A 72,089-nucleotide genomic window follows, 5' to 3' on the forward strand; every position below is an offset into this window, starting at 1 on the left:
TGCAGTTAATGTGTGAGAACGTGATTATCAGCTGTTGGTCATTTTCATACCTTCTAACACCTCAAATGGCCAAAGGTGAATGTATAAGATGTGTTATATATAACTATTTTTTCTTCAAGTGTTCATACATCTGAGCAGACTTCTAGTAAAAATGAAAGCAGTATTTCCTTGCGCAATAAGAACAGTAATTTCTGGTGAGTTGAGTGTGCAGAGATCAAATATAAAATACAATATTTATTAATCAAAAGAAAACTGGAACACATATAGCCTATATGGTCCGGACCACTGGTTATCTAGTATGCATGAGAACATAATGTAAGAATAGAATATCCCATAAGTCCAGATAATAATATTCCAGCATGTAAAGTTCTCGCAAATACAACCTCTGTAGGAGTATAAAGGATTGGGTGGAAGTCCAACACCTTAATAATACATAATGAAAAAACTAAATTCCATAATAGTCCAGTGCTTATGGAACAAGGCACAAAGTAGACGGTGCACCTCAATAAAGTTGTGTATAAAGAATCACTGTTTGCAGCCTGATGTAATAATCATAGGAGATCGTGGCCGAGAAATCCCTCAGCCAAGCTGTACCAGGGTGGGGGGATACAAGTGCCCCATCTGGAGGTGGTTTCCAGGTTCCGGGTCCAGTACGTCCCTAGACGTTCTTAATGTAATTGCATTGGGAGCTTTCAATATTCAGCGCAATCACACAGTGTTAACAAATTATTTAAGCATTCAATTAAAGGCTCAGAATATTTACGGTATAACAAGTGAATGAGCGCTGCTGGGGACTCCGGACACATGGAAACACGCACTGTTATGCTTTAACTAGCCCCTTTTGACTAATAAAGGGAATACATTAAAATGAACAGAAGTTGGAACATCAACTTTTAGTAGCTCCCCGCTGCATAGTCTTTTTAAACTTTACACCCAATGCAGGCAATCTGACTGTATGTCTCTTGTTAAACTGTCATTTTTTTACGGTGCTCTGACAGCTGTTTAACGAGAGCAGTAACGTTGGTAAACAGGCTTCGCACCATAAAATATCATACACCATCGTTCTTTATGCGTTCTTGCTGAACTTTGAAATACTGACATCACTCCGTCCTAGTTTTGTGTATACTATCAACAGTCACCCTTTTTTTTTATACCACACAGAACACGTGCGCCTAAACCGGGTTCACTGCGCATGACCTTTCCCCGGCCCAGGCTCAGAAGAAAAGAGCGGGGGGTTCTGGAACAGCACTACAGACTCATCCACCCCCCCAATTGTGCTGCCCGATTGCCCGATGTATGCTGCACAATACATATATATATATATATATATATATATATATATATATATATATACACACACATATATATATATATATATATATATATATATATATATACCTACATATATACACATATATATAGTTGTGGAAGTGGGGTTGACTACAGTGGTTTGCCATACCGCCACATCTCCTATGGTTTTAATGGTAAAACGATCAAATTCCATTCACTTACATTTTCAAACTGACAATTCTAATTTTCCACTATGACCACTGTATGCATACATGTATATTATTATTATTATTATTATTATTATCTTTGACTTATAAGGCGCCACAAAGGGTCCGCAGCGCCGTACACTACATATACAGAAAACAGAACCAAGACACAACATGATACAAAAATATATACAAACACAGGTGTCAGGGTAAAGCAAATCAGATTATATCTGGGACAGATAGTGAAAGGGATGGTAGAAATCAGGGAGAAGAAGGCCGAAGCTTAAGAAAACAGGGAAAACAGGGCTAGGGAAGCAGGCCAAGAGGTACAGAGGGTGATGGAATAGTAGAAGGAGCACACAAGGAAAGAGGGCCCTGCTCATGAGAGCTTACATCCTATATATTCAGTATATATATATATATATATATATCATCATCATAATTTATTTATATAGCGCCACTGAATCAGCAGCGCTGTACAGAGAACTCACTCACATCAGTCCCTGCCCCACTGGGGCTTACAGTCTAAATTCCCTAACACACACACACAGACCGAGAGAGAGACTAGGGTCAATTTGTTAGCAGCCAATTCACCTACCAGTATGTTTTTCTGTGTGAGGAAACCGGAGCACCCAGAGGAAACTATTTATATATACACACATATAGGAAGTTTTGGAAGTACATCTTTCTCCTCCCTGCCCTCCCTCCACCCACACATTGAGCTAGCAGCCATCTACATCCTAACAAGAGAAGGCCAAGCAATGACATATAGTAACACTAACTGTAATATTATAATATTACTCATGACAGAGCTATGGGAGGCAATAAATTGGAATATTTAAATGTACTATCCAGCTTTTCCAGTTATCCAACTCCATTCCTGGTGAGCAGGCTTAGATATACCAATAAGAGAGAAACAAGGACAAAGTGAGTGTGACCTGAATGCACCAGATATATAATTTAATATATAATAAATCAGTTATATAATGTCTTTAGGTGCTGGTCTAGTGCGCCTATTTGTGATTGCAGTCTGTTGATCATATTCATATTATCCTCAATCTTTAGAGACATCTAGTTTATAACTATACAGTATATATGGGATGATGTGCCCCCTATTGTAAATTATTAGGATATTATAAGTCACCAACTAGGGTGAGCTGTGCTACGGTGGGAATGAGGCATCGTCCCCTCATTGGCTGGTCCAATTTCCGCAGCTGGTGGCCGAAAGAATGGCAGATGGTGCTTCCCGCCCGCTTCTGTTATGTTTCGGTATGATAGCCAATAGACAGCTCCTAGCACGCTGATTGGTGGATGACATTGGTCATTTACCAATCAATGTGGTGGGAGGTCTAGGCACTCATTGATTAGTGCATGGTTGGAACTATCCACCAATCAGAGTAAAGGAGCCTGCCGACAGACAGAAGGGACCACAGGAGGGGTAAATAATTAATTTGGGGAAAAGTCACACGACTTCACACTATGCCTACAATATTTATACTGGACATGCTAGCATGCTTGGTTGTCAGAACATAGATCACTAGACTGGGAAATATAAAGACAATTGGGCTAAATTAATGCGAAAAGTATGGTATTTCATTGATGTCTGGTTAAAACGGAAACATATGTTGCAGTTCCTCTAATTTCAGTCATTACAGGAGTATAGAAGCTAGGAGGATGATAGCGACAGTGAGACAGAGGGTTACGGAAAACAATACAGGTACATTTATGTAAACTGGAAAACCTGTGCGCAGGTGCTGGTAACTGTGAAGAAAATGTGCTGTAACCCATAGCAACCAGGTCGTATTCATTCCTTTTCAAAACTGAATTGGAAAAAATAACAGCTAGGAAAACAGAAAAAAAAAATTGTAACATACAAGAATGCTTATTTCCTGGAAAGGAATAAAGATGCGATTTGTTTTTAAAATTATTTTTTCAAAATCTTAAATACAGAACGCCCATTAGCCACATCTTTGCATTTAATTGTGCCTGTATTACAAGGCCAAGATGTATTTGCTTTATCACAGCTGCTAAGATTTATCTCTTTATAACGCCAATTTCCATAAATGAGAGATAAGACCAGCTAAACCTTAGCACTCCACGATAAGTGGTGACCAATGAGAAAACAGGGAGCTCTTCCCCAGCTAGATTAGGGCATTTTTATGAGTGCCTATCTAGAACAGATTACTCCTAGATAATCACTTACTTTCTTTTCTTTAAAAAAAAAAGAACTCCACCCAAAGTGTAAAATCTAATATTAGGAGAACTTTACAATGTTAGCAATAAATTTGGTTTCTTACCTACCTACAATGCGCCCAATCTGTCTGGTCTGTGAAGCCACCACAGGGAACTGGACTCTTTAGAGGAACTCCAGGTAGTCTCACAGCTCCCAGTGTATAGTGATAGAGTCCCATGTAGAAACAGCCCAGCTCTCAAACAGCCACTCACAGTCCACTATACAACGAGCTTCCTGACAGTCACTGTTACCCATTAAGAGCACCGGGAGTTACATATTGGGCGCTATAACATAACCTTCCTACAAATTAATATTTGGACGTTTTACTACAAGGGACAAGGACAATGCAGAGGGGTAGGGAGTCTGCACATCAATACAGTATACTAGTCACAAGGGAAATAAAGCATCTTTAATGAATAAAAGTCACCAAATATTGGGGTCTGCTCTGCAAACTAGCCATCAGTATACCATCTGTATTGTATATTGGTCACTAAAATGCGCTCTGCTTGGTATACTTGCCACTAGAGTGGGTTCTGTATGGTATACTTGCCACTAGAGTGGGTTCTTATTGTATACTTGCCACTAGAGTGGGTTCTGTATGGTACACTTGCCACTAGAGTGGGTTCTTATTGTATACTTGCCACTAGAGTGGGTTCTGTATGGTATACTTGCCACTAGAGTGGGTTCTGTATGGTATACTTGCCACAAGAGTGGGTGCTGTATGGTATACTTGCCACTAGAGTGGGTTCTGTATGGTACACTTGCCACTAGAGTGGGTTCTGTATAGAGATGGGCGGGTCCGGTTCTCCGAGAACCGAACCCACCCGAACTTTGGGTATCCGAGTACCGAGCTGAGCAGCTCGGTACTCTCCCGCCAATTCCGAATCCAAATCGAGGCCGAACGTCATTGTGACGTCGTCGGATCTCGGGACTCGGTTCTCGCGATACTTCAACTTTATAAATACACGCCTCCACAGCAATCCATCGCCATTTGACAGAGGGAGAGAGCAGGGTGTAGTCATAGGCTAATTAGAGCAGGGACAGAGAAAGAATACAATATTGTTCTTGCAATTGCTCTAACCAAAATCGCTAGTGCAGAGAGGAGGATAGAGGTTTATTATTTTTTCTTCATATTTGGCACTCCCCAGCGCTTTTGGGTTGTCCCCCATAATTGTGCATTAATATTTCTGGCTGTCAAAAGTCATATCTGTCAGCAGTATCTACTCAATAAATGTTAGCACTCCTCAGTGTTTTTGGGGTGTCCTCTCTAATTGTGCATTAATATTTCTGGCTGTCAAAAGTCATATCTGTCAGCAGTATCTACTCAATAATTTTAAGCACTCCTCAGTGTTTTTGGGGTGTCCTCTCTAATTGTGCATTAATATTTCTGGCTGTCAAAAGTCATATCTGTCAGCAGTATCTACTCAATAATTTTAAGCACTCCTCAGTGTTTTTGGGGTGTCCTCTCTAATTGTGCATTAATATTTCTGGCTGTCAAAAGTCATATCTGTCAGCAGTATCTACTCAATAAATTTTAGCACTCCTCAGTGTTTTTGGGGTGTCCTCCCTAATTGTGCATTAATATTTCTGGCTGTCAAAAGTCATATCTGTCAGCAGTATCTACTCAATAAATGTTAGCACTCCTCAGTGTTTTTGGGGTGTCCTCTCTAATTGTGCATTAATATTTCTGGCTGTCAAAAGTCATATCTGTCAGCAGTATCTACTCAATAAATGTTAGCACTCCTCAGTGTTTTTGGGGTGTCCTCTCTAATTGTGCATTAATATTTCTGGCTGTCAAAAGTCATATCTGTCAGCAGTATCTACTCAATAAATTTTAGCACTCCTCAGTGTTTTTGGGGTGTCCTCCCTAATTGTGCATTAATATTTCTGGCTGTCAAAAGTCATATCTGTCAGCAGTATCTACTCAATAAATGTTAGCACTCCTCAGTGTTTTTGGGGTGTCCTCTCTAATTGTGCATTAATATTTCTGGCTGTCAAAAGTCATATCTGTCAGCAGTATCTACTCAATAATTTTAAGCACTCCTCAGTGTTTTTGGGGTGTCCTCTCTAATTGTGCATTAATATTTCTGGCTGTCAAAAGTCATATCTGTCAGCAGTATCTACTCAATAAATTTTAGCACTCCTCAGTGTTTTTGGGGTGTCCTCCCTAATTGTGCATTAATATTTCTGGCTGTCAAAAGTCATATCTGTCAGCAGTATCTACTCAATAAATGTTAGCACTCCTCAGTGTTTTTGGGGTGTCCTCTCTAATTGTGCATTAATATTTCTGGCTGTCAAAAGTCATATCTGTCAGCAGTATCTACTCAATAAATGTTAGCACTCCTCAGTGTTTTTGGGGTGTCCTCTCTAATTGTGCATTAATATTTCTGGCTGTCAAAAGTCATATCTGTCAGCAGTATCTACTCAATAATTTTAAGCACTCCTCAGTGTTTTTGGGGTGTCCTCTCTAATTGTGCATTAATATTTCTGGCTGTCAAAAGTCATATCTGTCAGCAGTATCTACTCAATAATTTTAAGCACTCCTCAGTGTTTTTGGGGTGTCCTCTCTAATTGTGCATTAATATTTCTGGCTGTCAAAAGTCATATCTGTCAGCAGTATCTACTCAATAATTTTAAGCACTCCTCAGTGTTTTTGGGGTGTCCTCTCTAATTGTGCATTAATATTTCTGGCTGTCAAAAGTCATATCTGTCAGCAGAATCTACTAAATAATTTTTAGCACTCCCCAGTGGTTTGCGCTCAGAATGGATTCAAAGCAGTCCACATATGATCTGAATGAGCAACCAGGTTCTGTCACCAGTCCTGATGTTAGTGTTCCCAGTACGTCATCTGGCCAAGGCGATGTCAAACAACAGAGTGTTTTCAAATTAGTGCAAAAAACAAAAACCAAAAAAATTTTTACTGTATTGAAGCGAAAAAGAAGTGTAACTGAGCAAAAGTTAAGTGACGATAAAAAAAAAATTGCAAGCATGCCATTCTACACACGCAGTGGCAAAGAGAGAATGAGGCCTTCACCTTTGGCTATTAGTGGCAGATCCCAAAAAGTTACCCAGCCTACAATTGGTGCACAACTACTGTTACGCGTCAAAGCCGAGCTGCAAGATAACAGTGAGGCATTACAGGAGAATATTTGCTCTGATTCACAAATGACAACAATCCCTGTGGAGAGTCCATCCAACAGTGGGATGTCTAATCGTGAGCATTCTGCTGATGTGTGCCTTAATAGCCCGAGTGTAGCCAGTGATACCCAAATTGAGGATGCCACTTTGGAATTAGAAGAGGATGAGGGGGAGATTTGTGTAGGCGACGAGGGCGCTAATGATGATGTTGATGATTATGATGCAGACAGATACCAAATTGCCTTTCTCAATTTCTATTTATATTCTAGATTATATAACGGCTGAATAGTTTTCTATTTTACTCCTAGTGGAGAGAGGATCTGATGCAGACAGATACCAAACTGCCTTTGTCCATTTCAATTTATATTGTACAGTATATAACGGCTGAATTTATTAGTATTTTATACAAGTGGAGGGGGGCCTAGAGAGACAGAAACCAAACTGGCTTTCTCCATGTCAATTAATATTGTACAGTCTATAACGGCTGGATTTTTTGGTATTTTATACAAGTGGAGGGGGGCCTAGAGAGACAGAAACCAAACTGGCTTTCCCCATGTCAATTAATATTGTACAGTCTATAACGGCTGAATTTTTTGTTTTTTTAAAAAAGTGGAGGGGGGCCTATAGAGACAGAAAGCAAACTGTCTTTTTCCATTTCTTTACATATTTAACTATAAGTGTAGGGTGTAATATAGATTCAAAGACGATGGCTGCATTGCCAATATGCATAGATGGAGAGGAAGACAATCTGTTTTGTGTGTAGAATAAACGAAGGCCTACCAACGAAGAATTAAACAGTTTTTTTGGATGATTTATTACCTCAACAATTAGATTACTTATCTCTAAAACAGTTGGAGCACTAAATTGGGTTATTTTAGGCACAAAAACATGTATTTTCCAACAAAATAGCAAAACAAAACCAAACAAAACCAAAACCAAAACCAAAACACGCAATGGCGGATTTGCAAAACCAAAACCAAAACCAAAACACAACGGTAATCCAGATCCAAAACCGAATCCAAAACCAAAACACGGGGGTCAGTGACCATCTCTAGTTCTGTATGGTATACATGCCACTAGAGTGGGTTCCATAATGTATACTTGTCACTGTATTGTGTACTTGTCCTTGGAATTCAGAGCACCACACTGTATTCATCGGGTTGTCAGACTCTACATGGTATACTGGTCAACAATATTTGTGGTTCTACATGTGTCCTGGTATACTAGTCATTAGATTTTGAGGTTCTGCATCATACACTAGTCATCAAACTGAGATGTGCTGTTGTTCTGATTGGTGTTGTATTTGATTAAAACCTTTTAAAATGTCAATTGTTCATTATGTAATACCACAGCCAGAACCCAGCAAGCTAGGCCCATATCCTGGTGCATTGCTCCGTGCTCAATAGGCCCATTATCTTTATTTGTTTCCATCCCCGAAGACCTGAATCCAGTGCAGGCGAAGGGGTGTGCAAGGGAACCCAAGCTCAGACCTTGAACCAGGGCTGAGAGTAAGGCCACTGGCCTATTTTCTTACATCCATTTCTAACATGACTACCAGAGGAGACCTCTAGGGATTTGAAGAGTGTATAATTTCTGGGAAAAGTTTCAAAAAATGTATGTAATTAATGTTGTGTAACCGGATGTCAGCGAGGAACGTTACACGACTTCATCACAACACAAGAAAAGTGAGAAAACATTTATAAAAATGGTGCACTGTAGTTATCGGATAAAAATCATATAAAGAAATTAAATCTATTTATAGTATCATTTCTGGGTAAGTTTCTCGTGTACAATGATTGCACCAGAACGTATTTAGTCATGGCAAAACTAGGTGTGGTAAAAACAGTCCTGTCACGTCGCAAAATGAGCTTTTGTTTATCTTGGTATCATAATCCTGAGATTGAGGGGACATTTGGCTGCTTTGATTACTTAAGTCCCTAATTGCACATGGGAAGGTTTAGCTTGAAGTGAAAATGTGTGTTCCCATATAAAACGCACGCCTGGGTGATACAAAACGTATTGCATCGAAAGTATAGGATGTGGCCTCATTTCTACCTCAGTTTATAAGGAAAATTCAAGACATTTTGTGAAGACAAAAATGCTGATTACCCTCCTGGAAAACAGGTCAAGCCCCCCTGCACGCGCCATCTCCGCTTCTTTACCTAATTTAAGTAACCTCGTCCGGTAAAATAAAAATAATCTTGTTTTTGCATGTATGTATATACCTAGCCGGCACTCGTCAAAGAGCAACCATCTGTCCAGCTCTTTGCATCAGAAATTGCTCAGTTTAATCCCAGAGATGTTGCCATCTTGGCCTGCAGGTCAATAACGATTGGCCAGTGCGTCAAAAATAGTCATGTGACTTCGCAATGCTGCACTTCTACAAGTCAGCCATACTGATTTGCTTTGGAGAAAAACACAATTAATATAGCACATTCGTGTGACTAGTGGAAACAGTTATGTAAATTATTGTATGTGTTCAAAATATTTATAGCAAAACTGCGTTGTTGTTTTTCTCCTCACGAAACCAGAACTTTAACATTGAGAAGGTGACAATTGTACAAATGTCCCTGAGCGTGTGGGAGAGTGTAATGTACCCTGCATTCAATATAAACCTCCACCAAAAAGCAAATCTTTATCAAAGGCATTATTGTCCGCAGCAGATATCCAAGGTGACCAAAGTAAGGGACAGCCTATGTAAGTAGCCATACCGCACATGATAAGATTCAAGATATTCTAAAGATCTCCAATAGAGGTGCGCAGAAAAATTAGCGCAGATTCCTACCGCAATGGCCGGCAATATGCGCAGCTGAACAGCTGCACCTCGCGCCAAATTGAATCTTCCCCTTAGACTAGACAACTAATGTTCCTGGATGAAGACTAAAACCGTGTTATTAATTTGATATAAAAGAAACAGGATTTTGGCCTTTCCATAAGGCAACATCTCCCCCTAGTGGCCCACGTTTTTTTTCTTTTCCTCTAGCAACAGAATCAACGTGATGATTTCTGCACCGATCAGCCAAAACATTAACACCACCTGCCTAATATTGTGTAGGTCCCCCTCGTGCCGCCAGAACAGCTCTGGCCTATCGAGGGATGGGCTCCACACGACCTCTGAAGGTGTCCTGTGGTATCTGGTAACAAGACAACACCAGCAGAGTCTTTAAGTCCTGTAATTTGCCTGGTTGGGTCTCCATGGCTCGGACTTGAATTTCCAGCACATCACTTTCAACTCTTTGTCATGTTCCTCAAACCGTTCCTGAACAATGTTTGCAGTGTGGCAGGGCGCATTATCCTGTTTAAAGAGGCCACTGCCATCAGGGAATACTGTTGCCATGAAGTACGTACGTGTCAAAGTAACATCCACATGAATGCCAGGACCCAAGGTTTCCCTGCAGAACATTGCACAAATCATCACACTGCCTCCGCCAGCTTGCCTTCTTACCATAGTGCATCCTTGTGCCATCTCTTCCCCAGGTAAATGACAGACAAGCACCCTACATGATGTAAAAGAAAACGGGATTCATCAGACCAGGCCACCTTCTTCCATTGCTCCATGGTCCAGTTCTGGCGCTCACATGCACTATGTAGGTGCTTTCAGCGGTGGATGGGGGTCAGCATGGGCACGCTGAGCGGTCTGCGGCTACGCAGCCCATACCCAGCAAGCTGCGATGTACTGTGTGTTCTGACACCTTTCTGTCATAGCCAGCATTAACTTTTTCAGCAATTTGTGCTACAGTAGCTCCAGGTGGGCTGGTCTTCAATCCCCATGTGCATCAATGAGCTTTGGACACCCATGATCCTGCCACTGGTTTCCTTTTGGGCAGGTACTGACCACTGCATACTGTGAACACCCCACAAGACCTGCCGTTTTGGAGATGCTCTGACCCAGCTGTCTAGCCATCACAATTTGGCCCTTGTCAAAGTCGCTCAGATCCTTACGCTTCCCCAGTTTTCCTGCCTCCAACACATCAAATTCCAGAACTGACTGTTCACTTGCTGCCTAATATATCCCACCCCTTGACAGGTGTCATTGTAATGAGATAATCAATGTTATTCACTTGTCAGTGGTTTAATGTTGTGGCTGATTGGTGTGTGTGTATGTAGATAGATAGATAGATAGATAGATAGATAGATATGAGCTGGATAGATGGATAGATAGATAGATAGATAGATAGATATGAGCTGGATAGATGGATGGATAGATAGATAGATAGATAGATAGATAGATAGATAGATAGATAGATAGATATGAGCTGGATAGATGGATGGATAGATAGATAGATAGATAGATAGATAGATAGATATGAGCTGGATAGATAGATAGATATGAGCTGGATAGATGGATGGATGGATAGATAGATAGATATGAGCTGGATAGATGGATGGATAGATAGATAGATAGATAGATAGATAGATAGATAGATATGAGCTGGATAGATGGATGGATAGATAGATAGATAGATAGATAGATAGATAGATAGATAGATATGAGCTGGATAGATGGATGGATAGATAGATAGAGGGATATGAGTTGGATAGATAGATAGATAGATAGATAGATAGATAGATAGATAGATAGATATGAGCTGGATAGATGGATAGATAGATAGATAGATAGATAGATAGATAGATAGATAGATAGATAGATAAATAGATATGAGCTGGATAGATGGATAGATAGATATGAGCTGGATAGATGGATAGATAGATATGAGCTGGATAGATAGATAGATAGATAGATAGATATGAGCTGGATAAATGGATAGATAGATAGATATGAGCTGGATAGATGGATAGATAGATAGATAGATAGATAGATAGATATGAGCTGGATAGATGGATAGATAGATAAATATATAGATAGATAGACTTCACCTACTGAAGTCATATATATTTACAGCTGCCACTGATATTGTTTTTTGCCATTATAAATATTTAGCTGACAATTATTATTTTCTGAGAATTCCAACTGGAGTCAGACCGGCTTAGTGGGAGTCCACATATCAGAGTCTGCAATGGGAGCAAGTTGGTTCCTTATAATATCTTGTACATGCGTCTGCCAGTTGTCAGGAGAACACAGGGCGGCCATGAGCTCAGGTAATAAAATGATGACATCACAGTCTGGAGAAGTTGCTGACGGTAATCTCAATTGTTTCAGAACCACCTTGACTAATATATATGGAAATCACTTTTATTCCTTATATCCCACACATAAATAACCAATGATTTGTAAAATGACTGGGAAATATGGAGGGTAAATTTGTGGCTCAATGTCCTGAGCCCAGATCTGACCTTCTGCTATTAACAAATGTGCTTATTTCTATAGTTTTTTGTGTCACTTGCTATACTGCTTTTTGGTTGTGTTACAACATACGCACAGTAACAACAGAACATCTCATCAGTAAAGTAGATCCATACATTCTATAGATACTGCACTTCCCTGAATCAGACATGACCTCAGACAACTTTACAATGGCCCAGGTGTTGCATTTGAATAAGACAATGTTACGGGGACTAAAGAAAAAACGATGACTGCGCTATTATATGGTTTTTAACAATAATAATCGCATTCCTTCTACAATGTAACAAACACATTTATTCATGCGTAACATACACAGCATATAAAATAATTTAAAACTGACAATCAATATAATATTAAAAACATTATACGGCTCAAAATAATCTAATGTACTGTTGTCAGCGCAAACATACAGGCAATGATTTTGGTAATATAGCAATAAAATTCAAACTCTGACGCAATTCTCTTATGTAATATAAATAGGGCATTAAATATCTCTCTAATGTCCAATAGTGATTGCAGTATTGCAATCCCCATTGGATCAATTTTATATGATATAATATTGCTTGGAAAGAATGCATTCCTTCCTTTACCCTGTGCTGATAGATAATGAAGAATACTCCGGAGATTAATTAAACAATCATGATCTGATTGGCTCACTAACAGTTTAAAGACTACACAGAACCATCTGTTTAATCTAAATCCTTCTGAAACGCGCCAAGATAAAATACACCAATTATATTCTCAATAATACCGCAATCCCTATTGGACATAAGAGAGATAGTTAACTTCACTGCCCTGTTTATATTACATAAGAGAATTGCGTCAGTGTTTGAATTTTATTGTTATATTACCAAAATCAATGCCTGTATGTTTGCGCTGACAACAGTACATTTTATTATTTTGAGCAGTATAATGTTGTTTTAATATTATATTATCAGTTTTAAATGATTTTATATGCTGTGTATGTTATGCATAAATAAATGTGTTTTTTATATTGTAAAAGGAATGCGATTATTATTGTTAAATACCATATAATAGTGCAGTCACTGTTTTTTCTTTAGTATTTGTTGGGGATAATACCACATTCCCTGGTGACAGAAGCTTTTTTTTTTTTGGTATATTATACTCCAATACTTTTAGCGCCAACACGGACACTGCTTTCGGAGTTTGTGCGATACGGATCTTAGGCACCCCTTTCTCTGTGGCACCCCTAAGTCGAGGACAGTTAAAATTTTGTCTACTATAATGTTGCTGGGAAACTGCACTACCATATACACCTTACAATACCTCAAATTGGCCATTAAAATACCTGGCATGAGATAGAGGTTTTACTGTATCTCATGGGTCCGATTTTCACTTATTGGGGACTTATCTTTGTCTGCCACATAGGCCTGACACAAGTTTCTGAGTGGATGATAATGGCCATATTTCTGGACGTGTTAATAAGCTAGGTGATACTTCTAGGTATCTTAAGATACATTGCGAGTATATTTTAAGTTGCATGTAAATGTATGGACACATTTTGTTTGTTGTTTTTGCAGACACAGGCAAGTTTAGAATTATAGTCAATTATAGACTTTTCTGCACGCCAAAATCCGGTTACACGTCATAACGGCTCAGATATGCCACTTGATTTCTGATGTTCCTAAGTAGCTCGTCTCTGCGCTCACCGTCCTCTTGTTGGCACAGCTGGACAGTCTGGGGATCCAAACTCTCTGCTGCCGGGACACTCTGCCCTGTTCTGTGAGCAAATTGTATGTTCCAGGGCTGTGATGTAAGCGGGGTGCTGTCCTGGCTCCCAAATAGTACCCCCTTTTAACCCAGAGGTTTCCTCTGCTGCAGATGCTTCAGGTTGGTAACCTCCTCATTGTCATGGCTCCCATGTGCCATACTTGGAGATCCTCTAATCGGGGCTCTTTTAAAACCCAGATGGTCTGAGGCACAGGACTCTGGGAAAAGTTTTCTGTCCTGTCTACTGGCAAAACAATTTGTTCTCAAGGTTTCTGGTTTACGCTCCATTCTCTCTGCTGTTTTATGTGCTTGTTTTGGCTGTATGGATCCCAATTTTACGTTCTGTTGCGGTATTGTCCAATCATTTATAAGAAGATATCTATATATACACTCAAGATTGCCGTGGGCCAAAAACCATAAAAAAAACAAAATCATTTCATACAATAGAGTACCTGAAGTTTGTCAAGTCCTGTAGGGGTCCAAAAATCTTGGTGGACCACAGCAGGTCCACATACCACCCGTTACTCATATCTGCTTTATGGTATGCTTGACTGTTCTTAAGCACAATATCTTTCATTGCATTTATTCATCTAAACTGCTAACATGGATTTTCCTTCAGCATAAATTACAACATGCAAACGTCCTGTTCTTTTCCATAATTAAAGCACATCTTAAGACTTTAAATAGACTCTCGTTAAGTGCATGTAGAATTGACAGGTGATCAATACTGCTAATTGAATGGTGAAGTCACTTGATAGCAGGAGTACTGTACAGGTTAATGAGAAACCACTTCTGCTTGTACAAGATTTCCCTGCATCATAATTAAAATTGCTTGCAAAAATGTTTTATACGTTTCACCTAAAATATGGCTATTATTAAAAAAACTTTTTTAGTGCATTTTTTAATTAATAACTACTTATGTAGATGGCCTATAAGAATAAATATACACTATAGTCAAGGTTTTGGTTTATAAAGAGTGCTACTAATAACATTCACAAATATATATGTACATTTCAAATATGTAGAAACATGTTTCAGTTAAGCATTTGGTCTAAAAAGTGTTACTTTCACATTTTTCTATAATGAATACACTATATGGAGGGTAATAGTATGAAACTGGGAATGTAACTAATGTATTTACTAAACTGTGGGTTTGAAAAGTGGAGACGTTGCCTATAGCAACCAATCAGATTCTAGTTATCATTTAGTACATTCTACAAAATGACAGCTAGAATCTGATTGGTTGCTATAGGCAACATCTCCACTTTTTCACACCCGTCATTTAGTAAATATACCCCTAAATGTCATTGATTAGGAGACTACTTTCCTCTGAAATGTGAGCAGTCTTCTCTTTTACAGCGGTGACCAGAATTCCCCCATTTGACGTTTTGGTGGCCACATGCACATCACCTCACGTGTAGGCGGTTATTTATGACAACTATCGCACAGATCACTATAAAAAAATAAACAAACTGAGCATCACAAAAAAAAGTGTTTTGCAATGGAAAAAAATAGCAATGTTCCTACTAGTGCAAACACACAATCACCTTGCAGTATTCACACATGGATGACAAGTGCTGTGTTTTGATGCAGAATTAGTCTCTATAGCAACAGATGCCATCATTGGTCTGAGCCAGTTCACGAGAGATGTGTGATCTTTACATACTGTGAAGAATCGTTTGACACTCTGCTGATTCACTGTGGTCAGCAACAGTGACAGGTCTAACATGACTACTGGGAGGCCAAATGAAACTAAACATAAAAATACCCAACCACAGACTTGGCACTGACCTTTGATCAATCTGAAATGATTCCAGTAAGCTTTGATTCTCAATATTCTTCTTTGATTCTTAATATTCCGGCTTTGGTTCAGTACTACTTACAAGTCTTAACCCAACCGCAGTTTACTTGGATAAGTTGCGAGGATAAAATTAATGGGTACCAGGTATTCAGAGATGGTCTATCTGGGTATGTCATAGTCTGTTTGGTCCAACCAGTGCTTCTGAGATGCAAGGACCAATGTACGTCCTCTGACAAGACGAGAGCATACGGGACTGTGCTGTTATAACTCTATTATACACTTCTTATATTTGCAGATGTCAGGTGTAGACACCCCCTGCTCAGCAGACAGATAATCACAAGAGGGTGCAGCACTCAGCAGTCAAGATGGGGCCTGGGTCATGAGGGTATTGAGGATCATTAAACAGTGAACAATGCTCCAGCCCTCAGTTGGGTTCATTGGGGAATTCTACACGATACAGCAGGAGGTGGTACGGATACATTGGCGATACTATTTAATTCAAAGACTCTATACAGTCTAGTAAAGAGGCTTATATCAAGGTTTTGGGAAATTCCAAAGAGAAAAGTTTCAGGAAGAAACAGTTTCATCCAACATACGCAGTGAAGGCCTCTGGCAATGTTAAGGGGGTCATGACTATCAAGTTCTGTTCAAAAAGAGTCTTAAAGGTGCCTTCATGAATGTACCGGACCATAGGTACAGGATTTGTATCTCCAGTGATAGGTTTGAAAAACAAAAAAAAGGAGGTACCAGACAGGGATTACATTTAATGACCTTTACTATTTAATATAGTTTGTGAGCCCATGTCTATGTACCTCTTGGCATGTCCATGGCTTCATAAAGTGAAGTACATTCTACAAAATGACAGCTAGAATCTGATTGGTTGCTATAGGCAACATCTCCACTTTTTTCAAACCCACAACTTGATATATTTACCCCCCAGGAGTCCTCTTTACCCTTTCCTTAATTACTCATCCAGCTGATAGCATCCATACGCAAGTTGGATGGGATGCCCAGACAGAAGCGAATAAAGGGCCACCACTTGCGTAGTAGAGATCAGGATTAAGGTATTTCAAGGTTTCGATGTATAGAAATAATCAATGTGCTCTAGAAAATGTGTGGACCTGCCATATGGATGTTAATAAATCTTAATTCCTACATCTACCGCACGATCCAGTGGTCACATCTCCCAGATGCTGCATTATCTTCTGAACCACCCCCTATCAAGATACCACCAACCAGACCAGCAATGAAGGAAAATTAAAGAACTGGTTCAGGCTCACTACAAAATACAAACAAGTGCCAATGGCAAAAATAGGCCATCTATACTGTAAGCGGAATTCAATCATTTATTTAAAAAAAGGCAGGGAGAGTGTAATGGCCGGCAGCTCAGATTGTGATCAGAGCAGCACACTCTCCCTGCAATCGCCTCCCCGCCCCCACTGTGCCTCCCCCTCCTCCTGGATCCCAGCTGGCACTCTCTGCCTGTCCCATACATGCTGGATCCCCCCCCCCCTGCTGCCACTGTAACGCTGTCCCGCTCCCCCCGCTGCATAAGACGCACCCAGGTTTTAGACCCAAAATTTTGGGGGAAAAAGGTGCATCTTATACATGCGGAAATACAGTACTTTGTAAACCTCCAACTGTCACGCGTTTTCATTAAAATATCAGAAGGATAATTGCACACGGTGGTGACAGTCCAAAGAAAACCTTCACCAGCAGGACCCTCTCCACCATCCATTTCTACGTGACATAGTATATACTTTGTATGTAAAGTGATATAGAAATGAAAGGTCGGTTTTTAGACAATGAGAAATGGAACAAACTTCAAGATGTTTATTTTAAGTTAGACAAGAAGTGTGTCTTACCATTACCGCATCAAGCAAAATAAACCTAATACATGTATTAAGTGCTATATCATTGAGGAGAACAAAGGGACCTTCTGAAAGATACCAGCCAAGATGCATTTTTTGACACTGTATCTAGAGAAAGAAGCTTTGAAATGTCTGAACATTTAAGAAATTTATTTCAACCAGCTCATTGCTACTAAAAGTGCAAGGTGGGCAACTATGGACCGTGGTGGTCTTAATCTTTGAGAACGAGCGGGGCCTTTACTTGGTCAGCCACTTCCTTTCCCAGCAAGGCTTCCACGATAGAGAGACCAAACTCGAAGCTGGTGCCGGGGCCGCGACTGGTGAGGAAATGTCCGTCCTTCTCCACTCTATTCTCCGAGTACTTGTAGTGGTCTAGAAGGACATAGGAGATACAAGAGTGAATTGTGGAGGTTTCCAAGCGTTAAAGCAGGATGGAGCCAACTTTGTGGTTTATCGATACTACAGGGCTTTGCGATTCATGTCTCAGTGATGTCATTGGCTCCTACTGACTAGATGGAGCAAATGTTAGTTCAGACTGCATCCGTTATGAAAAGACGGTATGTACACTTTAAGAGTAGAGCTGAAGCCACATGCTACAAAGACAGTTTCTTAATAAGAGTGTTAGATATACAATTTAAAATACATATTTTACTTTACGGATGTCATCGCTTAGCAGGTCAAATCCTCAGATGCTGCAATTCCAAAAAGTGACGAAAAATGGGCCATAGATAAAAATGATGTATGATCTATTCGAGTTTAAAACGTTATTAGACAAATAGTTTCTTAAATGATACAAAGAGCAAAATGTGTGTAAGTGACAGGAACCTAATCCAGAGATTAGAAACACTATTTATTGCACACAGAAGGATTATGCAATACCGTACAGTCATTTAGACCGTTCTCTTGACCAAGCAGATTAGTGTTTAGGACACAAATAACCAAAAATCACCAATACAGGACTACTGGGATTTGTATCAGTGTCTACTAAAAATCTAGTACAACTATGAGAACGATGAAAGATTTTAAAGTGTCTCTGCTAGAACCCACATTACAGCATATCATAGACCCCACCAGGTATTCGGAGCTTGGGCCAGATACAATCTCTTTAGCCCGCCCTCCTGTCATTTTATAAACTTATAATCAATGGTCACTTACCTCCATTCATCATTTTATCCTTGGCAAGGGGGTGTGTAGTGACACTTCTTCCATACCCTATCCCATGAGCCAGCAGGGCAGTGGGGCCTGTAATAAGGAGATGGGCATTTATAATCCGGTCACATGATAACAATACAATTATAATCCGGTCACATGATAACGATACAATTATAATCCGGTCACATGATAACTATACAACCTATGTGACAGTCAGACAGACTGTTCCCTCAAACTGTCGTCATCTCCTCCCCCAGTAACACGGAGCTTTCATTAAATATTTCTAATCTCATGATCCAGATGAACTCGCCATTGGGTAAGATAAATAAGTTTATAGCCATTTGCACAAATTTAAATAAGCAGGTTCACCAGCAACGTTAAAGGATCTCAGTAAAGCTCCCATTCATTTCAATAAGCCCAATGTCGCATCTAGAAACCCCATTAAAACAAATAGACTGATTGGAATATCTTCATCTATGGAGTTTCCCGTTACGAGCCAAACTGGCTCATTATAGAATAGACATTGGGGAACCCTTCTGGAGTGGGGAGGTGTATTTCAGATTCCTAGTCCCTCTGACGCTCTCCCCTCATGTACCCAGAATCCAACAACAATCATTGTTCATTTCATTGGTTTTGTATTAATCTTGAGTGTCTGAAACTAATGATTTTTGGCAATTTCCAAGGTCAATCAACTAAAACTTGATCTGTTTTAGATTCTCCCGTTCTATAGTTATGGCTGAAAAACAGTCAATGTCATTGATGTGCGACGTCTGACAAATTTAGGTCGATTGGTTTTTGATAGATTCTTTGATTAGGAAATTGATGTTAAAAATCACTAAAAAACAGGGATTTTTGTTAGCCTCACAAATCGACCTTTGGTAAACCCCACCGTCCCAACAAAAATTCTGCAAGTATGTCTCATCCATCTGGCTGCTAATGCCATTTAGACAAATTGTGACCACTTTAAGTTACCCAAAATATAGGCTTTGTTTTTACAGTTTTCATGAGACAACACTTATACTGTGGCCTCTCTTCGTTACTCAAGTAATCACAATACACCATTCAATATATAACCCCATTGTAACAGACTGCATTCTTCACAGAGTGCAGCCAGGTAACACAGAAAGCCATCGGGATCTCCTGCCACGCATATTCATGAGACATTTAAATAATCGGACATGTGGGAGGTGGACCAAAGGTTGATTGACAGCTTGCAGGGGGCTTTCAAATGGCTGTTCCCAAGGACACAAGGAGGAAGGAATGACTGGTAACAAAATAAGGTCAATTGGTGTCACATTCACACACTTCAGTTTATTTGAGCAAAAACCTCGGCAGCTTTTAATGACATCAGAGTAACCGTGTGAGTAAGTGGACACCGATGGGCCTTGTTTAGAGTTGCAAGTCAATATGCACTTAAAATGTGACTTGCATACATACTTGTTGCACTGCATTTGCGTATACTTAGCATCTGCATTTTGAGTCGAGCGTATCTTATACTAGTGGGTCTGGGGGCTCACATGTAGGTTCAGTACAGTAGAGCCGGGAAAACGCAGCTTAACTATACCCAAGACATGCGTGATTAACAGATATGTTTAAAGACAATTCTGTGGCCTAGTGCAAGCTGGAGTTGATTGACAGGTTTGCGTCAGATGTATCTAGTTATTCAAAATGCAAACACAGAAACGCAGACATACGGATGTATCTTTACACATACGCAAAACTTGCAATTTTACATTACATCTTTACATCTTAAATCAGGTCCCATAATAACTAAATTTGTTAGAGGCATTGGGTACATACACGATTGCAAACAATGTGGTCTTCATAGTGTTATATCAATCGCTTTTTCGATACTTCTGCACGTTCTGACAAGCTTAGGGCAACGCACCGTAGGCCGACCAGTACGTGCTCTAAGTAACTGGACAATAGCTAAGGGCAAAATAAGAACTTTATAAACAAGTTTGTTTAATCAGAAGGTGTAAAGGGACACATATGTTCACTAGCCAACAAATCAGGTATCATCTTTCATTAATGTAGTTCGACACTTAGGAGAGCAAACCTCTGATTGGCTGCACAAGGTTAGAGCACGTCAAATAAGTCTCATTACATACATCATTATTATTACAAACCAAGTCCATACCTGCACATATGGCAGCAATTAGACCTTTTTTGGCATCTTGTTCTGTTAACACTTCCTTTACTGCAGGAGACTGGGGGAAATAAAAGTATATTTAGTCCACTTTTTAGAATCCTCCTAGAATAAAACAAATCCAATATGAAAGCTATAGACAGATTCTACATCCTGGCATTTTCTTCTCCACAATGTTCTTCATCAGGGTCTGGGGCAGCCTCAGTGTGGCAGGAGGACCCAGCTCGTACAAGGGGAGTGATCAGGAATCCATCAGACTCCACCATCGCTTCTTGGTCTTTTATCTGGGTGTGGAGAAGATTTTTTAGGATGCCGGCTGAAAGGCTGAAAGCCTATGGGCTCCCGATTTTTTTATTTATTTCAACTTTTACCTTTCTGTGCCAGTTTGTACCTTTTTTACTGGTTCATAGATTTTTGGGGTACGGCTGTCCCTTACCCAATATCTAGGGGAGGGGAGATGGTGTGGCTCTAGTAGCTCCCACCTCACTGCCACTTTGGAACCCCAACCCCTCATGTGGGAGAGGAGTACTCCAGCGTAAAGGCCCCCCCCCTCCCCCCTAGCCTTGTGTCTTACCCCCTCCAGGAGTTTGAGAAAGGGCCCTTCCTTTTTAGATGGCCTGAAGTCCCAAACATACCTCCAGAGAACTTTTTTTTTGCCCCATTTTGTCACTTTTCTCCTACTGCCTTCAATGTAAAACTATAAAATTCCATTCACTTACATTTTTCATACAGTCATTCCTAAAGCTCCATATCGCCACTTCTAAATGTTACTTAGATTTTATATGCTGAATGGGAGTCATTAATGAATGAGGCCTCAGGACTGCCCTATCAACAGTTAGAAATTTACAGGCACCTTCACTTCTGCAACGACCACAGAACACTGCGATATTTACTAAGCCAGGAACCAAACAAAACAATTCTTGGCCCACAAACTGTCAGCCAGCAGGTGACCATGAGGGTGATCCATTTCCGTCATCTTTAACTTGATGTCTGTAAACGTTGTGCTAAAGTAAGGGGCAACGTCAACGTCTTAGGTTACCTCTGACAAATTCTGAGCTCCGAGATTCCCGCCCGGAAGCACCACAACATCGTACGGTCCCTGGGGAAGAAAAAAAAAAAAAAGTGATTCAGAGGATGGTAATATTGACAGACTGTCTGGATATTTACATGGAAGAGGCTCAGACAAAACAGTCCTTTTATGCATCGAAACAAGTCACCAAACATCTAACGGCTACACTTGTAAGTCAGTAAGAATCTCCGCAGCTTCAACCATCACCCAAAGAGAGCAACCAAGACATCCTACCACTTCCTATACAACCAAGTATTGGCTTTACCGGCTGCCTGACTACACGGCTCCATCCCATCAAACACTATCACTTCCACGTTCTTTCCCTCCGTTGTTGCCGATATTACATCACCATTCGTTCTATATTCTGCATTAGGGTTTTAGAGGCACAAATACACTATATTACATTCTGATGCATTATATTTAAGATTCCACTCTTTGGCCTATTTTCTATTTCACAAAATCACTACACTTATCCTTCTGGGGCATCAGTCCTGCTACAAATATTTGCATCAACTGCAAAAACACATCTCTTCCCTTATAGCCCATAAGGAGTATTATTAATGACTACATGAAACAAAACAGGATTTACGGGTTCATCTGAGCCCACACTGAACCTCTGACTTCCGATTCCCTCCCGTTTCAGATGCTTCCTTATATACCGCTAATAGACCAGAGGTCACTGGGGAAGAAACAGGAGTCACAGCAGTCACACTTAGAGGCAATGGTACCGTGGGGCGATCCCTGCATGCATTGCATCCTGCTGAAACCTATGGACTAGCTAGGCACCAGGGCATTACTTCTGCATGATCTACCTATTAATATACACATTGCTGTTTGGTATTCCCCTGTACCTGGGGAGTGTCATACAGACCGTGCAAAGTCTCACAGGAAAAGCTGCTTGATGACCTCACGGCAAAACAATCCCAAGATTTCACCATTTGAAATATCTTATACCTGCGGTGAGCTGGAACCGCACAGGATCTATAGTCAAGAGTTAGGGAGACTGAGGTAGGTGCACAACAGGCTACGGGGGACAGAGGTAGGTGCACAACAGGCTACGGGGGACAGAGGTAGGTGCACAACAGGCTACGGGGGACAAACAAAGGTTCACAGACAAGTGGGATCACTAAGAGGTAGGCAAGACAAAGAAAACCAGTCCAGACAGGGACAAAACAGAGGGACAAAACACAGGAAGACAGCTGGCAAGAAATTGTGTAGGTGTGAAGTTTGTGAGCGCATTTTTTTTTCTGCAATAACTACAGATGTGTTTTGCATCACTGCAGAAAAAAAACCAAAACAAACAAATAAGCAGTTTCTTGCAAAGGACACTCAAAAAGGAGTCCAATCATCACAAATTCCTTTGTATAGTTGTCAAAACACCAGCACTTGTGAGAGTTAAGCGCTGCAGACGAGAGTATACTTGGCAGAGTTGACCTTCCAAAATTAGACTGAGCAATGGCTGTTTAAGTGCCAGAATAACTGACCTTTAGAGCTGCAGTATTCTGCCCGGCTGAAGTCACAGAACAGCCTTCTGTACCATCCACAGATGGAAGAGTTCAGCAAGGAGTTAGGCTGATCACACACATGCAAATCTGGTAGCCCAATTTGGTCATTTTCAACCAAATTGGAAAGACATCATTGTGTGTGTACGCGCAACCAAAACAATTACTTTGCCAGTAGGAAATAAAAAATAAAAAAAATCTACCTGCTTGTTCGACAATTATGTTGACTGATCACGTGTGTGTGCGTGTGGGGACAAGAATAGGTTTCTCTCCAATGGGGATATCCATGCCAAATGGCCGGATCCCATTAGGGATCCACTAGCGATACCAGTCACCAGCCGACCAAGAATGAATGAAATCCAATTTCATTCGCTCTCAGTCATATATGTGGTCGATGGAGCGCTGCACACGCGTGATCTTGGGACATTTTGGTGTAAGTCTGATAAAGCAGCTGATAATATTGCATGAGCATGGCAACCTTTACGTGTTGTTACAGAGCGGTCACGGACAGATAGGTGAAACCTCTGCGCACACGTTTATAAACCATACAGGAAGCAACCGTTTGCAGAGTTTGTTGGAGTCGACTGATTAATTGTAAAACAATAGGGACACAAAAGGTGACATTCAGAGAATGTTCCAGTTTATGAGACCACAGAAGTGACTGTTTCGCAAACGCAATTTACTTGTATCAGACAAATATCAACAAAGGTCTAAGGAAGATAATAGCAAATCAGACTGGACTTACACATTCAAAACAACGCGATGCTACATGGAATATCAGGATCATTAAATTTAGAGCACAAAGTGTTGGATATAAAAGAGCCATTAACTACGAGCATAAATGTAAAGGCGATCCCATAGAATATGACCACACACCAACTAACAGCTGTCATCTGCAAGTTACACTAAAAATATAGGGTTTTATCTATCTGAAGTGCACTGTTCCTCTGAGCCAAAGCATGCCCACTGAAAAACAAAAAAAACACGTTAGTATTTATTACTACTATAGTAGTAGTAATTGGACTACTGTAACCTCCTCCTCACTGGCCTCCCCCCAATCTCATCTTGCTCCCCTTCGCTCTGTTCTTAACGCAGCCGCTAGGCTCATCCTCCTCGTCTGTCTCCCCCCTCTACCTATCCCTTCACTGGCTCCCCTTCCCCTACAGAATCCTCTTCAAGCTCCTCACTCTTACATACAAGGCCCTCGCCAACTCCACTGCACCCTACATCTCCACCCTCCTCTCTATTCATGCTCCTTCCCGCCCTCTCCGATCAGCCAATGACCGTCGCCTCTCTTCTCCCCTGATCACCTCCTCCCATGCGCGTATCCAAGACTTCTCCCGCGCTGCCCCCCTCCATTGGAACAAGCTCCCTCCCTCCATCAGAACTTCCCCTAATCTGTCCAGTTTCAAACGGGCTTTAAAAACCCACCTTTTTCATAAAGCCTTCCAGTCTCCCACTTAACTCCCTACCAGATCTTCTGCCTATTCCCCTTCCCTCCATGTCTCTGTCTGTCTACCCACCCCTTAGATTGTACGCTCCTTTGAGCAGGGTCACCCCTCCTCCTGTCTCACCACTGTTAACTCTGCTCTCCAGCAACCTTGCCGTCCTCCTCGAGGACCCTCTTCCCCCTGTCCCCTCCCTATAATCCGTGCCCTCCCTCTTGGGCTCCGTCGCATGCAGACCTTCCCTCTCCCGCCCTTGCTGTGCTTTGAGCTCACGGAGTTACTGTGCTTATTGTTTACTGTACTGTGCTGTCTCTACTTGTATTGTAGTTTCGTTTGTCCCTGTACGGCGCTACGGACACCTAGTGGCGCCCTATAAATAAAAATTAATAATAATAATAATAATTACTACCTTTGCACGGGCTTCCTCTAGGCTGGCGTCCGGACATATCACAACATCTCTGCTGCACTGAACTGGATCTTTGCTCGTTAGTCCTGCAACAGTCACAGTTATCTGGATAAACAAGCATAGGGAAGAGGTGTTAATGAACTGTTCACATCATATAAATATAGTGGCCATGCAAAATAGTAACTAAAGATGGCGAGGGATTATATCGGCCTCCACCACACGGTTATTGACCGAAAACAGAATTAAATATCTAAGAATATATGACACATACAAGCACTAATTCATGAACCAGTATGGGTATAATTGTAAGTATGCATCAATAATAATTCCAGTTATCAAAACATTATATATATTTTTTTAAGATGATAGAATGTTTCAGACTGCTGTCATATGACAAAGTACTTTCAAAAATCTAGAAAATATAATATATAATTATAAAATATAATATACAAACTGGCTTTTTGTGTCAACTGCTATAGTTCATATACTAACTGATCAGTAATACCACAAGATACAGCATCCTTGAATAAATCGGCAATCTTACAGGCTGAGAAAGGATCACTACAGAATATTAAATGTCACAGGACAGTTTTGCAGGGTTTCCCAAACCCAGTCCTCAGGCCCCCCTAACAGTGCATGTTCTCCATATCTCCTTGCTGGAGCACAGGTGTATTCATTACTGACTGACACATTGTAACAGATCCACAGGTGGTCCTAATTATGTCACATGTGATCCGGAAAACCTGCACTGTTGGGGAGCCCTGCGGACTGGATTTGGGAAACCCTGGTAATGTGTTCAAGCCATCATTAACATTTTGTGATTTATCTTGTACCAAAAGACAATTTCACTTATTCAGTTTAAATCAAGGCACATCTTATTGTAAAGATATTAAAGCCTGTCTCTCAGAAAAAATATATTTATATTCTAGCATTATTCACATCCAAAATTTCAGTAATATCCTTATTGAACAGATTTTAAACAGATCATGAGAATTATTGGCAACGACATGAACCATACAACTTCTTTCATATAACGTCTTTAGAATAAGTGTTTTTGACCTTAATATTTGTTTTTAAAGAATATAGTTAAAGTGCATTGTATGCTTAATATGAAAATAATGCTTATAAAATAAACAGCAACATAAAATGACTTATTAGTAACTAGTGTTAATAAAATATATAGAATATCCTAATTTTCCAAAGGGAGTACATTTAAAATGGAATATAAGGGTGCAGCCCTCAGCTTTTACACATAGGGGTCAGAGAGGTGAAAATGTCAAGTATCATGATCTGTACTTGCCAGAATGGACTGGATGCAAAATTCAATGTACCAGCATAGAGCAATGCAGACACCAGACTCTAAACCTGCCTTGTGCTGAATGCATCCATTGCACTTTCCATGCAGATCTCTCAGTGCATGCATTAAACATCAAGTGACCCATGCTGCGTGTCCTACTCACCCCCGCTCTTCTCATCACATCAGTGGGGATGACTGTCTCCATCTCCTCTGCACCTTTGGCCAGGATCACCAGGGCTCTCTTGCTGGCCATAGTGTTAGAGAACTTGGGTCAGGTCCTGTTCCTGCAACTACAGTCAGAGATCACAGCTCCTGCAAAGCTCCAACACTTCCCTTTAACAGCCGGACGGCAAGCCGCACGGGGCAAACTTTATCAACGCGATCTACGTGCGCGTTACATCGCCACCTGCTGGTCATTTTTAAATATTACACCGTAAGCGGTATTCATGTAATGGTTTTTTGGGAGGAAATCAAAAAGTATTTAGAAACAGAGAAAATACCAAATGACACTATGTGAATGTTACACAATTCTCTTTTTATTTAATGAAATAAGTGTTTATTGGTCAATCTGTCTCATCACCTTACTTTGCATACTGGTAGAATTTAAAAGAAGACAGGGGTCTAATTAGGACAGAATAAGCATAAATGCCAAGAGGCATTTTTAGTAAACTGCAGGTTTTAAAAAGTGGAGATGCTGCCTATAGCAACCAATCAGATTCTAGCTTTCATTTATTCAGTACATTCTAGAAAATGACAGCTAGAATCTGATTGGTTGCTATAGGCAACATCCCCACTTTTTCAAACCTGCAGTTTAGTAAATATACCCCCCAAGGCTGTGGCGAGGGCAACGTTTAAATTAATGGAATACAGGAGTGTAGAGCAGAATTGTTTTTCAGAATATATAACACATTTAACATCAATACTGTGCTGTAATAATGATAGACTTAGGCCAATATTCTGTATACAGGTATTCCTCACTTAACGACCTAGTTCCGTTCCAACGACCAGGTCGTTAAGCGAATTGGTCGCTAAGTGAGTACAGTACTGTATACATATGCATGGCAATAAAAAATCAGCATGTGCATATGCAGTTTTATATTCCTCCCTTTAGTAAAAAGATATTATGTTTAGTTAATGTCCTTGCAGTATTACTTCAGAACCAAGTGCTTTCAAGTACTGTAGAGCTAACTTACCGCACGATGGAGACTGCAAGGGTATCAGGTGCGTCTTGTCTTGTCTTCTTCAGCTCAGAAAGAAACTATGCGGGTACTACGGGCGTGGTTACGTCCCGTCGCAAGGGCACAGCTCATTAATTTCCCCTATTGCTAAGCGGTGGAGCCGGACGTAACAACGGGTCGTAAGTCCGAATGGTCGCTAAATAGGTCGGTCGTTAAGTGAGGAATACCTGTATACTGGCTTAAGTCTATCATTATCTATTTTTACATCTTTGCTAGCAGGGTCTCGTTTATTTCTATGTAACATTTTTAAATGCTATTTACAACACAGCATTGATGTTATATATGTGTGCATGTTTTTATAAAAATGTATTATATTATTATATTATACATTGCGACTGTGTTGGTTTTCTTATAAATATTAAGGTTTAGGCCATTATCGGCGCTGTACTTTTTTTTGTTACAACCTAGTTATCCACCTCCAAACAGGAAAAAATCCCCTGATTACTGCATTAATTAGTAACAAGGCTATTTATGATTATAGTACTGCAGCCGATCATTAACATCTATTTATAGAGCGCCACTAATTCTGTAGCGCTGTACAGAGAACTCACTCACATCAGTCCCTGCCCCATTGGAGCTTACAGTCTAAATTCCCTCACACACTGGTGTATTTAAAACATAATCGGAGCGGCCGAGAAGGATCCTCTGCCTGCTTCTCCTCCGCCAGAAAGTCGTATGCAGATTGCTGTCCCAATCGCCCCCCTCTGGATCCGCTATTGGGGTAACAACAGCAAAACAAATACTCGGGTATTTCGATTATTGCTGCTTTTCTGCATTTCGTTTGCAGAAAGCACGGACTATAATGGAAAAAAATCTGTGCTTCAGAAAAAAAATACAAAACTGATGACTAAAGCACAGATATCTAGGCACACAGTACCCCAAAAGTTTGTATAGATGTCAAACCGACCCATTTTCACCCTGGATGACTCCGATTCTGACTTACTGATACAGTGTTTGTAATGTCAGTAACAACATGTTAATGGGTAGAGGAATAGAACTCCCATTTCATAGCAATTTTCTCCTCGCTTAGTAATCTCCTAGAAAAACCTGCTGCCACCCAATCCATAGAGCAGGTCTAGCTAACCTGTGGCTCTCCAGTTTTTGTGAAACCACAAGTCCCAGCATGCGCTGCCAGGATATAGCTTCACAACACCTGGAGAGCCAAAGGTTGTCCAGTCCTGCCGTTGAGTATCTTCACCTTCTATCATGCTTCCAACATGGTTTCTGTAAAGGTCACAGTACCACCATCGTCCTCCTAAATCTTACCAATGATAACTATACTTCCATGGATTCAGGCATCCTTACAGATGCTGTTTTCACTGAGTTAACAAAGACCTTTGATTTGGTAAACCACACTGTTCTTATTTATAAACTACGCACCACGGGCTTTTCAACACATGTAAGACACGGATCTATGGGATAGGAGAGATGCTGTTGCTTTCAACTCTGCCACATCAGACTTCTCCTCCATTTATGTTGGCGTATATGTTGAATAGATTATGATTAACGATTTTGCAATAAATTACTTGCTATGTATTTACTTTATACATTTCAATAACTACAGTATATATTTCTCCATACCATACTTTAGGCCCCTTTCTTCACATAACCGTGCTACCTACTTTCCCCCGCTGTCCCAGAGTCAGTGCTGAAACTAAATAGTTGGAGATTACTCCTGAAATTCTAAATGTAAATATTTGTATGTATCTGTTAAAAGTTTCTTCAGTCCAACCCCTTTACGATTTGTATTTATTCAGAACACAGTTAGACAGCAAAGTATTAATACACAGCGATTTAAAGCCAAGACCATGCTTTGAATTTTTTCCCCATGAAGAATATTTAACACATTTATTAGCAGGATTAAGGGAATTTCACACACAGGGTCCTAATAATGAGGGAAGGGGCATTATTGGGGATAAGGTCCCAAACCTAAAACAAAATGATTTTTCCATCTGGTACAGCTACACTTATGTTACTGGCCAAATGTCTCAGCGTGGGGGCAGTCTCCTGTTTCCACAAGAGGGCTATAAATCGATTTATCTGCTTTCACGAGATCTTTTAGCATCAGGAACCAGACTGCAATTGGGGTAAAATACAGTAAAATGAGTCATGTCAAAAAAGAACCAACACTTTAAGAAAAAGAAAAAATTCCCCCAGGCAGATTTGCAATTGACCACATTTGTTTAATGTGCCAAGCAGTTCATTCCAGCACGTCAAAGGTCTACACATGGACTTTCCATGGAAAAACAAATCTGTACAGTAAAATAGAATTTTAAAAAAAAATAATAATTCTGACTTGTTTCCGCACCCTCTCATCAAATATTACTCCCAGGACCTTTTGAATGCTTTACGGCAGTTGATTCCAAACTTTTTCAGTTCAAGGGACCCTTAGGGTCTCCAAAAAATTTTCAAGGCACCCCCTAAGCCAAAATAATTACCAAGCAGTCCCCTGCCTTGCTTATCACTGGCCCTGGCCACGGCACCCCAGGGAGACTAGGCACACAGTTTGGGAACCACTGCTTTAGGGAATAAAGTGACTGTGAAAATTGGTTAGGAAATGTAAATTAGGGGATTGAATCGCTGGCATTCAAGACAGTTTTGTTGTTCAGTTCTCATCTAATGGTTAAACAGAAAATAAGTATTTTAACTAGAGATGCTCAGGCTCAGTTCCCCGAAAATCGAACATACTCGAACTTAGCAGATACTGTCGCGCTTTTTTGGATTTGAAAACGAGGCAAAACGTCATTGTTACATCTTCAAATCTCAGGATTTTTGGATTCGTTTTTAAGATCCAACATAACGGTGAGTGGGAGGGAGGGCGGACCCCCATTTTTCTTTTCTGCCACTACTGTGTGCCAATGTGTCCTAGATGTGCTAGGAACTGCCGTGTGTTTGTGTCATTGCTCTGTCGCTTACCATCCAGCCAGGTCGCTGCAGTATTTGTCCGAAAGTGTATGAATATAATATTGTGACCTGTGAGGTGGTCAAAATTGACTGCAAATGACTTAAAATAGTGTTATTGAGGCTAATAACAATGTAGGAACCAAAAAAGAGCAAAATTACGTGATTTTAGCATATTTTAGTATTTTTTCTAAAAAATCCAAAACACACGAGGGTGGTTTTGCCAAAACCAAAACACGAAGCTAATCCAAAACCACTTCACGGGGGTCAGTGAGCATCTCTAACTTTAACGGATATACATAACATGGGAACTATCACATAGATTCCGATTCAGAGTGGAACTGCCGCCAAATATGACATCCTGGGACTTGCAGTTCTTTAAGAGATGCAGTACAAGTAGGATAAGATCGATAGCTGATGAGTCTAGTACCCGGCTCAGGTGATCTTCCAACAATTTTTAAAAATATACACAGTAAATAATTATGTAATTTAAATTAACTATCAATACTCCTCTTCCACTATAGCCTAAAAGTTTTGCAATTTACTGTAATTAAACAAATACTGACCGTTCCTCTGCAGGTCAACCATCGTGCTCTCAGTAACCTTCTTATTAGCCTGATGACAATGTATTCATTTATGCTTTAAATTAAGGTGGGCATTCCCTTTAATGTAACCATTTCCACCGTGGAGGGACCTGAAGTTACCTGTCGGATCCATGAACAGCTAAGTAGGGTTTGCAGAGAACATTAAAGCTTCACCCCCTTTTTGTGAATAATCGCCAAGAACTGCCCAGAATGGATCCAGTAGTTTCTCTGACCCAACGCAAATATACCAAGGAGAAAACTCCAAACCCTATTCATGTTACATATTTTAAACATTATGTCACTAAAGCAGCTTTCTAGAATGAGGAACTGCATCCACGTAGCCGGCAGTGTAAGCACAGAGTCCTTGTCACACTATTGTATGAACGCTACCTGCTGTGCTAGTGTGACAGTGTATAAACGCCAAATGTGTGTCCGTGTGACACTAGCCCTATGTGCACTATCCTGGTATAGGCTCTACAGACATAAAGTCATCCCATGCTGCTGCTGTTGCTTTGGGGGATAGCAATGTAAAAAATAATTTTCTGTTATTAACACATTTACTCAGAATAAATTAGATTATGGGTAATGTGAAGGTTAGAGGGCCGTCTCACATGGTCCCTATAGTGTGTCAGGCTGTCTGTCACTGCTTTACACCACTTGGAACAACAGAATGAACAGTACAAGGGCTGGGGGGCATCTGCCCCTGGGCTGGTCCCATAGTGGGCAACCTTGGGCTGGGTCACTGGGCTACCTCCATTTTTTTCCCCTTTAAAATGTTATGGCTGCTGAGCAGACTTACTCCCAGGCTAATATTTGCCAGCCAGTCCTTGGAGCAGTATATGGACATCTTAACTCAATTTAATTCTTAGTACTTTAAATTAAAAAGGTAGTCAGCCAATGGTTCTCCAGCTGCAGTCAAGCCAATGGTTCTCCAGCTGCAGTCAAGCCAATGGTTCTCCAGCTGCAGTCAAGCCAATGGTTCTCCAGCTGCAGTCAAGCCAATGGTTCTCCAGCTCTAGTCAAGCCAATGGTTCTCCAGCTCTAGTCAAGCCAATGGTTCTCCAGCTCTAGTCAAGCCAATGGTTCTCCAGCTCTAGTCAAGCCAATGGTTCTCCAGCTCTAGTCAAGCCAATGGTTCTCCAGCTCTAGTCAAGCCAATGGTTCTCCAGCTCTAGTCAAGCCAATGGTTCTCCAGCTGTAGTCAAGCCAATGGTACTCCAGCTGTAGTCAAGCCAATGGTTCTCCAGCTGTAGTCAACCAAAGGTTCTTCAGCTGTAGTCAACCAAAGGTTCTTCAGCTGTAGTCAACCAAAGGTTCTTCAGCTGTAGTCAACCAAAGGTTCTCCAGCTGTAGTCAACCAATGACCAAGATCCAGTATTCAATGCCAGCCAGAAGCTGGCAGGATGTGTCAATCACATCTGAAGAGCCACTGGCTTCTATAGTTAGAACGGGCCCATATGTACAGCACTACGGAATCTGTTGGTGCTATGTAAATTACTAATTTGTTCTAGATCCCTTTAACCTTACACCCCTATAAGAACAGACACCATGTGTGTGTCTAGCGCTCTACATTTTTAAACAACTGAAAAGGAAACCTTGTCAAATAGATGTAGCGTTTGAATTAGAGACAATTTATTAAACCAAATCAGTAAACATCATGTGTACCAAGGATGCTCTAAACATCCACGCAGACACTAGATGGCGCTAAAGAGGTAGATTTAATGGAGACGGATACAGAAGAGATGTGAAACTCACAAGTCAACCCGACAGCAAAACAGCTACAAACTTCCCCATGGATTCGCTGTTTATGTTATTGGACACACAAGAACTTTTTCATCAGTTTTCGTTTTGTTTTTACAAATGTAAAGTGTCAACATCACATATTAGTCTATAGGACAGTGCGCACTATTTCTGCCGCAGTCTGTCCTAGTATTTTCACGCTGTTCTTTACAACTTCAAAAACACCCCCCGAAAATATACAGGAAATAAAAACACTCCCGTGTCCAGGCCGTTTTCCTGCAGAGGATCGTTACATCTCGTGCTGATCAAACTTCGGTAAATCTAGCAACAAATAGACGTCACTGTCAAATGATCTGTTTAGTCTCTAAACTTTATCCAGAACAGCAAAGTAATGCACTCATTCCGTACAAAATAACTGAGCTTACAACGAATATGTGAAAAGGTGAATGACGTAAACAGAAGACAGAACAGATCAGGTCTGTGACAAAGGAACATTTGACTGATGTCAGTTACAACCAGCTGAACCCGTCTTTTACATTGGGACACAATAATTATTACCTCTATAACTTGGTCCATATTTTAAGGACTTTCCGGAATGAAAATGTATCAGGTTCAGGTTGTAACACATATTAATGTTCGATTGTAAATGAAATCAAACTACTGCTTCAAACTGAATTAAAACAATAACAATGTAGTCCTTTAGGTTCTTCAGGAGGTGCTATAAATAATAATAAAAATAAAGAAAAAGGACATCGGTTCGGCTCGGGGTGGACTAGAGCTCGTCATGGTAGAAGTGCTCGTCCTGAAGCTGTCGCCCATAGTCTGTGGCTTCGCTGGTTAGGAATATGTCTCTGTTTTGTAGTATCTCCTCTTCGCTCAGTCTCCTGTCTCCGTCCTTGTCAATCGACTCCACCAAGTGATTTGCCTACAAGACAGAATGCAAAATTTCTACTAACATAATAAGTTGTTTTATAAGAAAGTGCCGATCCGGTCAGAAACACCGGCATGCCAGAGCCAGCAGGTAGCTACTAGGAATATTGGGGGGAATTCAACTCCATGGGAGGAGACGCCAGACATCACCACCACATCCGGCTGACCTTATAAATGAACGTCTGTGATGTTACATCGCCGCAGAGCGCCGTCATCCAACAATTCTAAGTAGCAGGAGGTGTAAGGGGCATATCCTGGTCACAGACATAGGTGGACAATCAGTTACTCAGGCTGAGCGGCTCTATCACAGCCTGTTGGGTGATCGCACACACAAGCAGATAGCGATCATCTCCACAAGTGGTGATTTGGGGGAACAAAAGCTGTAATATCGACCTCTTACCCACTAGTGCTTTATGTGACTCAGATCAAAGGACTTTACCTCTTCCTGTGATACTCCAATATTGTTTGGAACAATCCAAGACAGTAATTCGGTCGGGTTGAGCTTCCCATCGCCGTCCTTGTCATAATCATTCACAAATCGGTCTCTCTCAACAATTACCCACTGCGGATCTTCAGCAGCATCTTAACAACAAGGAGAAACAATTAATGGCACAGCTCCGCTAACAAACAATGGAGGGACACGTTGCTTACAGTCTGATACCAGCCCTCCTTTTATCAGTCACCCATCTGCCTCCCTCTAGATGTAAAACAATACAGTCCCTGCCCTTACTGTGATATTAGTCCATAGCTTACAGGTCGTCTTCTCAGAGATCTGGAAGGAGATGTCAATGCCTAATTATATGAATAACATTGTAGGTGCAAATACTTTTATTTTCTTGCATGTCTTTACATTCACCCAAAGGGCCCATCAGTAGCGCCCAATATTCAGCACCTACCCAGTGTGAGGGCAATGATGGTGGATGACTATTGATTAAACGGTTTTCCACACACATGGACATTGGTAGTTGTGTGACATATATTTATCATGTGGTAACTAGAGCTCTAAGACTAATTAAGAAATGACTATATCACTTATGACCGAAAAATGTGGATATAAGAAAAGAGCAAAACACATGGTCAATAGATCCTTTTTCATAATAAGCTTAATGTGTGGCCGGGTGGAGGGTGCAGTAGGACATGTGACCTGGCCTGTTATTTCCACATACAATGTTGGCTTTTGTACTGACAGGGAACAGTGACAGATGTCAGCAAGGCAGAGGCATAAGGAGGTACAGAATGTACTGCCCAAGATGGCACTGCGGAGAGGGAGGTATGGTGCCCTGGTCATATACCGCAGCTCCAGATCAACCTGAAGTCCCTGCTACAAGCGTGGCCAACCTGTGGCTCTCCAGGAGTTTGTGAAACTACAACTCCCAGCATGCCCTGCCAGCTATCATCTGGCCTTCTACTGCCAAAGCATGCTGGGGCTTGTAGTTTCCCAACACCTGGAGAGCCACAGCTTGGCCAGGCCTGCTCTACTTTATCTTTTTAACCAACTCCGTACAGGAGATAAAAGTCAATATAGGTCTCATCTGACACCACCTGCAACAGCTGTGTGATCTCATCCCAGCAGATACGGGCTATTTAATCAATATAAGGCTGACAAACTAGAAATCGTCCAAGGGACAAGATGTGCTTCATGAGCTTCCCTGAGAAGGCAGAGGGCAAACTAGCACAGCCCAATTTATGGAGTACTGTCTGATGACAATTTTGGGACAGAGGCCTGTACAGCAGTATCCTATGTGGTGAAAGCCCAAAAAATGACCCAACTTCAGAGGTACAATCAGGTCCCGTTGTGGCGTGACTGCCGAGAGACAGGGGCACCCTGCTTTTTGCCACCCCTCAAAGTTTACGGCAATAACTCCTTAGAGCTCTCCAACTCCCCCCACCGTGGTCCAGAACGGTAGGAGTTAAATAGCTCATGCTGCCCCTGTCTGTCTTTTATCATACATCACAAGCAGCGGGACACTAGGCTAGATACTAATGAGAGATTATCTGCAATGCAGCAGGGACCAAGTACAGTAACATGTATATCTCCTGAGAAGTCTGTATGATTTCACTATTACCCCAGAGTATAACCATGTAATATGTACAGCTGTCATTGGTCAGGTTATGATCTCTGCCGAGACAACGTTTAGTAAGGTTATAAATCTCATGTGATGGAATGTATGTGGGTTAGAGAAAAAGGTTACAGTGTGTTCTTTTTTTTTTTTTTTAAACCTACCGATTTTATTTGTCTACAAGACACATTTTAATGGTAGTAAAGTAACAACTCTCAAAAACTTATGGGTGACCTCATTATACCATTCAATCCATACTTTATATTCAAGGGGGGTGTCCCTACTAGTATAAAGCAGCACCTTCCCAGTTAATGACTGTGGATACAGATCACCGTGGCAGATGTTTGTGCCCTATAACTTAACTCCCTTTTGTCTATAAGTGGAGGAAATGGGGCCGACTGACATTGTAACAGCCACAACTTCCTGACCAGAATCCCCATGACCCCTGCTGTGATAACATGTGGCCCTGAGATACATACCTGCATCCTTTGTGTATTCACCAAGGTATTCCTCTAAACTAACAAAGTCATCCCCATCCTTGTCATGTTCTTCCAAGGCGCCTTCGATAACAAAGTCCTAAAATAATGGAAATATTCACTTGTACAATGAAAAAGTATTTTGCTTAAACTTGTCCCTAGAAACCTCCCGAGTCTGACATACAGGCTGAGTGGTTTGGATGTCACTGGAGATCAAGCAGAAAGCCCCAAATGATTTCTGGTGGCCGGAGCAAGCGTTATGTACAGCGCTGCATAATATGGTGGCGCTATATAAATAAACTATATCAATAATAGTAAAAATGACACTGCATACAGTGGCTATAAACAGTATTCATCACTATTTTATGCGAACAAGAAAATACTTGCGATGTCTACACAATTTTCATATATTTTTTCAATACAATGTTCCCTTACCATAATAAATGTAAGAGATAATTCAATAACAATGAAGTAGGCCACATTTGTGGCATGCTACAGCCCCTTGACGTGGGGGTAACTCTTCAGGCAGGAATGTGCCACTAATTTTACCTGCAGTTTTGACCAACCTGCGACTGAGACAAGTGGGTCTGAGCTGTGGTCTAACTTTGCAGCAGAGTGGGTTATAGATGAGAGCTGGGTAGTGGCAGAGGGAGAGATGAGAGCAGGGTATTGGTGGAGGGGCAGGGAGTGGTGAGAGGATAATGAGAACCAGGGTAAGACAGAGCGGATGATATAGGGGCAGAGGGAGAGATGAGATGAGAGCAGGGTATTGGTGGAGGGGCAGGGAGTGGTGAGAGGATAATGAGAACCAGGGTAAGACAGAGCGGATGATATAGGGGCAGAGGGAGAGATGAGATGAGAGCAGGGTATTGGTGGAGGGGCAGGGAGTGGTGAGAGGATAATGAGAACCAGGGTAAGACAGAGCGGATGATATAGGGGCAGAGGGAGAGATGAGAGCAGGGTATTGGTGGAGGGGCAGGGAGTGGTGAGAGGATAATGAGAACCAGGGTAAGACAGAGCGGATGATATAGGGGCAGAGGAACAAGGCAGGGGGATGAGGGTGAGAGATAGATGAAAGCAGGGAATGAGGAGCAGAGCAGGGTAGAGAAAGGAGCGAGTGGGACTGAGAGCAGGGACCTTCCCCCTTTCTGGCACCTTCCTTTAGTATATTTATTGCGGTTGTGGACAATTTTGGACCTTACCAACATATAATCGGTTTCTTCGGGATGCTCAAAGTCTGTAAATTCATTCAAATTCAATCCGGAGATGTTATCTCGGTCCGCATGATCAAAGCGCTTCTTGTCCTTCAAGTGAATCTTTATGGAGACAAACAGTTTCATTTTACTGGGCCATTCAATCACTACAGTAGGTAAGACAGAGATTACTATTATTACTACTGTAGCTAAGGCACAAACATGAGCGTTTCCAACAAATATGTCTACATAGAAACAATTTATATATAAATATGAATGTATGCATGAATGTAGACATACCACTAAACACAAAGACCTAATAAAGCAGGATACTTTTGCATACTTATTAATTTCAAGTATTTTGGGAACCCATGTAATTCTACCACTTAGTTGAAAGCTGGCACCTTACACGCAGCTCTAGGGGCTTAGGCTACGTTATCAGTTCTCACAGCGATTGCTGCCAAAGCACCAGCAGAACGTTATTACATATCTTATGCACCAGAGTAGCTCTAGGGTTGGCCAGGAAATCCTTCGTCAGTGACAGTTATTGATCTGGTCACACTGGGGTTATTGTGAGATATGTGGATTGACCAACTGCCGGTAAGATATCCTATTATTACAGCGATATATGCATATTGCCTAGTGTGACTTTAGAGACAGACCCTTATGGTTAGCAGTTACAATAAAATATAATGATCAAATTAATTCTCTGTAATACTGTTCACATCAACAGTTCCTAACCTGCCGGAAAGATTCTTCCTCAACGTCTTCAAGAACAATATCTTCAGAATAGTCAATGATACGATCGTACATATGCATGTTGTATTCTTCCCAGGTAACAATCCCATCACCGTCCATGTCAACTTCTGCAAACTGTTCCTTGGTGTCTTCTAAGACATAATGCTTGAAGGCCTTCTGAATCCACAAGCTGAGCTCCTCTTAGGAAACAGGAAAGAAGGAACACACAAATGTAACATCCGTGTGTGTCACCAAGGAGACTTGTATAACTTTACAGAGGGGTAACTGTCCACTATGCAGGGCATTTGCTATACTGTGGGATTAAAGGGTGGGTTTGAGGCAAGTTTTTTTGAGCAGCGGTTACCCAACACGGGACAACACCTTAAAGATCATAAGTGCTTGATACGAGCAGAAAGTTGATTTACCTTCAGTGAGATATCCATCTGCGTTAATGTCAATTTTTTTAATGATAGATTTTAGTCTTTTCTGCTGTTCTTCTGGACTTAGCTCAGCAAACTCTTCTGCTTCTTCCTTCAAGAAAAATAAAAAAAGTACAAGATTGATTTAGACGCCCTGTAATCAAGTTTCAAATAAATCTAAATGACTTGGAACCAACGTTACAACGTAACAAAGTGTTGCTCTCTCTGACTATACCTCTCCTCCTAGGAACATCTTCTTGTCGTAGTCACTGTCGTGTTCCCCGTTCTCGTAGTGGTCGTCTGTTGGAAGATTGGAGGATCTATGCAGGTGTGATACACCGAGGCTCAGGCACACAGACAAGAAAACCACTAATGTATTCATCCTCACTCTTGATGGAATCACTGTAACAAGGTTCAAGTATTAGCCTACTTCATGTTGAAGTATCACTATAAGTCACTGTGCTATGTTTAAATCTCAGGGTCACTAACAATCCTGTCAAATTAAACACTCTCACTAGGAATGTTTCCAAAGCTACTTCTAGAATTATTTTAAACCTTTTATTTTTCAGAATTCTCTCCAGCCTGGATCCCTGGTTATCAGCAATTCCATTCGCAGAGAGCTGCTTATGTGATGGGGATGACAACTCTGGATTCCTACAGACAGCCAGGGAAACACTCTGTACTGAACCATTGCAAAACTCAGTCAATGTAATGTTCTTATAGGCTCAGCTGGTATTTTAGGTTCATAACATTTTATGTCTGTGAGGCAATACCAGTATTTTCTATCACGCTTGTTTTATATCTTGCTGTAAAGCTACTGAGTGACACCATTGCAGTGCACCGAGTCACGGTTAGAGGTTTGCACTACCCCATTATGACCTCATTGTGCTCGGAAGCGCAAGTCTTTAGCTAAATCGCTGCACAACAAAGGACTAAAGTGGCAGTATACTTTGTATTAACATCTTGTGATCCGGTTGTAGGATACATCAAACACATATAAGCTGGCCACAAGCCAATCGACAGCATCATTGTCCAGATTGGCCAAACACGGCCAGATACCCTCTGGAATACATCCAGCTTCTCTCCTTTACTAGCTCACCATCGCTCACACTAGTGCATGCTATATAATACATAAGGAGTAGAAATGGTCAGCAGGCATGAGCAGCACGGTGGCTCAGTGGTTAGCACTTCTGCCTCAGAGCACTAGGGTCACGAATTCCCGACCATGGCCCTATCTGTGTGGAGTTTGTATGTTCTCCCCATGTTTGCGTGGGTTTCCTCCAGGTGCTCCGGTTTCTTCCCGCAGTTCAAAAACATACTAGTAGGTCAATTGGCTGCTATCTAATTTACCTTAGTCTCTGTCTGTCTGTATGTTAGGGAATTTAGACTGTAAGCTCTAACGAGTCAGGGACTAATGTGAGTTCTCTGTAGTGGTGCTATATAAATAAATAGAGGATGATGATGCTAGGAATGTATGTCATCCTGATGCTATTTTATGATCTATGCTACAATTCCTTACCTGTAACAAAAATATATTATATAATAAAACTAAAACAAAGCACAATACTGCAGTAACTGCACTTTAACATGAAAGCAATCCACAGTGACATGACCTGAAAACCACTGGTAATAAATAACAGAAGAAAGAATGACTAACATTCTGAGCCTCAGTTAATTATTAACACATGGAAATCATATCGAGCTCTGTAAAAGATCATTCCCACTTGTTCATCCAAAACGGTTTCCACCAAAGTCAGGTGAAAATAGACCCCACAATTTCAACACAAACTCTATCTGGTAAAGTCAGCTCGTTTATTAGTGCAGATTACATGTGTTACGCATATAAACAAAATGTATTAGAAACTCTGTCACAGTCACTATAATCAGCAGGGGGGAAATTACTCCTGGTCAGAAAGCCACACAAGAACCTCACTGCTACCAACTACTGCCATAGATAAAAGTAGTGAAATGAGCAACAGATTCGACTGAAGATAACTTTCCTTTGCAGTTAAGCTATTGGGATTTGCTAATAGTCACCCGTTTCTGCTGCTGTTGGGTTGCAAAAGCCTAAGAGCAGCAAATGGATATAACCCAACCATATCAGGATAGCATATTGATTTGTATCGGTGTCTGCCCATCCTCTTCCATATTGGTGGACTCTTTGGCCCAACATTGGACAGGTCGAAACTGAAGAAAACGTGGTCACTCCTGGGGCTGAAGTAACTAAATCACTCTCTAAAACTAGCCTTCTCCCAAGACAAAACCATACTGTGCGTACAACTAAAGAGAGACTTGCCTGGTGAATTAAGCGGGATTATCCTTTGCAAGTCCCAGGACAGATCTGGCCACTATGGCTATAGGATCAGATACTATGAGGTCCAAGAAATATGATCAATCAACGCTCGCACATAGGTGGATAACAGTCATCAGCCTATCAAAAGATGATCATTTTGGATCCACACACCCGCGATTTCTGGCCAAGTTGGTCTAAAATTACAAGATTGGCTGTGTGCATGGACGGCTTGATATCTGGAACTCTATGTAACCAATCTGACGCTGATTGCTAATGCTTTAACTGTAAAAAATCTTGCCACATTTGTAGATCAACCTTTATGTACGATAGTCATTTTTGCGAATCCTTCCTGATCAACGTAAAGTCAACAAAATACTCTTATCGGGGGCGATCTGTTCTCTTCAAAACGCTTGAGTCTTCATTTGTACACTGCTGTCCGCATCCATCATCGGCTGCTCACTTTGAGCGTGAACAATGTGACTGACCAGTGGAAGGCATAGAGAGAAAATAGCAAATATTTCCTCTACTCCTCTCACACTGTCACCCTTCCCACTGGGCCATGTAGTTTGAGGCCAGTGACCAGGTGGGAGAGACAGGGAAAGGAGGCGCTACGGAATATGTTGGCACTATATAAATGATTATGATGATGTTGGGGGCTAGAAGGTGACCTCTTTGCCTGCTGTCACTAGAATGATTCTGTCTGACCCAAGGCTTTCACCTTGCCTCCGGGGAGCAAAAATTAAATATCCCCCTGGGAGGGGCCTGGCCTGTTTCTAATCAACTGGATGTTTGTAAGATAACACTGTTACAGATGAACTGTACTTTATAGTAACACATATTGTGTGAAAACATTTTTCACCATCACCCAAGACAAGAATCAGTAGCAAACATTATTAAAAAGACAGACGTAAGACTAAAATCATGAAAGTTTCCACCTGGGAAGCCATAAATATCCATATTACCTTTTGAACACAAGATATTCAGAGCTATAAAATTAGCAAAGGAAATCACTACTTACTCATCTCGTGTTCTGTAGGAAATGCGTGGAGACTATTACACACTACAGGTACAATGTCAGAGGACAATAGACTGGACCCAGTTAAGACACTCCTGAGTTACAGAAATTAAAGGGAAAGGACACCTTATATAAAACTAGATTTCTTCACAATAGTTTTTTTTTTATGTTTGCTTAATAAACATCTAATTCCTTCTATGCAGAGAATTCATTTCTCTCCAATTCAGGTTTCAGCTGAAAAAGTATTCCTTTGACAAAAGATGTCAAACTAAATCCAAACCCTATTTTGCACCCTGAAATTAACCCTTCCACACAATGAGGCGTCACTAAACATAGTGTCATACCACAGATTGACAATAACATCATAGAGATGGTGAGGAAGATCCCGCTCCTGTATAACCCTCATCCCCTGACCAATGCTGTCAGAGTATTAGCGGATGCAGCAATATAGCCAGGAACAGCTTCTTGTGGATATTGGCCCAGCTAAACACTGCAAAATATTACAGGAAATCCCAGCTTCGGTACAAGGAATTTCCTCCTGGCAGCCAGGTCTGGCATCATAGATGTATCTTGTCCTGGCATGGATCTAATAATCATCTCTATTGTGGTAACTAACAAGATCCAGTTCGCATTGGATCCGATAGTAATAAAAACAAGGGAGCCCAACCTCCGTTTACCGACTGCCAAGAAAAAATAAATACATGCCCATATATTTGCACAAGCTCCTAGAGCAGGTGATTTTCCAGGCTTCTCTAAAGGGCATTTTCCTGCAGTCTAAACATTTTTTTCACTCTGTTAAAGCCTCCTTGGCAGGCCGGGTTCGATAGTAGAGAACCTTTGCCTCTTCAGCCATTCATCCAAGAGTCTCATATCTCCAGGCTTCATAACGCCTTCCTCCATATCTCATATTGTGAGTAGGATCTGAATTGAAATGGGAAGAATTTTGGTGGCCCCTTGGCGTGACCGATATATATATATATATATACACACACACACATACACATATATATATATATATATCTATCTCACATATATACACACACATAAAGGGATCGCAAAGTTTTTCATTAATGCTGCATCGTATCTTTACCAGTGGTATTATGTCCCAAATAGGCTCTGCAGCATCGTCCCTGAGGCATTGGACGCCTGTTGGAAAAATTGTGATGTTTGTCGTGTGTCTGGTGGAGGTGCCCTAAATTTCAAACATTCCGGAAAGAAGTAATTTCACAGCCACCAATGTTATTAGTCTACAGATCCCACATGATTGGCAATATATTTTGCTTCCCCTGCTCAGCCCAGACTTCTCCAAACCTGCCCACAAGCTGCTCAGGCACATCACGAGAGCTGCAACATGGCAAATAGCGGCCTCGTGGAAGAAAAAAAAAATCACCCCCCCCCCCCACCTTCATTTCTGTGGTAACCGTGTGTGCCACACACATCAAATGGAACATATCCTGAAAAAACTCCTCTGTATCCGTACACAGAGTATGGGCCCTGTGGACATCCTTCCACTAACAACCTCTACTTGATCACTAAATCGTAACCCAGTTCTGAGGGCAGCAGGGCTAATTACGGAGCTATGTGGGTGAGGAGAGTTCCTGGCGAGACTGAAATAATGTTTGGATGAGGCATTTGCTTAAGTTAACGGCCACAAATTAATAGGACATAAAAGACTCCTTTTAGGGCATTATGAACAGAGGTGGTAACCCAGCATTAGGGCTAACACCCTACAAGTCTTCTGCGACAGAGGTACATAGCTAGTCCCACACCTCCACCTCTCAGATCTTCCAATAATGGACCAGTTAACCCCATGTGGGAGCCCTCATTAGCCTGCTCTCTGCCACCAAAACATACTGGCCTGCATCCCCCACAAACTCTGATCATGGTCTCGCATGATCCTGTTTATACAGTGCCTATATAAGCTGTATGAGTTTGCCACTAGCTGCCACTCTGAGGGGACTTATCTGAGCTGTAAAGGCCCAAAGAGATTTAAAGCTGTGGTACATGGTATATGCTCTCTTTACCTGTCCAGAATTAGAGCAACTTCCGATAATGTCCAAAAATGTCCCATTATATGCCTTGTCAATGTACAAAAAGGTCATAATTGTCTGTCTGCCCTGAGCCCAGGCTATACGTTATTGCTGATCTACCTGCTGCAAATACCAACATACCCTGGATGCTGGACAACAGGCTGCAATCGTCTTAGCCATGCAGCATCAGCTATTTATATAGCGCCACTAATTCCACAACATGTATGCTTTTCATAAGTTTGACCGATATATATCAGATTGCTGAGAGGCTGAATTGGACGAAGCCTTTGTTCCTGCCTAACTTCATCATCAACAAATGTAAGACGAGCCTATAGTATCCTGTATCAATCTCCTATTTTCCACTGATTGAAAGCTAAAGAACAATACCTCTTTGTCTACCTGTTAATACCCAGTCTTGTTTTATTAATGTTTGTTCCCATAGTATGCTGGAGCTAAATAAATATTAACAATAATTTCATGTTTATTCAAGGATTAAGCAGAACAAACTTTTTTCTCAACTAGATGAAGCACAGAAGGTTGTAGGCTTCTCTCCTCCGGGCTGCTATCCTTAATCCTACATATCTTGTCTGCTGGTTATTTTTCTGTTCTAATTCCACTTCAGAATACCGGTTTGCCTACCACTTAATACCCAGTCTTGTTTTATTACTGTTTCCTCCCAATTTTATGTTTCCATAGTATGCTGGAGCTAAATAAATGTTCTCTCCTTCCCCTACAGAATCCTCTTCAAACTCCTTACCATCACTTACCAGGCTCTCTCCCAGTCTCCTGCCCCCTATATCTCTAACCTCCTCTCCATTCACACTCCTGCCCGCTCCCTGCACTCGGCCAATGATCGCCGCCTCTCCTCAACTCTGATGACCTCTTCCCACTCCAGAATCCAAGACTTCTCCTGTGTGGCCCCCCTTCACTGGAACGACCTCCCTCGCTCCATCCGTCTCTCTCCTAATCTGTGCTCCTTTAAACGGGCACTTAAAACTCCCCTGTTCCTTAAGGCCTACCAACCATTCACTTAACCCCCTCATCTCCTCCGCTCGTTCCCCTCTCCTCACGGCCCCCGTTTTCTCTCCCCCATGCTACAACTGTCTCCCTTTGTACCTGATATATGTTAACCCTCCCTTAGGATGTGAGCTCGTATTACCAGGGCCCTCTTCCCTCCTGTCTCCTCACCTGTTCTTCTGCTCCATCTTTACTGCATTAGTCTGCCTGGAGTTTCTGAAGTATTGGTATTTGTTGTTTATTGTTCAGTACTATTTCACCCTGTATGGTCTACTGTTTGTGCTGTGTACAGCGCTGCGCAAACCTTGTGGCGCTTAACAAATAAAGGATAATAATAACAATAGGTTCAGGATTATCTATTGTTTTTATTTGCGCTATAATTCAAAATGCTTTTTGACTGTTAACCCACCATACTCTCCAATCTCCTGGTTACAGTCCCACGGTGGCATCGACCATTATCAATACAGGAAAGTTTAAATTCCTTACATCCATTGAAACGGCCAATGGGGTAACAATAGTCCGAGCACGTCAAAAACATGCACTATATGGGAGAGTAGTAATAAGAAAACCATTGTTGACATAAACATACATGCACTTTCTGCAGCGGATTACAAAAGCACTATTCCTACTGATAAGCAAGGTGGAGAGAGCATATGCGGATGTTCCTCTGTTTAAGGGACTGGAAAATTTGTCAAAATAAGACGGTAGAATGGATGAAGCAAAATAAAGTAAAAATGGTGGAAAAAACTTCCTGCAGTCTACAAGAGCGCTTGTATTTCAACAGATTACCCAAAACATGCAGAAAATACACATTGAAGTGGTTTAAATAAAAATAAAAAAAATCCATTTATTGGAGTAGCCAGGTCAAAGCCCAAACATCAATAAAACAGAGAATGTGTGGGAAATTTGGAAAACTGCTGTTCAGCAACAGTCCTTATGCACCCTGACAGACCTCAAACAATATTGCATAGAAAGAGTGAAATCTGCATAGTCCAGATGTGGAAATAGTGCCAGTACCAAGTTCTAAAACAAAGTGTGCAAATACTTATCAATTATTGTCTGCTCTTTATTTGCAATTAAGAAAGTAATTTTATTTAGTTTACATCAGTGATAAGAATTTCTCTATAAATCAATTTAAATTCTATGAGGCAAGTAAAAAAAAAAAAAAAACGAGGGGCGATATTCTGCAGTCATTGCATTTCATTTGGTTAGAAGATTCACTTGAAAGTACATACACTTGTTATATAGTGGAAATAAATACACCAGCTTTGTTCTTTTTATCAACAACCCTAAGTGGATGCTAACACGGATTTTGTAGCTTTCTTTATACTTTGTGCATTCCTGCATTCTGCGCTGTCCAACATTTAATCTAATGTATTAATCCAAGCCACATTTCCACAGGATATATCATTTTTCTCAATAAATGACATTCCTGTTTTGTCATTGCTCACAGTGAAAGTGTGGTATATTTCCCAATCAGACATCCAATGTTGTCATTCATATAGGAAACATTACCATACAGCCTCTGCATCACTGAGAGCAATCTCAGTTTTCTAGGAAGTACAAAGTTTTCTGTTTGCAACAATTAGTAAAAAAGAAAGTGAGAGGAGACAGAGATCTTATATTGGAGGAGGATGTTTTACTTTTTACTGGAAGTGAACAATTGCTAAAAGCATATTATGTTGGAAACACAGAGAATCTGCATTAATAGATAACAATTTGTTAAAAGTGTGGTCTTATTACTCTATTAAAGGTGAATTCCACCCAAAACGTTTATTTTACAGACAGACACTTCTAGATACACACTAGTTATCTTATTAACATTTACCTAAACAGCACCAGCCTACTCATCAATGCTTTATAATTGAGCAATAGAAAATCACTCATAGGCACAATTTATTAACAAAATGTCACTGGAGCAGCTACGCAATACTCAGCTGCCTTGGCCAGGAGAGATAAGGTCTAACTTTCTACTCCAACGGGTCAGTCTCAGCGTATATGCACATGCATGACCCAGCTAGTCTGTCTGTGCATGTGCAGCGGCACTGAAAGACCAGACTTCATCATCATCATCATCATCATCATCATCTATTTATTTATTTATTTATTTATTTATATAGCACCACTAATTCCGCAGCGCTGCACAGAGAACTCATTCACATCAGTCCCTGCCCCATTGGAGCTTACAATCTAAATCCCTTTACACACACAGACAGAGAGAGACTAAGGGCAATTTAATAGCAGCCAATTAACCTACCAATATGTTTTTGGAGTGTGGGAGGAAACCGGAGCACCCGGAGGAAACCAACGCAAACACAGGGAGAACATACAGACTCTTCACAGATAAGGCCATGGTCGAACTCATGACCCCAGCGCTATGAGGCAGAAGTGCTGACCACTGAGCCACCGTGCTGCCCAAACTTGTTTTTTTAGATCCACTAATAAAACACACACATATATAATATAAAAATATGGACAAATATTTTAAAGATATTGAATATTATTTTTTATATATATATATATATATATATATATATATTCAAAATGATTTATTGAATAATAAAGCATTCATTTATTCTGTTATCATCCTGAGATAGCGGTAACAGAACAAGGATTGTAGCAGGCCTTGCACCACCGCAATTCTTGTTAAGTAGGTTCCCCAGGGCTTTGCAAAGAAAAGCTATCACAAGCGGTCACCCATTAACAGATTGGGAGAAGCCCTATTGCCACCAAAATCACCCGTGGGTAGGAGGGCCAGGCTCACATGCCTACAGGAAAATAGGAATTTGACATATAAGGTTACGTGCCAGAGGTTGTGTATTTATTTAGCCATATATTCGATTATAGTAGTAAAAAAATTTTTGGGACAGTAACCATTTTAAATGGGCTTGTTACCACGGCAGCCTATTTTAAACACAGGACGAGTGTACATCTATTAGACTGCTGAAGAACATTTAAAGATTTGTTAAAACTGTCTGTTTATCCCAATAAAAAATAGTCACTCTCTTTATACCACCAGAACCTGACAGATGTCTCTTCTCACTCATTTACACAGATAGCACCACTGGTACTTGCACCCAGCAAAGGACCATTATCACAGACAAAGGTAGATATGTATACAATATTGACTTATATATTTCATGGAGACATGCCCTAAGTGGTTTGTTACAAAATACTCTTGTGAATGTAATACAATGCAAGCAGTGTAGTAATAGAATAGAACAATAATTCAGCATACATGGTCCCTATGTTACTTGCATTCAGTTTAATGGACTTCAATAGCCATTTGGATCAAAGAGAAACAAAACGTGGCGAACACGCAGGTGTAAATGAACCATAGAGGGTTTAATTTTCCATTAAAAAAAAAAAAAAATTAAAATACAGGTAGAAATGACAGTGCTGCATGTACCAGTATATCAGTCACCAAAGCAAAACAAGGAAGCAATACAGTCCATGGTACTTTCTGGGAGATGTGAAATGTAAATCATATTAGTCAATAACTTGAAAGCTTAATGCATATTGAGAGCAATATATAAAAAGGGGAAATTACATCCGCTCTAATGCATAATTGTAATTCTATTTGATATATGCTGACTGTTGAAAAAAATGTTCATTTGTAAATAATTTAAAAGCCCCCTGGAATGTGTGCGTGATGTCCAGGAATTCCACTAGTAGTGTTTATATCCTTCATGCTGTTGTTTATACAGTATACACATAGTGCACCCAGCTGATTTCTAAGAAATGTCATCTTACCATAGACTGGGAAGTTAAGATGTGATTCTGCAGCTGCTGGTGAACTACAAGTACCACCATGAATTTACAGTCAGAGTATACACACACGGCACCCAGCTGATATCTATTGACTGTTTTCACACAGACCAAGCTTAGACAACCTGTTGCTCTGCAGTTTTTGTGGAACTATAAGCCTCATCATGGCCTGTTAGTGGGACTTGTAGTTCCACACAAGCTAGAAAGCCACACAATACTTTGCTCTACACTACTGTTAAGCTTGGTACTCATCTATGCAATTATCGGGCAGATCACACAATTCACAACACTGTGATCAGATATTGCAAGAGTGTGTAGGCTCCCACGATTATGTTTTATTGTACCAAAGCCCATCGCATCTGTTGATTTGGTTTTCCGAAACTTCCTAAATATCATGTTTAACAATGGAACGATGTTGGGCAAATGTGGAAGTGATGACGTGTAAGGTGTGTACACGTGAATCGGCAAGCTCATCGGGAATTTTAACTGTTGGTGAAATCGTTACAGAAATTGCATAGGTGTGTACTTAACTTAACTACAGTATTAATCAAATGGACAATGATCACTAGCATGGGATGCTGGAGGCTGTTCATAATGATGAACGTGTGACTATAAAAGAAAGCTGAAAGTAAAAGCAGACAGTGTGCAGAAAAATATAATGCAATATTCACGAGATGGAGCAGGTTGGTGGCCCCACCCTCAGCAATAAATTTTATTTTCCACACTAACAGGCATTGTTTGCAAAAATTCCAAATGCTGTATGTGCCAATAAATCAGTCACCAAAACAAAACAAGGAAGTAATACAGTTCATGGCACTTTCTGGGAGATGTAACATCTAAATATTAGTGAAAATCTTGAGAGATACGAAAAAGAAAATTAAATCCCTATAATGCATATTAATTATATTTGTTACATGTTAAAAAATAGTGTTAGTTTTTCTATTATAAGAACTTTACAGCCACCTTGTATGTGTGTGTGTGATGTCCAGGAACGCCATATATCCTTCAAGCTCTTGGTTATACAGTATTACACTGCTGATTACACATAGTGCACCCAGCTGATTTCAAGGAAGTATCCAGTCTTCCCATAGATTGAATTTAGGTAAGATACTGTTCTGCAGTAGCTGGTGACTACAAGTACCAGTATATCCTAGAGTATACACATAGTGCACCCAGCTGATTTCTAGTCTCCAGTCTTTCTACAGACTGGACTTTGGTTAAGATGGGGATTCTTCAGCTGCTTATGAACTACAAGTACCACCATAACCTTACAGCCAGAATATACACATAGGGCACCCAGCTGAATGCTAGTCTCCAGTCTTACCCCAGACCTATGCAAGATGTGATCCTGCAGCTGTTTGTGAACTACAAGTACCACCATGACCTTACAGCTATATATATATATATATATATATATATATATACATATATATATATATATATATATATATATATATATACACACACACACATACACAGGGAACCCAGCTTTCTATGAAGACTGCCTTCACACAGACCAGGCTGCAGCAACCTGTTGCTCTGCAGCCTCTGTGGAACTACAAGTCTCATCGTGCCCTGTCACTGGGACTTGTAGTTCCCTACCAGCCAGAAAGCCCCAGAATGCTTGGCTCTGCCCTACACTACTGTTACAGTGTTATTGGGGGCTGCTCATGGCGGTGACCGTGTTACTGTGAAACAAGCCGACGATGTGCGGGGGGAAAAAACGTGACGCAACAGTCATAAGATGGCGCTGGTTGGTGTCCCTACCGTCAGCCATATCTCAGAGAGCCTCTTTAGTCCGGCCTACTCCCCCTCAGCGCTCTCACTACTGAGCCACATCAGGCTCTAGTGACGCACACAGCGCAGACATCACCATAACCCCCCACCTACCACACCGAGCATAACCGCCGCAATTACGTCATCACGCCCGGCGTCAGACACGCCCAAACCTGACTGCAGTGACGTAAAGTCAAGCCGTGCCGCCTGCTGATTGGACGGGCGTGGTTGCTGCCGGGGAGCGCGCGCACTGCGGCGGCGGCGGCGCGCCCTCTAGAGGAAGGTGGGGAGGGAGGGGACGTGCCCGAGCTGGCGGCGAGCTCTCGTGACCGCGCCTCCTGCCTGTGCTCGCGCGTTCTTTGTTCTCTGTGTCTGTGTGAGGGGAATGTAACCGCCACCCACAGCCTCAGTGATGTCACGACATAGAGACTGTCAGGGGGGGCGCACAGTGGGAGTCCTGACATTTCAGTATCAGTTATGTTTCGCAAGAGAATAAAGATTAATAAAACAAAACATGTTTACTGAGACTGTTCCTCGGGGTAAAGGGGACATTGCTGTCATTACTGACTGAACATCTATGTTTAGTAAATGTATCATTTGCCTCTTTCCTAACTAAGGAAATATATTGTGTGTCACAATGTGCTGATGAGAATAAAGTACATTACATCAGCTATGAGGAGGTGACATGAGCTCTGTATACTGCCCATCATATTCCTGGACCTGGTTGGGACACATTAGTACAAAGGAGAGCTGAGCCCCCCCATCTGCTCCCCCAAAAACACCCTCGATCTGCTGTGCAGCCTCTGACGTCATGTGCTGCTATCACTCACTGTGGTGATTGGGGACATAGCCGGGCAGCACAGTGGCTCAGTGGTTAGCACTTCTGCCTCACAGCACTGAGGTCATGAGTTCGATTCCCGTCCATGGCCTTATCTGTGTGGAGTTTGTATGTTCTCCTCATGTTTGCGTGGGTTTCCTCTGGGTGCTCTGGTTTCCTCCCACACTCCAAAAACATATTAGTAGGTTAATTGGCTGCTATCAAAATTGACACTAGTCTCTCTCGGTCTCTCTGTCTGTGTGTATGTATGTTAGGGGATTTAGACTGTAAGCTCCAATGGGGCAGGGACTGATGTGAGTGAGTTCTCTGTACAGCGCGGTGGAATTAGTGGCGCTATATAAAAAAATGATGATGACTTGCCGGCCTAACGAGCTGACTCACTGGACAGAAGTAGGGACAGTTGGGAGATATGAGTTTAGAGCCGAAACTTATTTTAGCACCTGGGGCGAGAAAGAAAAATGCCGCCCCCCCATCCCCTTAATTTTAACCAAATTAACCTAAAATATTCATAAACTGCGCTGAAAGGGGGGGGGGGCACAGTTTATGAATATTTTAGGTTTATTTGGTTAAAATTGTTGCCTATAGCAACCAATCAGATTCTAGCTGTCATTTTGTAGAGTGCACTAAATAAATGACAGCTAGAATCTGATTGGTTGCTATAGGCAACATCTCCACTTTTTCAAACCCGCAGTTTAGTAAATCTAGCCCTTAAACAGCAAATACATTGGCTTCAGTTATTACAACACTGCTATATCCTGATCAAGTAATCCTCCAGCCAAGCATAAGAGGAAGGACATAGCCTTCAGTCATGCTGTAAACAAAACTGTGAATTCCACCCCTGGGGTGTTCTTATTCTTAGATGCAGAAAATACTCCTCAGTGTGGGCGTTAGAGGGCACTTCCTGCAACATACTTGGCTTTCATTCCACAACCCTATGGCAATGGTCCTTGCCAACGCTTTCCTTGTCATCCCTAATATTTGTCATGGTAAGGGAATTGCTTCCATCCAGAATCCATACCCCACATAATATATGAGTGAGCGCTGCCCCGAGGAGCCCTCTTCTATGTGGACAATGTCCTGCTCACAGTTATCAATTCTTTACTGCACAGAACTCCAGTTATATGGTAACCTTTCGAATTTCAAGGTCAATTAAGAAATTCTAGGACTCGGTTTAGCTATCAGGCACTCAACAGCTCCTTAAAGATAACTTCACATTCCGATGGCGGCCATTTAAAATTAAATACCTGGGTACCTACAAGACCAAATCCTAAAATCATTTATTTTTAGCATCTATCCAATCATAATAGACGAGATTAAAAGCAATCTACTTAATTGGGTTAAACTGTAAATTTCATGGTTTTTCCACATAATGACAGTCAAAATGAAAGCCGTAGGCTGTATGCTTTTCTTGCAACCAGAAGACTTATTCTATACTTATATTATATAGCAGATTATGACATTATTTCAGATGTATCCAATGCAGTGTAACAATACAAATGACACTCGGCAAATGCATCTCTATGGTGAATATGTGACCTCAGAAGTGGTTACATAAAACCGATCTATAATATAAAATACAAAAAAGTATAGTATGACAAAGGACAAAAGAAAATATAGTGTAATACTAGTGAAAAGTAAGAAAGAAAAAAGACTAATAGTAAATGCAGGTGATGTTACAGATTGGCTTCTCTGTTAGGATGAACCTACCAGGCTTGTTTTGTAAAGCCATGCATTGCAATTGTGAATGCTTTATGTGATGCAATGTAGTTCCCATTATAGGGCATAATATTGCCTACTGATTCTTAGGCCTTTCAAAAATCACCAGTGTCTCAATAGATTTGATCCTAAATTTCCTAACATTTTAATTCTATTTTAAATATTCTTCTGCAATACATCTTACGTTACAGATAAGGCTTCAGTGTATCCCTGGGCTGTTCTTATGTATACCTTACTCCTTTCTGTCTTATCTTTTCTTAACCCTCATTATTTATTGTATCATAATGCAGACTGAGTTCTGATGCATCAAAATTAACATGATAGAGGAAAATAACTTTTCACATAGGTGTCCTGGAATTTAATTTCTAAATGACAGAACCCTTAGAGGCCTGAATTGTCTTAAATACAGATATAGATACATGCAGGGCTGCCAAGAGGAATTCAGGACCCCGGTACAACAAATTCATGGGGCCCCCCTTTACAGTCGAGTAAGTTAAAAACAATTTCAGTGGTGTGGTCATACAATTGGGGGCGCGGTAATGTGCCATTGGGGCGTAGCTAGCACATCAAAATCACCAGGTCCTGAATTCACGGGAGCGTGACATATGTCCAAGCACTCCTGACTTTCAGGACATCTAGCACCACAGTGTAGTATAGAAAGAATGCAGTGTGTACAGAAAGAGTTCAATCTTGGCCTTCACCTTACATTGGATACAACACTCGCCAAAAATTGCCATTGTCCCTACTAGAATCACAACATTTCACACACTGTGCTGCTCTCTCCTACCTGTTCTTCTCACTTTCTCCACCTGTGGCTGCTGCTTTCTTTAGTTGTGGCTTGTCTGGATCCTGGAATGTTGAAGGACCTATTTGGAAAAAAAAATGGCTACATTAGAAAATTACAGCCAGCCCTGGCGTTAAATCAATAGCACCCACAAATAATAATTAGGCCTTCCTCCAGCCCCTACATTAAAATAATAGTATTCACATTTAATAAATAAACCTATTCCCTTCCTGCAAACAGCAATACCTATTTCCAGCAACCATCACTGCCATTAAATAATTCATAGTCACATTTAATAAATAGACCTCATTCTTCTCAAACTCACCCCCATATTCAATAGCCCCCAAACCACCCCATCTTAAATTAATAGTCCCCACTATTAAATTGCCCCACCATCACCCTACAAACAAAATAGCGCCCATTAATTAGCCACCACCTACCTCACACTCACTACATTGCAACAAGCCCCCTGTGCCATCACACACACATTACTATGCCCATCACAACTACACTGTGCCCCCTTATGCTCACACAGCACCCCCGATGCTGCTTTCACCCCCTCTTTTTCACTCTGTGCCTCTCTCCCCCTTTTTTTTCACTCTGTGCCTCTCTCCCCCTTTTTTTTTACTCCCCCTTCTTTATAACACTGCCCCTTTCTGTTTTCCTCCCCTTGCCTCTCCGTTTCTTTACTTACCTTTTGTAAGGTTCTTTCTTTTCATCTCTTCTGTCTTCTCTTCTTTCTTTTGGCTTGGTCCTCTCTGACTGTCGGGCGTGACTTGATGACGTCACGCCCGACAGTCAGTGTGAATGGAGCAGAGAGGAGGGACGCGTCGTTGCGATCACGTGAGTATGATTTTTTTTTGTTCCTTCCAGCTCCCCCAACCAACGAGCAAGTAACTAATACACTGACACCCTAGTGTCAGTGTATTAGTTACTTATTTAAACTATATTAGTATAATGTGAGTAGGGTCTATGGGACCCCAATCCCAGTGTATTGGGACCATAGGGGTAGCAACGTTGCCAAACCAAGATCTAATTTTTCTCAGTTACCATGATACCTACAGCCCAAGGATGCTGGGTAGAGCCTCAGCGCTTTTCAGCCCAGGGCTAGTAGTCTTTGCGGCTTGGCAGATGCTATCTGTATGAATGAATACTCTAACATTAATTTCTGAGATATTGTGGTTTGGAAGATACTTTCTGTATTCTTTTCCATTGAACTTATTTGTCATATCTTGGGTAATCTCTCATTTACTAGAAAGAACACCAGTTTCAGATGTGATCATGACCGACTTCCTGCTGGAAGTTGAATCAGATCTGATGTGAATTCTATTCCTGAGCTTGCACGTGGCAAAATAAATCACTTTTTATCTATCTGCACTCCAGGCAGGTTTGTGGGAAAGGCTGACCAAAAAGCAATATTAATTTTGCAGACGTACCTACAAATAAACTCTATGGCTCTCAACTGCACTGATAAGTTGGAGGACATTGGGCAATAGCAATGAGTTAAGTCTTTCGGCTCCAAAAAGGTGGTCAAAGTTACTGTGAGTTACATGACAGCAGTGGATAATAATGACAACTGCATTTTCCTGCAATATTAGATGTTTGATTGTGATGGTGGATTGTTTTGCGCCCATATTCCATTTCTACGTCTTGGAAATTTGGCTGAAAATGATTTTTGCTTTTGACAAGCTTAATACTGACTGAATCTGGTCACCAGTTGACACTTTAAGCCCTCTTACCTGGGATTAAATACATTTCACCAGAGTGTTGCAGAGGATGCTGATAATGAAAGTGCAAGAAGTAACTGCAGACCTCAAGTCCATCCATTCAACAGTAAAAAATGGCTGAAAGGAGACATTCGCTATTAGGAAAGATGAACACTGAAAACTCACAGAAGTTGGAACAATGGAGTCACATAAACACAACCTGTGACACGTGAGTTGAATAATGTGGGTTTGATCGCCAGCGCTTTTTAATATGTGTCGGTGAGAATCTATTCTGCCGAAGGGAGTGGTAGGAGTCCTGGTCCTGGTTTCTAGAATTTGGTAGAAGTTCCTTGGCGCAATATTTGTGTAGTGTTTCTTTACAGTGTTGGTAAGGGAACATTACACAAATATCACTGCATTACACCAAAGGCCCTCTACCAAATATGACACATTAGAGTAGAGTCTTTTTTTATGAAAGATTACAGGAACTTTTGGACAGAAGATCAATACATTTAGCTTCCTCATTTCCTGCATTGTTACAGTGCAAGAAATGTTTCCTTTACAGGAAGCTATGAAGCTTCAAGCAAAGGCAGAACCTGCTGAGATCCATCCACAGCAGTCCAAACACCAACCTGCTCCAAGAGAAGAGGCACAGTAGGACTTTGTTGAACACAGAATTGTAATTGATGGTTTTGGAAAAGGAAGAGTTCATTACCTGAACCATGGACAGAATTTACCCACTGGTGGCTACAGAAGAGGCTGGCAAAGAGAATCCTTTCAACGTGGTAGTTTTGGATGATGCAGAAGAGAGAAGGAGTGACTCAAGTCAAAGTCTTTCTCTCTATAAACAAAGATTACTTTGGTGCTCCAGAGAAACCGTATGTCAGAGAGGACATGGGGCAAACTAAATTTGAACCTCAGTAAATTTGAGAAAACACCAAAGAGTTAGAGTTTGTAAGTCAATCTTCTAACAAAGAAAAGCTGTTTAAATAATGGATTGCCAGAACAATGAGAAAGTACATACACTTGTAAAATTTGGGAGATTCGGTTGTGTAAGTATTGCAATGCACGACACTAAGAAGTTCAGCAAATCTATCCTGACAAAACTGAAGAACTTACCAAGAATACCAAGTCTGGCTTGTATCGGCTGTTTGGACAGTTTCAGAGATCCCAAAGTCAATGTGTTCTGGAAATGATATAGCATGACGAATGAATGGCCAGATCTTGTCCAGATTGGTCAGTGATCCCATTACACAGTGGGTCAAGTGGCAGGTCAAGTGGCCAGCTTTATGCAGAGATGCCTGAGAACAATGCAATGTTCCCCATGACATTTCTTAGGCGCAGTTGTGAATTTAGTTTAATTATACTAGGAATCTCAGGTACAAAGAAAGCACTCAAATAAATGGAAGTGGAAAATCATTGCCTTCAAGTACGATAGTGGACTGTGCAAACCAAGCGTGGCACCAACATCTCTGAAAATATTGTTTCCTGTAATGTGGTTCATAAAGATATTGCAAGTCATAGATAGTTATCTGACCTCATAAATACATGTGGCCACATGTCATGGAGTTCTGATTGGTGGTAGTCATTTTTTAGGCAACACTAATGCCGAGATTAGTTAGACCGACGCGAGAATTCCGATGAGTATAAAAGAGGCAAGGAGCAAATCTAGACCCACTAGATAACAGCAGGGCCGGATTAACCATAGGGCTAACCGGGCTACAGCCCAGGGGCCTATGGCATCCAGGGGGCCCTTGAAAGTGCTCAGCAGCAGTATTGATCGGTCGGGGGCGGGGGAGCCCCCAGCCCGATCAGTGCTGCTGAGCACATTCCCTGCAGTACTTCCCCGGCGCGCTGTAGTCTCCTTACTGAGGAGATCTCGTGAGTCTCACTCTCACGAGATCTCCTCAGTAAAGAGCGCACAGTGTGCCGGGGAAGGAGGTAAGTGCCGGGGAGGACGGGCAGCTCGGATCAAGGGGGGGGCCCTCACGGGGGAATGGGGGCCCCCTTAGCCCAGGGGCCTCCATTCCCTTAATCCGGAACTGGATAACAGACATACCACAATGTCCACAGGCTGTATGGGCGGCACATGTAAATTTTGACCGTGTAAAATTATTCCAGTAATAATGACATCACTTGTAATGGACAGAGTAAGATTGACAGTTTTAAGGCGGCAATGGTCGGAGCTGACACTTGTTGTCACGGTTGGCTGTGCGGAAATTAGATCCCTGGGCTCTGCTGGGCATGGAGTCTAACAGGAAGGTGGTTTTCACAGGAACCCCTGCAAGGAAGTATGGTCTTAGCGGCACCAAACCTGCAGATCGCGGCCCCGCGAGTGTGTGGACAGCAGAGCGATGTGGAGGAGCCAGGAAATGTTAGGAGGTGACACTGGTACGAGCAGGTAGGTGGTAGAGTCACTGGAACAGTGGTAATACAATGACGGCCACAAAGGTGAATGCAGCAATGGTGACTCGGGACCACAACAGAGGAGTCACAGAAACAGTAGTAACTTAAAAGGCAATAGAGAGAGAACCGATGCTGACACGATGTAGTATTCAGGAGGTGACAACTGACATACTTGGAACAGCGGTGATTCTATACGGACCGGAAGCTGAGGACAGACAGAGGTAACTGTGGTAACTTTTGGACAACAGCTGAGGAGTCACAAGAGTAGTAGCGACTCTGTGAGGTAGCGATGGGAGAACCGAGGCTGGCACGATGTAGTACTCAGGAGATGGTAATAGAGGTACTGGAGCAGTGATAGTTCAACTCAGGCCACGAGCTGAGTGTAGACTGAAGTAGCGGAGGTAACTCGGGACAACAGCTGATGAGTCACAGAAGTAGTAGCGACTCTGTGAGGTAGCGTTGAGAGAACCAAAGCTGTCACAATGAAGTACTCTGAAGATGGTAATAGAGATACTGGAGCAGTGATAGTTCAACCCAGGCCACGAGCTGAGAGCAGACTGAAGTAGCGGAGGTAACCCGGGACAACAGCTGATGAGTCACAGAAGTAGTAGCGGCTCTGAGAGGTAGCGTTGAGAGAACTGGGCCTGTCATGATAAAGTACTCAGGAGATGGTAATAGAGGTACTGGAGCAGCGATAGTTCAACTCAGGCCACGAGCTGAGAACAGACTGAAGTAGCGGAGGTAACCCGGGACAACAGCTGATGAGTCACAGAAGTAGTAGCAGCTCTGAGAGGTAGAGATGAGAGAACTGGGCCTGTCATGATAAAGTACACTGGAAATGGTAATAGAGAAACTGGAGCAGCGATAGTTCAACTCAGGCCACGATCTGACAGCAGACTGTCAAAAGCACATGCAAACCACAAGGAGAACAGGAACCAGAACCACAGGCTGCAGGAAGTGAGCTTGAAGAACAGGCATCAGACAGGTGAATCCAGGAGGTTTAAATAGTGCTCCAATATCCCATAGCCAATAAGGAAAGGAGGGAGGTCAGGGAGGGGAACAGACTCTGCACCTGCGCAGATCTGACTGTAGAGCAACGTATGGTGTGAGCCTGACGCCAGGACATGCCGGTTTCATGATCTGTGAGAGGCAGATAACGAGACAGGTGTGGAACTGGAGCGTGATTCTTGTATAATGTAATCCAACCGGCGGGACCGACCATTGCCGCCTTAAAACCGGCAATCTTACTCTGTCCATTACAAGTGACGTCATTATTACTGGAGTCATTTTACACTGTTGAAATTTACAGCCTGTGGACTTTGTGGCATGTTCATTATCTAGTAAGTCTAGATTTACTCCTTGTCGCTCTGTTGCCGAAAAAAACTACCCCATCCGTTCTGATGTAAATTCTAATATCCTTACAATGTAAACAGTTCAGATGCACAACCAGGTGTATAATACCAAATCCTGTAGTCTAATACAAAATCATATGTATAATACAAAATGTATAATATGTAGACTAAAAAAATAAAACGCTTATTCCAACCTTACCATAAAAATTGCAATGAGCATTGAAAAACTCCTGGATGTGAACGTGTGAAATTCTAAATCGTGGGAGCAATGTTTATAATTATTGGTCAAATATGCAGACACATTCAAGTGCACAGATGTGGTTTGCAATTCAATTCTTGTTTGCTTTTTCACAAACTTAAAAAAACAATTAGTTAGGAGGCTTCATGCCGCTGAAATCCACAGGAAATGCTTCAAAGCTCTCTAAATATTTTGTACTAACTTAGGCAGCCCAAGCTGCAGTAGAACTACAAGTCCCAGCATGCCCCATCAGCCATTATCAGCTGTTGTTTGCCTCATGAACTAATTGTTGGTTTAAATCAATGGTTATAAAGCAGAGATGGGTCAACTGGAAACAGACCTCATAAAAACCTAAACCAGAACTAGTAGGAGTCGCCTAGCCCCTATATTGTTTTATAGTGATAGTTTGCGGTTTGTGATGGGAATTTTACTCATACACGTAGGCAGAACTTCTTTTAGAATTATTCAATGAGGGTTGACTGTGCTTTTATTTCCGGAAACTGTGGTTAGTGTTGTAATTCAAAATATGATACATGTAGGTGGTTGCATACCTGTGACGTACGTCAGATGTCATCGGTTGAAGTGCAGATATTTAAAAAAGTTTCTTTTATACTGTACTGTCCTCTGAATCCAACCTCAAAGAGACATCTGAGGACATCACAATACAATCAAAAATATATATCTTTATTATGACGTTTCTGCATTGCTCTTTATCATAGTGACACAAGCATAACAAAATATCTAATAGATATGTGTTCAAAATATATTGTTATTTTTGGAAATAACAAAGAGGTATTTATATCATATATAAGTATTATTTTGTTGCTGGCTGTTCTCTACATTAGACATGCACAGACTCCTACTGGGAGGCTCGTAGCACAGACTCCTACTGGGAGGCTCGTAGCACAGACTCCTACTGGGAGGCTCGTTGCACAGACTCCTACTGGGAGGCTCATTGCACAGACTCCTACTGGGAGGCTCGTAGCACAGACTCCTACTGGGAGGCTCACTGCACAGACTCCTACTGGGAGGCTCGTTGCACAGACTCCTACTGGGAGGCTCGTAGCACAGACTCCTACTGGGAGGCTCGTAGCACAGGCTCCTACTGGGAGGCTCGTAGCACAGGCTCCTACTGGGAGGCTCGTAGCACAGACTCCTACTGGGAGGCTCGTAGCACAGACTCCTACTGGAAGGCTCGTTGCACAGACTCCTACTGGGAGGCTCGTAGCACAGACTCCTACTGGGAAGCTCGTAGCACAGACTCCTACTGGGAGGCTCGTTGCACAGACTCCTACTGGGAGGCTCGTAGCACAGACTCCTACTGGGAGGCTCATTGCTCAGACTCCTACTGGGAGGCTCGTTGCACAGACTCCTATTGGGAGGCTCGTAGCATAGACTCCTACTGGGAGGCTCGTAGCACAGACTCCTACTGAGAGGCTCACTGCACAGACTCCTACTGGGAGGCTCGTTGCACAGACTCCTATTGGGAGGCTCGTTGCACAGACTCCTACTGGGAGGCTCGTTGCACAGACTCCTACTGGGAGGCTCGTTGCACAGATTCCTACTGGGAGGCTCGTTGCACAGACTCCTATTGGGAGGCTCGTAGCACAGACTCCTACTAGGAGGCTCGTTGCACAGATTCCTACTGGGAGGCTCGTTGCACAGATTCCTACTGGGAGGCTCGTTGCACACTCACCTATTGGGAGGCTTGTAGCACAGACTCCTACTGAGAGGCTCGTTGCACAGACTCCTATTGGGAGGCTCGTAGCACAGACTCCTACTGGGAGGCTCGTTGCACAGACTCCTACTGGGAGGCTCGTAACCAGACTCCTATTTGGAGGCTCACTGCACAGTCACTGTCAGCGAGTGCAGGTGTAAGTCACTGTCAGTGAGTGCAGGAGTAAGTCATAGATGTAAGACACTGTGAACTAATGCAAGTGTAAATCACTATGATTCTATGAGCAAGTGCAGGTGTGAGTCAAAATCCGTGAGCAGATGTAAGTCACTTTGAGCGAGTGCAGTTAGTAAGTTACTGTCAGCGAGCACAGGTATGACTCACATTTTTTTGGACAGAGGTAACAGAGGAAAGACAGTTTGTTTGTCAGCAGCACCATCTTAATATTTCTTGCATGATGCCAGGACCCTCTTAACAACTTCTTGGGCCCCCGGGCACAGCAGTGCACCGGGGCCCCTATATACATATATATATATATATATATATATATATATATATATATATATATATATATATAAAAAAATATATTATATATATGGGCCCTGCAGCCCAGGGGGACCCGTCGGAGGCAGCAAAAAGAAAAAATGGAAAAGAAAAAGACAATACTTACCTTGCGGTCAGCTGGCGATCGGGCTCCCTCCATGGTCTCCACCTCCGTCGCGCTCCGCAATGGATGTCGGGCGGGCATGATGATGTCACGCCCAACATGCACTGCGAGTGCGACGGAGGAGGAGACCATGGAGGGAGCCGGATCGCCAGCTGACCGCAAGGTAAAAGTATTGTCTTTTTTTTTTTCCAGGTTGTTTTTTTTTTTTTTTGCTGCTTTTGACGGGCCCCCCGGGGCTGCAGGGCCCCCGGGCACCTGCCCATTGTGCCCAATGGGAAAGACGGCTCTGCATGATGTACCAGAGAAAAGGGAGCGATTCAAGGGGCTGGTAGAAAACGAAATCCTGGAATCCTTCCTTACTCTCCACACTCTCAGTGGAGCACTCAGTGGGGAAGGGGGTCCTGGCAGGTCTGTGAACAGCTACATGAGGGAAGAGAGAGGAAATGAATCAGACAGCAGAGGAATTAGTGAAAATGAGCATTGGATAAGTCTGGATACACAATACAGTGTTTTCAGCCAGTTATCGGCCAATCAGACGATAAGCGACCGGTTGGCCCAATATCACATCAGTGTGTACCCTACAACAACTAAGGATTATCGTTCCAAAGCCCATCGTATCGTTAAACAAAATTTTTTAAACTAAAAATCTCGTTCAGCGATGGAACGATGTTGTTCCAATTCTGCAGTGTGTATACACTCAGGACCAGCAGTGTCCATAGATCTCTATGGAGTGTGCAGAGTCACATCTTTTCAGCCGATACTTAGGACAAATAAAAAAAATTTCAGTCGCTGGTAAAATTGCATGGTTAGAATTTTCCTGTACTGTGTACCCAGCCTTAGGCACTGACGGTTAGATCCCCTACGTATCCCAGTTTCCCAAGATGGTAAACTTTTTTCCCACCCAAATCTTTATCGTTGCTTATTTTTCCATTCCATTGCGTTTTCCAGATGCATCTAGCTAACAGGATGAATAAGATTAGGTTCAAATCCCTGTTTTACCTTATTTGAGACCTAAGTGCAGAAATGAAGTTGGAATTTCTATCCTGAACAAACCTCACATCTCAGGGGTGTCTTGGATTTTCATTTCAAAATCATAGCAGCCTTATTATCAATGGGCATGATTACAGTGTGCTACATGTGGGGAGAGCAGTACATTGGGAGTGTGGAAGAAAGAGCAACACAGACTGCAGGTGTGTATAGTATTGGTATGTGTGGCATGAAATTAGCCATAAATACATTGAAAACTTACAGGAAAAGGAGCTTTATAAATAGCCATACTGTATACTTTGCAATTGCATTGCTTATGTATTTAGGGGTCATTTATGATGTACTTGAAACCTTCATCCATGAATTGAATTGTCCCATTTGCTCTTGTTTGCTGCTATATCTGTACAGAAATTGTTACATTGCCATCTAAAGGCAATAGAAGGGTACTACAAGCATTTCAATAAAAATTGTATAGTCACATATGTTGAGCCTTTTCACAGCCAATTATAAACTTTCCACTATCAAGGAGAGTATCTTAAGAAGGACATACACTTAGCAACCTGTTCATTTCATTTAATTGCCGAATGTAGGGACCCATGGCTAATGTGCACCAAAAGGACCAATGCAATCTTGTAGGGATATGACTCCATAGTGATGTGGTTATTGGCCAAACACATTTTTGTACCTACTGATCAAACCTTAATCCAATGTTATGGGCAGTCAGGTGATCTCTGGCCTCTTTAGTTTAAGACAACCACCTTGTGTGGCAGGCGTTGGAAATATAATGCTTTCTCATGCTCATAAGAGGTTTGAAGAATGTGAAAGGGAGGGCCTGAGTCATTAAGGGGAGCAAAGCATAAAAAAGGAGTATCTTTGCACTTGGGCAAAACCATGTTGTATTGAAAGGGGAGGTGAATTTTAAATGTGGGTAGAGATTTATAACTGGGATAGGGCATGTCCAAGATCAACTTTAAATTTCAGTGTAAAAATTAAGCCCTCAAGTATTTCTGTGCTACATGAAAAAACAGCCAGTATTTAACTTGTGTACAAAATAATGAACTAATTTGCACCCCTTGTATTGTAACACGGTTTGTCCAGAAGAAGATTTAATCCTTTTTTTTTTTTTTTTCCTTTGATCTCCTTAATGACTCAGGCCCAGTGAATTATCTTGTCCTACTGTAAACTAGATACCTTATTTAACCAACCTGCTTTTGTTCTGTACAGGACAGTTGACAAAGCCGATTATCTTATAATTCTGCCAAATTCCCCTGTAGTTGAATGGATATGTCTAATGCGGTCTATAAATATAAAGTAACATTATAGACAATGGCTCCCCAGTTAGACAAAGAAGGGAGAGACTGAGAAACAGGACCTATTCAGGCGGTAAATGTAGACAAGCTGTAACTATACACTGTTTATTCTTTCTTTGTATTTTTGTGCAAATCACCTGATTTCCCAGTGTCCTAGGCAAAAATTCCCTAACCAATGCATTTAATTTCCGTGGGTAGCCTGATGTAGAGCTGGTAAAAACAAACTTGAAAATACATGGGTATGCGTATATCGTGCGGTAGAGAGAGGCCGGTCACCATCATTAACTTGATGATGATGTTGGCATTTGTTTTTTAATAATGTTTTTTTTACAAAAGCAAAGCTTGGCCCTGCCTCCCAAAACTGGTACCAGCACTAGTGCCCATACCTGTCAGGCTGAGGAGCCGCAGGATGCACTGAGAACACCAACTGGTATTTGAGCCACTGAACTAGGAGGTACGGAGTCTAACATACCCCTGATTTTCACCAGGGACCCCCGCAAGGAGGTGTGGGCTTAGCTGCAAGGGGTACACAGGTTGCGGTCCACCTAGACAGTTACCAGCGCGGTGAAGAAGGGTCAAGACGGTCTGGGTCAAACCAGCGGAGACAGACGGTACAACGGGGAGACCCAGAAGCGAAGTCAACCAGGCCGAGGTCAGGGGTCACGGGAATCCAGAGAATGGTCAGCAAGCCGGGGTCAATAACCAGAACGCAGGAACCAGGAGAATAGTCAGGATAGCCGGGTCAAAACCAATAGGATAGGTAACAAGGAACGCTGGAGGAAACAGGGAGACCAAAATGGAGACCTGATAATCTGACACCCTAATGGTGCCAGAGCAAGGTTAATGTAGAGACTGGTTGCAGCTGATAGGACAGACCTGCAGGAGCGGGAAGAACATAGCGTCCCATTGCCTGGAAACGGGACCAGGCGCGCATGCACCTGACCGCTGGAAGCCAGCCAGGGACGCTGCGTGCCTGTTGCCTAGCAACAGGACGCCCCCGGCCGGAAACATCAATCGACCGTCCCCGCTTCGTGGAAGAACAGCTGGGACAGCGCCTGAAAATACTCTAGTTTGGTAGCGACAATTTCGCGGGGATGAACAGTGTGGGGTTCTCCGTCACAGGGCGATAGTTGCACTAGGTATGACAGGCGGGGCTGCTGACACTGTAGAAAGGAAATCCGCATTGTGTGGTGACTGTAATAATCTCAATCAACCCTAACCCATTCAGAATGGGACTGGATTCCGCCCTGGGAGGGCCACTGTTGCTTTTTGGTGGAGATAACAAATGAGCTGAATGCTATATGGATAACATCAAAGTTATTAATCATAATTACATGGCATAATTCATTATTATTATTATTATCTTTAATTTATAAGGCGCGACAAAGGGTCCGCAGCGCCGTACATTACATATACAGAAAAGAAGGACCAATGACACAACATGATACATAAAGAACAAAATATGAAGAACAAAAATACAGAAATATATACACACACGCACACAGATAACATGGTAATGCAAATCAGATTATTTCTGGGACAATGAGTGAGAGTGATGGTAGAAATCAGCGAGAAGAAGGCCGAAGCTTAAGAAAACAGGGCTAGGGAAGCAGGCCAAGAGGTACAGAGGGTGATGGAATAGTAGGAGGAGCACACAAGGAAAGAGGGCCCTGCTCATGAGAGCTTACATCCTAAAGGGAAGGGGAGACACAAATAGGGTGGTACTAACTGGGGGAGAGAGCCAGGACAAGGAAGTTAGGAGGAGGACTGATAGACTTGAAAAAAGAAATGAGTCTTAAGAGCAGGCTTGAAGCCTTTGAGAGTAGATGCTAACCTGATGGAACGTGGAAGATCGTTCCACAGTAGGGGAGCAGCCCGGGCAAAGTCCTGGAGACGGGAGTGAAAAGAGGTGATCAGTGAAGTAGTGAGGCGGCGGTCACAGGCAGAGCGTAGGGGTGCTTAGTTATAAATGTGTAACCTTCCCAAGATGATTAAGGCTTAGAATGGCAACCTATGGTACAATGTTGTGGTCTAGCACTGGGCAGCCGGATTGCACAGGTTTGCGCTTTCAGCAGGTGGACAGTTATAAGACACTGTTATAAGACTCATATTCAGTGCATCGTAAGTAACTTTTAGACCCTGTTATAAAACACTAAAGGTTACTTTCGATGTGCAGAATATGAGCGTTGAGACCATGATGTGGCTCGAGAAAGGAGTTGTGTAATATCATTGAAACCTATTGTTTGCTGCCGAGTCTTAGTTTAACAAACTAGCGGACCCATTGGTTTGTTTTGTATATATATATATATATATATATATATATATATATATATATATACATATACATATACACACACAGTATATATATACATGCAAGCAGGGTCACCCGGCGTTGCACGGGTCCGATTTGTATTGTGTTACAGTTTCTTTTTATATTAGCAAATTCGGTAAGTAGTGCTTAGCAATAAGTAGCAAATTCCACAAAAAAATACTATTTGGAAAATATACAAAAGCTCTGATTACAGAAATAAGATAAAATTTTAACTAAACAAAATTTTATTTCAGTAAAGTTAAATTAATTTTACTGCCACTATGATTTATTTTATTTTGTATTTATACTTGCAATTGTCGCAAGATTTGTTCCTTTCTCGCATTGTCGTTATGATGTGTTGTGGCGAGGTTTCCCTCCAGCAGTCAAACAATTGTTTACAACCAAAAAATGATCTTTTCAATATTTGTTGTTCTGTCACTTTGTCCCATTGTCACGTTGTCGGTACGTGGTCTAACAGCTTACTTTTAAGCCTATACTAAATAACTGTGGAAAATATTCGCAAGCAAACAAACAAAGAATCAAATGAACATATATGTATATATATATATATATATATATATATATATATATATATATATATATGTATATACATATACATAGTAGAAGTCAGTTATCCATATTAAGATTGGCAATCATTTTCTTTAGACATTCAATGTCCTCTATATTTTTTTCCCCCACATTATAGTAAATAAAAAACAAAATTACTACAAAAAATAAAAGTCACTTTGACAATTAATAAAACTGTTAATAGTGAAACTTTTCTGGGTTGTGTTTGACCTAAATTCCTTACAACTGTTTATTATATGGGTGCAAGTGTTCTTTCATCACCTGTAGCACCCAACTACCTTAGGATGTGTTCATTTAATGTTAGAAATCCCTGTTATTGGGAGATCTCCTTGTTATTCTTCCATTTAAAGAATTTTGTGATATTGTTTATCTTGAAAGGATGTAAGTAAATTATTTGCTTGATCATGGAAATTTATTTTCTTGGAACAATTTCTCTGTATTCCTGTTAGCTGACCTTTTGGTATGTTTATTTTCCATTGACCATAATGGAAACTTAACATACCAAAAAAAGGCCAGAGTACTTGTTTGTGTACGTTTTTGTAACAATAAATTATCCCTCCACTGTGAAGGCAATATCCAGAAAGTTAATATTGTATAATAAGTGCTGGTGAATTTCAAATTCTATGGGGCGTATTCAATTGTTAAAAAGTCCTGCGGCGTTAAAACTATTACAGTTAACATGGTAAAATCTAGCTGGATTTCAGCTCGCGGCTCAGGGTGCTGCGAGATGAAATCCAGCGAGTAAATTACCGTATTAACTGTTTTTCCGCGCACTATTACCGTAATAATGGTAATTGTGCGCGGACCGCGGGATTTTCGCAGTTTCCGCCGACAATTGAATATGCCCCTATGAATTGAAATTAAGGTGGCTAAAAATAAAATTATATGGAATGTTCATCTTCAACCAAAATGGAAAATAAATCATATGTGTCTCTGCCATAGAGGACTAGATTCACTCCCAAATGGTCAGCTCCTCTCAAAGGAGCCCATATAAAGGTTAGCAAAAAATATTATTTTGTAGAGTAGTACACTTTGATATAGATTATTGTTCAATAGTGGTTTGCTTGTTCTTTAAATTCTATGGGGGCTATTCAATTGTTAGCGTTAACGCTAACAAACGAGCGCTCAAAAAATCTTACCGTTAATACGGTAATTACTCGCGGAATTTCAGCTCGCTGCTCCCTGAGCGGCGAGCTGAAATTCCGTGAGTAAACTAGCGTATTAACGGTTTTCGCGCGCAATATTACCGTATAAACGGTAATATTTTTTGAGCGCTCATTTTTCAGCGTTAACGCTGACAATTGAATACGCCCCTATATGTATATTTTGTTCCATCACACTCGTCCTGCTGGTTACATTGATTTCTCAATAACTGCTAACTTGTAGTGGTTGTGTATTTAATAATTGTCCATTAAGTAATACTGAAAATAAGTGTATATCATAGGTCATTGACTTTTCTAAAGAAAATCTGGACTCGTCATTTTGATCTGTTTCTTCCGTCTCTGGAATAATCACTTGATTGTGTTATGAAAACAATTTATAGGGAGCTTTGCAAATTTCATCATGAGTTTTCACATATCTTCCCAGGATAGTCAGAGATGTTCAGTTCCCTAGAATTTAGACTCATGATTAACCTGGATTAACATAGTGACAAGAATTATTTTCTCTTTCTGTATTGGAATTCTAAGAGAATGTAAGAGGCTTTTATGGAATGAGTAAACTTCTTGTCATTTGGATAAAGTAGATTTTGGTTTTAAAAAAGCCCTGAGAAACAGAATACTGTAAGAATATAGATTACCTTAATAATATTACATATGTTTAATTTGTAACACACACACATCACCAAACAACACTATAATGATTAATTTTAATCTGTAGAAGTTAGTTAAAAACACTTATTTATAGAGGATTTGACACACATTCAGCTTGACATCCTTTCTTATATTAATTAAAATAAAAGACAGGAACAGTTAGGAGGTGTGATCCCCAAAACCCCAGTAGTGTAGTGTACAATGTGTGGTTAGGGTTTGACTTTCAGTAGCTGGAAGGTATTCAAATTCAAAACACCAGAAAACACCAAAGCCATAATACATGCTCCAAGTGGATCTTATTACATTGATCTTAGGAAACCAAAGCAAAGTCTTAGTAGAATTATATGATTTGTGTTTCCATATACTGTAGGACAGTACGTTACACTTAAATGATCTCCTCAGCTGGGAGGTACGTATTTCCATTTATATCCACTGCAGCCAGTCCTGGACCTACTGAGGAAAGGTCAAGGGGAAACCGTTGCCTATCATCAAGCCAATCTATGGTGCCTAGACACAGTGGAGTCTGCCTTGTTGTGAGCTGTGCCAATATACATGCTAATAATTCATCAGCAACCAGTAGCCTCCGTGCCAACACAATGTTACTGTTGCGCTGGGTTGGCACTATTCCTTAATATCCCTAATATAAAGGCATAGGACTTCATTAATCAATTATCCCCATTAATCTGCCCCCTACCGGGACCAATGGAGCCTCTCTGGTACTCGAGCTGTATCTCATAGCCAAGCCGGAGCCGTACACCTCAGGGGATCCCCTAAATCATAAGTTAGGATTGCCTCCAAGGACTATTCCACTTTGATAAATGCACCCTCTCCCGTTGGCCCGGGTATAATGCTCTCCCCCTCTTTGGAAAAGGACAGCATGGGAATTAAACTGGACTTGGACTTTAAAATCCAGTGTGTGGGTACTGTGGAGGAACTACTTTGTTGATCTGTCAGGACCGGACAGGATTACGGTTCTGTCTGGACTGTTCCAGAGAAGACAGTAACGTAACCATCAGACTGTCTGATACAAGATGGATTCTAGACCCATGGATTATACTGTTTTGTGTTCCAGAAGCATGGTGACATTAAAACTTGGTCCCTGCCTGTGTTGGAACATGTACTTAATTGTCATCTTCCCATTTCCAATGTTGGACATCATTGGAAATGGTTTTTATTTTGCACAAGTGCACCTAACTGCCCACTTATGGCAATAGAAGATGCAAACATAGTTTTTGGTCTTTGGAGATTCCCCAATGTCAGGATTCCTAGTTTGAGGACCACAGGGAGTTGCATAAATGAAACAGAGTGTTATTTTACACACCGGTCACACAAGTATAAACTATATGCAGTCAATGGAAAAACAGCTAGCACAAGTCCTTAGAAATATCAGGAACAAATGGAGAACTGTAGGTACAAGTATTACCAGGCTTAGTTGATAAGCTGGAGTTACTGGATACCAGGCACAATAGAGAACTGCAGGTACAGGATACCAGGATCTCCAGGTTTAGCTGAGAAGCAGGAGTTACAGGAGACCAGGCACAATAGGTTAGCTGCAGGTACAGGATACTGGAATGACCATTTATAGTTGTGGTAGCAGGAGACACTAGATGATCCAGGGAAGAATCAGACTGGAGGAAGGTCAGGCAAGCCAGGGTCAGAAGCTGGAAGGTCCACAACAGTACCAGGAAATAAACAGGAGTGAAGTCAAACAAAGCCAAAGTCAGGGTCACAGGAAAGGTGCAATACGGTGAGACAAACAGGGGGCAGATATCGGGAGACAACTCAGGAAAAGATCTCATGAAATACTCAGAGAGACCAGCACCAGAGACAATTGATGAACTGGGCCAGTTTGCTGGAACAGGCAGTCTTATAAAGGCCAGACTCAGGTGATCAGGATCCAAGTCCAATGATGAAAAGTTAACCCCTTGCAGGCAGGATCTGGAATAGGCAAAGCAGCATCCACAGAGACAATGCTGTACTGCAGCCAGGGACAGATCGTAGCACCCGATAAAATAGATGTGAGCTAAGGTTTGTGGGACAGCTGGAAAATACTGAAAATGTGCATGCTGCAAAGAGTGTAAACATCACTATAGGGTCCAACCACATTAGGGCCACATCCTTCCTATTTAGACTTTTTTCTCCTAATAAACTGCTTGGTCAGCTCATTTCTGGCTTAAATTAATCATGAGAGTGAGGAGACCACTAACCTGCCATTGCTACATGTCGCAAATTTTTAGATTTTTTTTTTCACCTTGGCAAACTTTCTTGAAAACGTGGATTTCCACAGAAGAGCAAATGCCCGATACAATGTGTGTCTTATTATAATTGGGAGACCCAGGAAGCTAAACCCTGGCTGCTTTTGTTGCAGGGGTCTGACTCAAACTTTCTAGAATTCGGGTTCAGAGGTGTTGCTAAGCCCTGGGACAAAGACATGGAAATAACTCTTAGCAGGAAATATAAAGATTAGATATCTCAGACAGGAGCGGAACATAGCTAAATTTGGATAGGGGCCACTCTAGTCTCCCGGGACCTCTGCTCTGCTCTCAAAAGTAGGGATACTGTTATTGGCCAAACACATTTTTTGTGCCTCCTGTGCCAATCATAATCCAATGTTTTGGGCTGTCAAATGATCTCAGACCTATTTAAGACAATTAACGTGTGGCCAGTGTTAGAAATATAATGATTTCCCGTATTCATAAGAGAAAATGATAGTCACTTATCTTTTAATTGTCTTCCTGTAAAGCAACGATTTACAAAACATACTATTATGTCATGTACAGACCAGTTTTCAAAGCTGTCCAATTCCCCTGCAGTTGAATGGATATGACTAAAGTGGCATCAACAATGCGGTCTGTCATTATAGTGTAACATAAGGAATAATCACTTCCCAAGTGCAAATAAAAGGGAATCAGGACATTTAATGC

General features: G+C 41.5%; 2 protein-coding genes across 2 annotated transcripts; both read right to left on the reverse strand.

The window, feature by feature from the left end:
* Window positions 1-17,523: 17,523 nt before the first annotated feature.
* On the reverse strand, window positions 17,524-26,959 carry PARK7 (Parkinsonism associated deglycase). The gene is made up of 6 exons (XM_075189972.1): window positions 26,762-26,959; window positions 25,305-25,406; window positions 21,916-21,975; window positions 20,868-20,937; window positions 18,731-18,817; window positions 17,524-17,947 (listed from the first exon to the last, which is right to left on the reverse strand). Exons 1-6 carry the CDS (start codon window positions 26,849-26,851, stop codon window positions 17,787-17,789), a joined length of 570 nt encoding a protein of 189 aa, XP_075046073.1. The 5' UTR covers window positions 26,852-26,959; the 3' UTR covers window positions 17,524-17,786.
* Window positions 26,960-33,020: 6,061 nt separating this feature from the next.
* RCN2 (reticulocalbin 2) lies at window positions 33,021-50,884 on the reverse strand. The gene is made up of 8 exons (XM_075189973.1): window positions 50,768-50,884; window positions 39,113-39,279; window positions 38,884-38,989; window positions 38,462-38,658; window positions 37,730-37,843; window positions 36,531-36,627; window positions 34,431-34,573; window positions 33,021-33,986 (listed from the first exon to the last, which is right to left on the reverse strand). Exons 1-8 carry the CDS (start codon window positions 50,775-50,777, stop codon window positions 33,834-33,836), a joined length of 987 nt encoding a protein of 328 aa, XP_075046074.1. The 5' UTR covers window positions 50,778-50,884; the 3' UTR covers window positions 33,021-33,833.
* Window positions 50,885-72,089: the final 21,205 nt, after the last annotated feature.

The sequence above is a fragment of the Mixophyes fleayi genome, chromosome 11 (assembly GCF_038048845.1).
Source record: "Mixophyes fleayi isolate aMixFle1 chromosome 11, aMixFle1.hap1, whole genome shotgun sequence".
In the NCBI taxonomy this organism is placed as follows: Eukaryota; Metazoa; Chordata; class Amphibia; order Anura; family Limnodynastidae; genus Mixophyes; species Mixophyes fleayi.

Coding starts and splice junctions, on each gene's coding strand:
- RCN2 (XM_075189973.1), bottom strand. Junction 38,659..38,883: donor AGATGGATATCTCACTGAAG/GTAAATCAACTT, acceptor CTGTTTCCTAAG/AGGAGCTCAGCTTGTGGATT. Junction 37,844..38,461: donor AGGAAGAATCTTTCCGGCAG/GTTAGGAACTGT, acceptor GTCTCCATAAAG/ATTCACTTGAAGGACAAGAA.
- PARK7 (XM_075189972.1), bottom strand. CDS start 26,851: ATGGCCAGCAAGAGAGCCCTGGTGATCCTGGCCAAAGGTGCAGAGGAG. Junction 25,407..26,761: donor ATGTGATGAGAAGAGCGGGG/GTGAGTAGGACA, acceptor TTGTTTATCCAG/ATAACTGTGACTGTTGCAGG. Junction 21,976..25,304: donor TAGAGGAAGCCCGTGCAAAG/GTAGTAATTATT, acceptor TTTCTTCCCCAG/GGACCGTACGATGTTGTGGT.